Source organism: Felis catus, chromosome A2 (genome assembly GCF_018350175.1).
Source record: "Felis catus isolate Fca126 chromosome A2, F.catus_Fca126_mat1.0, whole genome shotgun sequence".
NCBI classification, from domain to species: Eukaryota; Metazoa; Chordata; class Mammalia; order Carnivora; family Felidae; genus Felis; species Felis catus.
In genome coordinates, this window is record NC_058369.1 from 2,144,423 (window position 1) to 2,216,511 (window position 72,089).

A 72,089-nucleotide genomic window follows, 5' to 3' on the forward strand; every position below is an offset into this window, starting at 1 on the left:
CAGGTCACGATCTCGCGGTCTGTGAGTTCGAGCCCCGCGTCGGGCTCTGGGCTGATGGCTCAGAGCCTGGAGCCTGTTTCCGATTCTGTGTCTCCCTCTCTCTCTGCCCCTCCCCCGTTCATGCTCTGTCTCTCTCTGTCCCAAAAATAAAATAAACGTTGAAAAAAAAATTTAAAAAAAAAATAAATAAATAAAGACTGAAAAGAAGAACAGACACAAAACCAGGTTATTCTGGTATCACAACAGAGGACAGAAAATAACTTTCAACAATGAGGGGTCTCATGTCATGATAATTTAACAGGAACTTTTTGGAATGTATAATTCAAGATATTTTTTTGTAGAAGTATATAAAGTTGTATGTACACACCAACAACAGACACCTTTTTATCACCTCCAGTCCAAAAGACATTGTAATGGGAAAGAGACATGTGGTACATAACCGTGTGATTACTTCAAGTCTGAGGTAACAACATCTAGGTCACACAGATGTAGAGGACAAAGAAGGCCACCTAAAACCATCAGTGTTCATATCAGTGACACGAACTAGGAATTCACACACTTAGGGTCCCAATCAAGGAAGAGGCACCTGGAAACTCAAAACCATAATCACAACAATGAAAATATTTCTCTCCCACCTGAATTTTCATGAACAAAATACATGAAGTTCTATACCTGAAGTTTTCCCAAAATTGTGTCCATTCAGGATCATCTCCATTGTACTGGCTCGCATTTTCAATAAGAATTTAAAGGAGGGTAAATGCTATGCCACAGTGTGTCTGTGCTCACAGATTCCTGGGATACCTGAAGGCTTTTCCATGGTGCTTAAGTTTATGTGTGTCCTTGAAGGGAAGAGGGACAACTGAAGGCTTTCCCACAGAGCAGTCATTCGTAAGGTTCTGCCCATTGAGGGTCATCACATGTACATGCAGGTCTCTGGGACACTCGAAGGTCTTACCAGAGTCCTTACATACAAAGGCTTACTGTCCACTGTGCAGCCTGGTGTGTTCTTGAAGGGATCGGTGATTTGTCAAGATCTCTCCCCAGGGTGTTTCTTCATATGCACTTGAGGAGATGAGAAGAACTTGTATGCCTTCCCACACCTCTTGCATTCATAGGGTTTAGTTGCACTGTGTGTTTTCAAATGACCTTGAACATTTTGCAGCTAACTGACAACTTTCCCACACTCTATATACTCAAAAGGTCTCTCCCCAACATGTGTCCGTATGTGTACTTCCATAGTGATGGGCACCTGAAGGTATTCCCACACTGCTGACACTCATAGGATCTCTCCCAAGCATGTGTCCTCATATGTGCTCCCAAGTTTCAAGGAGATGTGAAGGCTTTCCCACAGTGTTGACATTTACAGGGTCTTTCCCCAGTGTGTGTCTGCATATGTATCCATAGATCAGTGTGATACATGAAGGCTCTGATACATTCCTGACATTAATAGGGTTTCACTACCTTGTGTGTGGTCCTGTAATGTTCAGAGGTCGATGTTTCCTGAAAGCTTCCCCTCACTCCTTACATTCCAAGTTTCCACCCCTGCGTGATTTCTCACAGTATGTAGTACAAGGGTGCACTTACGACTGAAGGCTTTTCCACAATGCACACATTTATAGCGTTGCTCACCAGTGTGTGTCCTCACATGGTCTCGTAGGCATGAGTTATACCTGAAGGTTTTCCCACACACCTGACATTCATAGGGTCTCTCCCCTGTGTGTATTGTCACATGTTCTCGCAGGTTCCAATGATATCTGAAGGTTTTCCTACACACCTGACATTCATACGGTCTTTCCCCAGTGTGCGTCCTCATATGTTCTCGCAGGCATGACTTATACCTGAATGTTTTCCCACACTCTTGACATTCATAGGGTCTCTCCTCCGTGTGTATCTTCACATGATTTCGCAGATTCCAATGATATCTGAAGGTTTTCCCACATTGCTGACATCCATACGGTCTTTCCCCAGTGTGTCTCCTCATATGCACTCGCAGGTCTGTGTGATTCCGGAAGGCTCTTCCACACTGCTGACATTCAAAGGGCCTTTCCCCAGTGTGCGTCCTCATATGTACTGGCAGGTATGATTGATCCCGAAAGGATCTGCCACACTCCTTACATTCATAGGTTTTCAATGTACTATGAGTGGTCATGTGACGTTTAATATGACCATACCTCTGGAAAGATTTCCCACATTCCTTACATTCATAGGGTCTTTCCCCAGTGTGTGTCCTCATATGTACTCGCAAGTTTGGGTGATGCCTGAAAGCTTTGCCACACTCCCCACATTCATAGGGTTTCACTACATTGTGTGTGGTCATGTGACATTCAAAATGTAGACGTTTCTTGAAAGTTGTCCCACATTCTTTACATTCCCAGGATCCATCCCCTGTAGGTGTTCTCCCAGGTACAAGAAAGGTGTGCTGACCAGGGAAGGCTTTCCCACACGGCTGATATTTATAGGGTTTCTCCCGAGCGTGGGTCCGCGCATGTTTTTGCAGGCTTGACTTATACCCGAAGGCTCTCCCACACTCCTGACATTGAGAGATTCTAGCCCCAGTGTGAGTTCTCATATGACGTGTAAGGAAGGAGTGATATAAGAAGGTTTTCCCACACATGTCACATGCATGGACCCTCTGTACACGGTCATTTTGCACATGACCCTGAAAAGAAGAAATGCAAGTGAAAACTTTTCCACATTTCTTGCACTCTAGAGATTTTTTACTACTCAGACTCTTTGCGTATGTCTCCGATGCTCTCCCGGTGTCCTGACCTTCATAGGATTTCTCTACAAGGTCTGCATCCACATGAGTGCTGAGGCTCGTGATGGAGCTGCAGTCTGGGCAACATTCCTCATAGGGACTAGGTTTGAGTCCTGGGTGAGATCTTTGCAGATTCCCTAGGAAAAAACCATCTGTGAAGGTTTCCCTACACTTAGCACATTCACAGGATTTGCCTCCAGTAGGACACCCCTCATGCACAGTAAGACTTGTAATCGAGTTCAGGGTTTCTCCACATTGATCTCCTTCAAAACGTTCACAAACACTCTCCAACAAAGGACTGCTGTTCAAAATAGGAAGATACATGGTAAGGGAATAGTGATTACAAGTGATCTCTTTAATAATTAATGATCTATTGATGCTTATTAATTATTATTGGACTACATAATGGACATTTTCAGTGACTGAGTATGATTGTGGCACTGTCTGCATGATTGCAAAATGGTTCAAGCTTACTGTTCTCCTGAGGACTCAAACAGAGTCATAACATTCAGGGTTTCTTACCTATAGTTTTCCCTGACCATTTTTAACAACGCAATGGCTTTTCAGATGATCAATACCTAGAATGCATTTATAAAAACTTCGTTTTGTGAAAGTTTTGACTACACGATTGTTGCGCTAGGCTTACACCTGTTCTCTACTTTCAGGCTAGTCTCACAATCGCCAACATCCCCCCCTTCCTCCCTTACAAGTGTCACTCACCTCAAAAGCCCTTCCTGCATTTGGGTCAGATCTCCACTGCTGTGAAATTCCTGCTTCTCTACAAACACAGAACGGGAATCATTTTTTGTCAACATTAGTATTTTCTCTTCACTCAGAGGCTCATTCTGCAAAGAATTCCGCTGAGTCTTTGATCCACTCATTTTACATTCACTGGGAGAAACTACAAGAATTGGGAGCCTAGTTGAATTTCGTGGAAATGACCTGATGCGGAAGCTTAAAAAACAGGCCATATGTCTGCTTCTATTCATATACTGATCCCGAAATGGAAATGAACTTCATGAGGAAGAATGGTCATGGACCAAATTTCTGAGGACCCTTGTGACTTGGGACTTTGACAATAATAAAGTGTCTGAAATGGCAGCACGTTCATCCACAAATACTTCAAACTAGATGCAGACTAATGTGGAGATAAGAATTATCAGAAGAGCCAAGTAGGAAGGAACTGGGCAAGACACACACATCCACACCCTACCTCTACAGGAAGACAGAAAGACTGGACACGTGGGCTACGATGGATGAAAAGTCCAACAGGGAGGACAGGTGAATGGCAAACATCACCCTGCTCATACAAAGCCTGAGCCATATTTCTAATGGATGCATCCAAACGCCAATCCCTTCTCCAGAACCTGGTCCAACCGAGGGTTGGCCAGTCTGAGGGCACAGAGGCCTTCGGTGGAGCCTGCCTGAGCTGCTCAGCTGCCATTAGGAGATTAGATGGTGTGTGTGGTTGCTGCCCTGCCCCTGAGAAGAGCTCAGCAGGAGGGAGGGTTTCAAGGACAACAAGCAATCTGGAAGATGGGCCTAACTTTCGTCTTCACAGTCATGATGACTGATAATTGTGGGACTTTTTATTATTCATTCATTCATTCATTCACTCACTCATTTTTTGGTAGAAGCATACTGACCTATATTTTCATGTCAGGTGTGCAACATGGGGATTCAACAATTGCATACATTACAAAATGCTCACCATAAGAAGTGTAATTGCTGTCACTATACAAAACTACAAAATTATTGACCATATTCCCTGTCCTCTACTTTTCCTTCCCATGACTTATTTATTCAATAAGTGCAAATCTGTTCTTCTCAATCCCCTCCATGATTTCACCTCTCAATGCCCTTCCAATCTCACAAACACCAATTTGTTCCCTAGAGTTTTAAGTCTTCCTATTTTCTGCTGTTTGTTCATTTTGTCATTTAGATTCCACATATAAGTAACCTGTTTTGTTTGTCTCTCTGTCTGACTTATTTACTTGGTGTAATACTCTCTAGCACCATCCATGGTGTCACAAACATCAAGAATTTGTCCCTTTTATATTACTGAGGGACAGTCCCTTGTATGTAGATACCACATCTTCATTATCCATTCATCTGTTGAAGGACTCCTGTGTTGCTAAGGTATCTTGAGCACAGTGAACGTGGGGGTGCACGTATCTTACTGTCCTGGTTTTTACCTTTGGTGAACTACCCACAAGTGAAATTACGGACCATATGGTATTGTTGTGTTTCCTTTTGTTGTGGAAACTCCATACTGTTTGACAAGCTGGCTGCACCCATTGAAATCCCACCAATGAGGCGTTTCCCTTTCTCCACATCCTCACCAACACTTGTACTTCCTGTTTCTTTCATACTAGCCATTAGCTCACCTGGTTTTAATTTGCATTTCCTTGAGGATTAGTGATACTGAGCAGCTTTTCATGTGCCAAGAGGCCATCTGTATATTTTCTGTGAAAAATGTGTATTATGTTCCTCTTTCATTTTTTTATTTTTCCTTTTGTTTCCCTTACCTGAAGGGATGATTCCACAAAAATAATGCTATGGCTGATATCCATGAATTTAGTGTCTCCATCTTGTCTTAAGACATGTATGGGTTCAAGTCCTACACCGAGGTGTTTAATCCATACTGAGTTTCCTTTCAGGTAAGGGGTACAAAGCTGCCCAGTTTCACCTCCTTGCAGGTAGCTGTCTCATTTTCCCAGCACCACTTATTCAAAAGACAGTCTTTTCCCCATTGTACAGTCTCAGATCCTTCCTTGTAGATTTTATTTTACCATATAAACTTGGGTTTCTTGGGGCGCCTGGGTGGCTCAGTTGGTTGAGCGGCCGGCTTCGGCTCAGGTCATGATCTCAGAGTCTGTGAGTTTGAGCCCCGCGTCGGGCTCTGTGCTGACAGCTCGGAGCCTGGAGCCTGTTTCGGACTCTGTGTCTCCCTCTCTCTGGCCCTCCCCCGTTCATGCTCTGTCTCTGTCTCAAAAATAAATAAACGTTAAAAAAAAATTTTTTTTAACCTGGGTTTCTTTCTGGACTCTCTATTCTGTTGCCTTGATGTTAGTGTCTGGATTTGTGCCAGTACTATACTATTTTGTTGAGTGTAGTTTGAAATCTGGGACTGTTATATCTTCAGCTTTGGTATGCCTTCTCAAAATAGCTTTATTTGGAATCTTTTCTGTTTTCATACAAATTTTAGAATTTCTTGCTCTAGTCCTCTCAAAAATGCTATTCATGAAATGATTGATAGGGATTGCACTGAATATATACAGTGCTTTTCATAGTATAGGCATTTTCAAAAAAATTAGTCCATACAATCCATGATAATGGTATAGCTTTCCCTTTACTGTGTCATGTTCAATGTATTTATTAAATGTTTTATACCTACAAGAGTATGGATCTTTCAACTTCCTTGGTTACCTTTTAACATAATATTTCATTGTTTTTGAACTACTGGAACATGGATTTGATTTCTTAATTTCTCAGCTATCTTGGTAGTAAATAGAGAAATGCACAGATTCTACAATATTTGTGTTCTGCAACTTTTATAAATTCATTTCTTACTTCTAATACTAATTAGTGAAGCCTTAATGATATTCTATGTACAGTTTCATATAATTTGCAAATATTGACCTTTTCTTCCTCTCCCTGAAAAGACCAGTGAAGGTATGGAGCCATCCTTACCCACGGAGGACAGGTTCCTGCAGGTCTCCAGAATCACATCTTTAAAGAGGTTCCTCTGACCATGATCCAGCAAAGCCCACTCTTCTGGGGTGAAGTTCACAGCCACATCCTCAAAGACCACAGAGGCCTGAAACATACCACACACTCTATTGCTGCAAAGTGCCATCTGCACCCACGTGTGTGGGAGAATGAAGGGTGTGGGTTAGAGAATGAAGGGTGTGGGTGACAGGCAGGGAGCTGACTCCATTCCTAGGACCCCTGAGTCACAACAGAGGGTGAGGACAACAGCTGACATGGACTTACACACACCCAATTTACTGGGTTATTTATACTGAGACACATCTGAGCAGACCGGTACTGTACAGATTGAAAAATGAAATATTCTCTGGACAACCCAGAAATCAGGACACACGTTTGGCTTGCTCAAAGACAATTATGCCTCATCATCAGCTCCAAGAACTGGAACCAGAATGTCAGGATGCTGTGGACACTCAGATTCCAGGGCTCCTTGATGGGAGCAGCTCTCGCCCTGGAAGGAAAAAGGTCAATAAGCCTGGTGGCATCCCCTCTCTTCCAACAGGCAGACACGACCCTTTCCCCGGATTAGGTGGGCTCTGGGCACCGACACAGGCCAGGGGCCGGGCGCCTGGCACACCTGGTGTAAGATGAGTCTGGGGCCTTAAGAAACGTGGAAGTCAGCAGGGCCGCTCCAACATTTAACCCAGGGCCCAGAATTCAAGGAAAAGGGCACCAGAAGGAAGAGTCCCTGAGGAATTGTTGGGGACACAGCCACCCCTCACTTTAACACAAGAGGAAGAATCACAGCGTATGGGCCGCTTTCAGGCACAGGCCTGAGATGGAAAGACACGCAGCGAAGGGCACAGTGAGCACACAGCTGAATGCACACGGGCTCCTGAGTGACCTGCCTCGAAATGGCCACAGGCCCTAACTAACCCCTGCATACTTACAACCGGGCACAGGTCCCACACAGGGAGCATTCCAAAGGTTCTCATGCTCCCTCGTGACCCCATAACTGTAGCCCCCAGCACCGCCTCCCGACAGATGGTCTCTTCTTTGCTGTCCTGCCCGCTGCTCCCTCGCAGGGTATTCAGTAAACTTCTATCTCCTCCGTTCTGTCTTGGGGGAATTCTCTCACCACCTGACCTGCGGGCCTCCCCCTGATCAGGTCACCCCACATTTGATGGCCTTCACAGGGACCCTCTGCTGTACTCGGCCTCGCCTGGGATTTTCTAGGAATTTTCTGGGAGTTTCCCTTGGTGGACTGACTCTAGCATTCTCTGGGCAGCTGACAACCTCCACCTGAGGTTCCTCCTTGGTGAGGATCCCCGGTCCCAGGGGGTGTCTATGGCACTGCCCTTGCCCAACAGGCTGAGGGATTTCCCCTCTTGCCCTTCAGGGGGATCCCTGACTCCCGCCACTTTCTTTTTGCCCTTTGGCAGGTGCAAACATATTTACTCACCAGGCAGCAAATTTCTCTATCTCAGGGGCTCCCCGGTATGGTCTGTAGGTCTGAGGGTGAACAAGCCTGGACCATTTGGACCTGTAAGGCCAAATGACCCCTTTCCTCTCCTCTCCACTCTGTTCCCAAGGTCTATTCCCAACGAGTGGCACAGGTGGCAATGGCAGCTCGGCCATGGTGAATCCGCACATGTGAAGGACTCAGCTGGGACCTTTTCCTGATGCTAACTGAGTCTCGGCAGCCTTGCTTCTGTCAGATTCCCCCCTTAACTCCTTAGTTCCCATGGATGCAGCTGCCATCTTGATCTACAAGCAAACACATTCCTACACATCTGAGTGCTGACTCCCTCCCTCCTTTTGCATAAGTTCAATGAGAATGTATTCTCCTTGTAACAGGACACCATTGGACACATTGATTATTTTACTAAGGCTCTGACTGGAATGTTAGATTTGACAGAGACCTGCATAGACTCAGAATAAGCAGACAGCATGAAGGAATTAAGGTAGACTTACTGGAACCAATCAAGCCTCCTGGAAATACTGGCCTGATGCCTTGCTGACAGAGTTCCAGCAGCTTTACCAGGTGAGTAAAGAAAGTCAACACCAGGCAGGTGCAGGAAACCTCAGGATAGTTTGGGGACCTTGAGAAGAGGAAATCACATAAATCTACAGGTCTTGAAGACAAGTCTAATGAAAATATTTGAGGGGCACCTGGGTGGCTCAGTCGGCTAAGCGTCCGAATTTGACTCAGGTCACGATCACACGGTTTGTGTGTTCAAGCCCCATATCGGGCTCTGTGCTGACAGCTCAGAGCCTGGAGCCTGTTTCAGATTCTGTTTCCCTCTCTCTCTGCTCCTCCCCTGCTCATGCTCTCACTCTCTCTCTCTAAAATAAACATTAAAAAAAATTAAAATATATATATATTTTATATACATATAAAATATACATATAATATATATATATTATATATATATTATATATATATATATAAAAAGAAAGAAAATATTTGACTTGTCTTCTGGCCTCAAGGGGCTATTAAAAGTTCAATCTAGAAATTCCTTATAAAATTTTTAAGCAAACCAAGCTCTCAAAAAGAAAGAAAGAAAGAAACACACCCTGAAATGGGCAATCACTGTTCTTGCTGAACTTTTCTAAGTAAGTAGGCCATTGTGTTAAAACTGGACCTGTTTTACAAACAAATCAGTCTTGATTTGGCTATCTCTGGAAATAAGAGTGAATGCAGAGAGAAAAAAATTATGTTTCAGGAACACATTTTTGTAGGTATTAGACTTTGATACTATTTCTTAGAAACCAGACTAGGTCCTGAATTCGTCTGGTTTCCTCAAATTTCTGGCTACAGTTTTCCAAACTAGGGTTCCCATCGCCCATTCTCTTGAGTTAAAGTCATTAAAAACCAATCTGCCCTTTTTCCTCAAGTCCTGAAAACCGATCCTGAACAACTTGAGGTCAGCTTCAGAGAACCCACCGTACAGCTCACGTAGACACAATCTCCATGCTTGTGTCTCTAGAGGGATCATGACAGGACCCCATGGACACAGGATTTTGTGATCAGCTGGAAAATGGGAAGGACTCCCCAACAACTGCATGACTCAACTATCACCTTGACCAATCCTGTGTGACGGGGATCTCAAAATCGCTCCTTAAACCACAGCGTACCCCACTCCATACACTTAATACGGACTTGTGGAAATAACGGATGGGATCACATTCCCCATCTTGGACTGGAGGATGCGCTTGGGGATGCTCTTATCTCCCAGGACAAGTATCTCCCACTTGCCATCGATTCCCATAATGAGGATATAGTTAAGGGGAGACATCAGTCGCCCCTGATTTAGGCAAGTGGATGTCCACACGGCAAGTGCCGCAGGGCGGTGGCAGAGACAGGGACACCAGGACACAGGGGGCCAGGGAAGACTGGTTTTCTGAAGGGTAAAAGGGATCATCAGATTCACGGACAATAACCGAGTCTGGTGGATTTAACTGGAAACAAGAGGAACACACGGACAGAAAGTTCCAGCACGTGTGATCAGACCTGAGCGATGGAGGAGTTTTCCCACAGAACAAAAGACGGTCGTCTACACAGGAAGAGACGGGGAAGTACAAGTCTACTAACAACGCGAAGGGTGCATCCACACAGACAACCCAGAGAAAGGATACACCCTGACGTGGAGAAAACACAACATGTAGAAATGAAACAGCTTGAATGTCCCCACGACGTGAAGGAAACAGAACATCAGGAAGGAGACATGTGAGATACAGGAGACAACACGCTGGAAATGCTTCCACGGAAGAGGAAACCCACACGTGAGAAATGCTCAGCCCTGGAGGAATCAGATAAACCAATGTGTGAAGTCCAGGAGACCCCGTGTCACACACTCGAGCTGGATGCCATGAAGTCGCAAGCGAAGGGACCCAAAACCGACACGTGGTTCACACTCCGCACCCCGTTCCTGCTAACGTGTAACTTACGAGCTACAACATGCAATGTCCCCCCAGCGCAAAGGACTTACGAGGCACTTACCCTGGAGACAAGACCACACTGCCGGCAGCAGCAGAGCCCACAAAAGGAAAACATGAACTGGAGACCCCACGCCCCACCATCCCGGGACGGAGGGCTTCACCGGACACACTGAGCCGCAAGCACCCGCCCGAGAGACACAGACGAGCCCTGGGCAGCCACATCACCGGTGGCACTGCTGACATTCCCCTCTCGCACCGCAACAGAGATCATCGGGTCGAGTGACGCCTGCTGGGGGGTGACGACACGGAAAGCTGCCAGCACAAAGAGGTATGGCCAAGGGACAAAAGTCCTAAGTGTCACCCACACTGGACTCCCGGGGCAGCAAGAGCCTCTCCAGGAACAACGGGCCGAGCACCAGAGCAGGAGCCGCTCAGATTGGTCACCCACGGCGCCCACACCACACATGACACCCCAGTGCAGAGGGTGACACCCAGTCCCCCCATGAGCGCCAAGCTCTCCCTGCTGACACCGGTCCTCTGGGATGGGAGGAGGGGACCAGAGACCCCTGGGGACTGGACTCTGAGCTCCACATGCCCCGCACCCCCTCCTCTGGGGCCACAATTCTCACCAGAGAGGAAACCCTCCCAGTTTAGGATCTGAACCCTACATGCTCTGTGTTCATGACCCTTCCAATGGCACTTGACCCCGAGGAGACTTCCCTCAGTCTGACCTGCACAGACTTCCTGTTTCCACAGATCCCACTTAACCCCACAACCCCTTGGACGATGCCAACACCAGTCCTCGGGAGATACCCCAGGGGCGGCCCCAGCCCCTTCCCCACTGGTCCCCACTGATCCCGGGGGCTGGAGGCCACCTGCAGGTGAGCGAGACCCCACCGCACCTTCCCTCGCCTCCCACTAGGCCCAGCTTTGGGGGTGGCCGGTCCCCAGCCCGGAGGAGGCCCCAGCTTCCAGCAACCGGTTCATCCGAATGACACGGGGACCCCAAGCTGCTGTGTGGACAACCAGGTGCAGCATCACGGCTTCCACCCTGAGGTCAAGGCCACAGTGGGAGGGGCGGCTCCAGGGCACCTGCGTGGTTTCACAAGAATGGAAGCTGTTTATCCCTTTCAGAGAACAGGGACCTAGTACCTTTAGAATTGAACCCGTCTCGGGGCACCTGGGTGGCGCAGTCGGTTAAGCGTCCGACTTCAGCCAGGTCACGATCTCGCGGTCCGTGAGTTCGCGCCCCGCGTCGGGCTCTGGGCTGATGGCTCAGAGCCTGGAGCCTGTTTCCGATTCTGTGTCTCCCTCTCTCTCTGCCCCTCCCCCGTTCATGCTCTCTCTCTGTCCCAAAAATAAATAAACGTTGAAAAAAAAAAAAAAAAGAATTGAACCCGTCTCAGTTCACAGAATTTGTGTGCGTCTCTGACACCGGCAATTCCCAGGGGACAGATCAGGAAGACACATTTCCACCTCTGGACCCTGTGTGGACCTGTCACCAGCATTTGGATGAATCCCCTGATGCATGACTCCACCCACCTGGCATGAAGGTGTGGAGCCCCCTGCACCCCTGCAGACCCCCCCCCCCAACCCTCATGGAGAAGGACAGTTCTGTCCTGAGACACTTTTCCCCAGGGGACGCTCTCCGGATAAAGCCCCCAGTAACCCGGGTCAGCAGGGACAGGAACGACCTGACACACTTACCACCCTCTGCCCTGAAGGGGAAGAAAGGAGGCAGAAAGAACTCGGGCGTCTTACACCTGCTCAACGCGAGGCTGGTGGAGGACAGAGCCATCCGTGCTGGGCTGGACAGGGACAGCGCTGCTCACAGGTGACAGGTGACCTGCAGACGCCTACCTGAGCCCTGTGCTCCTGGGTGCCTCAGTTGGTTAAGTGTTAAATCATGTGAGTCTTGATTTTGGTTAGGGTGGTGACGTCATGGTTCGTGGGTTCGAGCCCCACATCGGGCTCTGAGCTGAGGGTTCAGAGCCTGCTTGGGATTCTCTGTCCCTGTCTCTCTGCCCCCCACCCCTGCTCACACTCTCTGCCTCAAAATAAAATAAATTTAAAAAGAGAGAGAGAGAAAGAGAGAAGACTGACAGGAAGTCCCCCTGGCTCACCCACGACAGGGCCACGCGCAGACCCCCCACACCCACACTTTGTGCCTCATCTGTGGTCAGCTCAGCTGCTTGTCCCCGTGACCAGGGGGCACAAAATGCTGGCTGGTCCCGCTTTGCTTTGGCTTCTCTCCTTCCTCCAGACCCCTGAACGTGGGCTTGCTCTCAGCCTGAGCCACACACAGCCCCTCCTGGGGACAGGGGGACAGGCTGGCCTCAGGGAACCGCAACGTCAGCACCACACCTGCTCACGCCTGGTTTCTTTCCTTTTATAGGGCTCTTGAGACACTCCAGGGTCTCATGCTCAGTGTCCCCCTGTCGATGTAGTTTCCTGGAGATTTCTCTTTTTCCTTCTAATTTCCTGAGACTTTTGTAAGCTGATGGCAACTCACATCCTGGAGACTGTGATCTCAATCAGTTAACCATTTGTTTTTCTCTTTCCTTCATTCTTGGGCGGCTAAAGGTGCCTGAGGAATGTCACACATCCCCCGCCTGCTGGGAGTGGGGGGGTGGGCTGTCTGCTTGTACTGTGCCCACAGCCTCCTTTGTTTCCCACATCAGAGCACAGGACTCAGGTTGGTTGGGTGACAGGTCCACCGTGGGTCCCCCTGGAAGCTCAGCGGGTTTAGGGGTGCCCAGAAAAGCAATCGTTTTAGGACCCCCGCTCCATTCCGTGATCTACGCCTCTCCGGCTCTAATTGCCCAGCACACCCCTTGCAGAACTTCCTGGTCCGCGTCACAATCACAAAGAAATGGAAAACCAGAAAACCAATCTCAGCCATTTACGACTTGAAGGGAACAGCGTGGAAGCAAAGACTGACAGTCTGCACCAGGCCAGGAAACAGCCAAACCCGTGAAACTCTCCGCGCCGTTTCCAAAGTGAGAAAACCCTGCATTTCTTACCCGAGATCGCAGCCCAGGACCCCATGCGCGTGCACCTGCTCCCTCCGCGCGCGCTCAGCCCCGGCCCCACGTCCCACACTTACCTCCGCTGGATTCTAACGTCCAAGTCTCAGCCCCCGGGAGCAGCTCTGGCTCCGTGACCGTCACACTGCACGCGTGCTTTCTGGGCACGTCTTCCAGCTCGCTCCGAGCAACCTCACGCCCGCCTAGACTGCCCCCGACAGAGCTCCCCTTTCTGAATATTCATCGTCACCCTCCATAAAAGACACCCCCCCCCCCCCCGCCTCTGGGGAGTCGCGGATTCGGAAGCTATTCTCTGCGGCCTCTTTACGGCTGCAAACAGTTTCCTTTACGAGACAACTCACCCGGACAGTCTCTACTGTCCCCCACCGAGGAGCAAACTCCTGCTTAGTCAGGTCGTCGCACACGCTCCCGAATCCCAGGCCTCCCCCTGCCCTCCCCCCTGCCCTCCCCCAGCCTCCCTTCTCAGTTCCAACCGCCCAGGACCCAGGTGCGGACCCCTGGGGACGCGGACACGCCGCCGCAGCCGCTTCCACCTAGTTCCGGCTGGTCCCATCCGCCCCTCCGGCCCGCGCACTCACCATGTCGGGGTCCCCGCTCCGCGCCCTCGGGGCGTCCTCCTGCGCCGCGCACACCCGCAACCTCGGCAGCGCAGGATCCCACTGCAACAGCCGCCCCGGCTGAGAGCCACACCCACCCGGCTCTCGCTCGGGCCTGATTGGATGGTGTACAAGCCCCGGCTCCTGATTGGGCGATCCTTCAGTCCCTGCGATCTGATTGGATGGGTTCCGAAGATAATCCCCCACAACCCAATTGGACGTTACCAAGCCACCTCGCTTCCTCACCGTGATAGGACAGCCTTCGGCCCTTCCCGTTCTGATTGGAGGGTAGTCCTGGCACCGCCCCTATGACCACAAATTGGGCAGATCCCCCCAGGCCCCGCCTCCTAGCCCCTGAGTGACAGGCTGGCGGTACACACGTGTCCGATCCCTCTTTGGGGAGGTCTCACTCAAGCAGAATGCGCTCCAGGTGGCCTGAGACGCCTGCCTCCTATTCCCTCCCGAGAATCCGACTCACTTCCTCTGCGGAGCCTCCCTAGTCCAGCGGCGGATGGGACGCGACAAACAAAAGGGCCTGGTGACGCTTGTGTTTCTGGTCCACATCCGATGATGGTGCACCTGTCCGCTGTGTTTAAGACAGCTCAGTGACGCGGAGCCTGGGTGGCTCAGAGCCTGCAGCCTGCCTGGGATTGTGTGTGTGTCTCTCTCACTGCCCACCCCCACCCCCACCCCCCCCCGCTTGTGCTCTGCCTCTGTCTCTCAAAAATAAAAGAATATTTAAAAAATTAAAATAAAAGAGACAGAAGAAAGCTCACTGATCTGTGACCTCACCTAGGGGGAGATAGGTCTCCCAGGGTTTTGACCTGGCCCTTTGAAAGCGAGGCCCCGCCCTCTGAATCAACATCCACTTCTCAGGCCTCAGGGCAATCAAACCTGCCCTGGCGCCTCAGCCAGCAAGGGACACGGGACCCGGTGGTCCCAGCGGCCCACAGCCACAGGTGTGACACGTTACAACACTCAGGTGTGCGTTATATTCTGCAAGGAAAGTCACGGCAGATGCAGTTTGTAAACAGACCCTGTAAATGAGAAATGTAAAAGCTCAATTTCCTTCTTCAGGTGGGTATCGATGTGGGACAGTTATGAGAACATACAAAAAAAAAGAAAGAAAAAAGAACACTGAGTTTTAGTCTTACAAGTGTGAGCCCTATGGGATGCGAATTATATCTCCATTTTCCTAAACAAATTTAAAGACTACAATAGCCAGGAAATCATGCCTCCTGGGCACTGTTGAAATACTTCATGTCGCTATGGATTTGCCTACTCTGCATATTTAATGTCAGTGGACTCACACCATGGGCCTAGTGTGGCTGGTGTCTTTCACGTAGTATAACATTTTCACGTTCGTTCACGTGCATGACGTGTCTGTCCTTCATTCCTCTCTGGGGCTGAATCACCATCCGTCCTGTGTCTACGCTGCATCCTGTTCATCCATCCACGCACTGGGGGACACTTGGGACGTTTCCCTCTTTTGCGGGGTCTACACAGTTTTGCACCTGGCATTCGTGGGCACACATCTGAGTGTCCGTTTCAGTTTACGTAGGCCTGGAACACTTGGGTCACACTGCAGTTGTGTGTTTCACTTTTTGAGGAACCACCAAACGTTTTCCACGTCAGCTGCCCTGACACTCCCACCAGCCAAGCACAGGGTTCCGCTTTCTCCATCCACATCTTTTCTGGATTCTGGCTCCTAGCCGTCCTCCTGAGTGGGAAGTGGCATCTCCTCGTGGTTCTGACTTGCATCGTCCTGATGGGAGGATCGTTTCATGTGTCTATTAGACATTTGTGCGTCATCTTAAGAGAAATGTTTGATCCAGGTTTTGCTCCCTTTCTGACGGCGATGAGTTTTTGTCATTCAGATAGGAGTTCTTTGTGTATTCTGCAGGATAAAGTCTTATCATACATGCGATTTACAAGGACGTTCTCCCATTTATGGGTGTCCATTCACTCTCGATAATGACACCAAAGACTTTGATCTTGCCGAAGCCTCATTTACCTACTTTTTCTTGTGTTCCCTGTGATTATCCTGTCAGTTAAGAAACCTTACCGAATGCAAGTTCATCAAGATTTCTCCCTGAGTCTCCATCACTCTCAGATTATCCAGGACAGGCCCCTTCAGGGCTGGGGATTCTCAACAGAACTGTTTCCGTGGCCTGGAACTGAGAAGCTCTGATAACGCACATGTCCCTAGACAGTTGTTTAATGTGAAAAAACATGAAGTTTATGGTACCTCATTTTCCATCTTAAGTGATGACTTTTGATTCCAATCTGAGTATAATTTGATACTCAATACTTTCATCATTATGCTTCCAACATAGCAAGCTCTTTGAAATGTTTTTAATTTTTGCTCTTATATTAGAGGGAGAGAAACTGTGAAGAGGGGAGAGGAGCAGAGGGAGAGATAGAATCTTTTTTTTATTATTATTATTTATTATTTTGGGATACAGAGAGACAGAGCATGAACGGGGGAGGGGCAGAGAGAGGGAGACACAGAATCAGATAGACAGAATCTTAACAGGCTGCACACTCCGTGATGAATCTGAAATGGGCCTCGATCCCATGACCTTGGGATTATGATGTGAGCAGAAATCAAGAGCTGGACGCTCAACCAACTGAGCCACCCAGATGCCCCCCACCCGCCCCAGACTCTATTTTCTACCCTGTTTACACACATGACCATAGCAAGGTTTTCAAGTGCCTTGACTCATCACAGACAAGGAAGTGCCTCATGGGAGGACAGGTGGGGGAAATGAAAGTGCCTTGTCTGAGGGCGAGATGACATGGAGAAAAAGCCACAGCCCAGTACTGAGTGCCAGGCCAGATTCCGCTGCCTGAGGCTGTGTTTGTCGTTCTCATTGACTTTGTGAACACTATTTCTTCTAGTTGTTTACAGACAAGCAAGAAATACGCGTCTGTCTGGCTCCCCTTCCCACACTCTTGAGCTGCAAGATCGTGACTCCTGGTGTTCTTTGTCCAAGGTCATGACATAAGCAACAATTAGGTTTTCAACATTAGGAGTGACAATGTCATTTTTACAAACAAAAGGTGATAGTTGTAAAGGAATGAGAGAGCAAACCACAACAGAACTAAAAAGTCAAAGTTTAGAAGTCTTGTGAAAATACAAAAGGGAACCCTTCCTAAAATGAAGGCATGAGGCCAGCAGAAGCCTCTTTCCCATCCAACCCTGGTCAGTTGTGGACCCTGCCGATGAAAAAAAAGCAGTGGAAGTGGACAAAACTTTCCTCCGACCAGCAACACTCCAGCCAATGAGACAGAGGCACACCAGCCATTGAGAGATAGACACAGACCAGCTGAGAGGGGGTCACAGCCCAGCTGATGAGAGGCGGTCACAGCTCCGCCAATGAGAGCCAGTCACAGACCAGCCGATGAGGAGGCACCATCTTCAAACCCCCACCCCACCCCTTTGGTCCCAATGGGCCCTTTCTCTACAACAACCCACCCCAATTCTCCACCCCAATTCTCCTGTTCCCTGCAAAAGAGCATCCTCTCCTTTCTTCTCTGAACTTGCCCACGGTTTTGCCATTTCTTGTGTGTCCTGATTTGCAATCCTTGCTATTCCCAGTAAATCCGGGTTCGCTTGTAAAATGCCAGACAATTAAGGTGGACCTACCTGGCATCAAAAGCTGTGCCCATGAGAAGTATGCTGGCCTTCAGACCTACTCCTGTGTGGACTCAGACTGTTCCTACCTGGAACCGTGTGGGCCTTGGGACCATGCCTTTTTGGAACCAGTCTTTTCCTGTTGAAACAGGGTTTCTTAGGATGTGCTCTTTTCGTTCTAAAGAAAAAGCTGTGGAATTGGACCCCAGTCATCAAAATTTGTGAGTCCTTCAGCCCCCATTCAGTGGTCCCCTCAGGTTTTGTGCTTAAAAACTGTGGTCTTGCCCCACGTGAATTTCTCACTTCAGCAGGAATTATCTCCCCTAGATGACTCTTATCAAAATTGAATTGGACAGTCATGACCCTATAATTGTCAAAAACAGACGGGATGCCTACTTTCATGGGTATTTGGAAGCTTCCAAACACTATCAGAATGTAAATTCCCTTCTCTGCAAAACACTATTTCTAAATTATCAGAGACAAACCACTGAAAAGTGTCAAAATGGCTTCCGAGTCTCCGTCTCCTTCCCCATCTTCTTTGTCTCCAGACGCGTGGGTGCCCCTTCCAGTGCAGACCAGGCCATCAGTGCCCCCTTCCTCTCTTCCCTCTGCTCCCTCCCTAACACCTGTGTACCCCCACCCTCCTCCTAATCCTTTCAGTGAAGGTCCTTTTCCTCTGATTCTCTCCCCAATCCTTGCTCTCCTGAACCTTTTAAAACACACCCCCGTGGGGATCCAAATAAAGCCCAAGGTGAAGCCTGGTGGTCAGAGGCTGAACTGGGAGCCAGAGTTAGACTTTCCCAAAGTGACTGAGGATCCCCCGTGGTTTGCTGGAGAATTTAACAGTTATTCAAACTCACCACCCTGGTTTCTCAGATTTATACCAGTTGGATCGCATGCTTGCTGGAGACGGCCGGGCCAAACACTGGATGAAGCTAGCCCAGTGGGAACACCCTAAAGAGTATTGGGGAATCAGGCACCTACATGTTGGCCAGGATGCTAGAACATTCGCTGGAAATACTACTGACCCAATTACAACATCTTCCCTTAAGCCTGGGGAGGGGAACAAAACTCAGCCTTGCACATCACAACCTGATGAGCGTTTCCAGGATGATGACAACGGACTCCAAAGTGCGTTTCAAGAAAATTATCAATTTTTACTGACAGCATATGGAAGCTCTCTAAACAAAAATTTAAAAACACGTAGTTTCTGCTATCATTACAAAGAGCTGGGATGTTAGAGAAAAGCTGTTTACAAACATAAGCACTCGGACCATCTGTATCCCTCCAACCGGCCTTTCCAGTGTCCTCCTCATCCCCAGTGACAGGACTCCAGGGAATCATAGGGGTTCTTCCCAGTCCTCCCTCTGACTCAGCTTGTGGAACCACCTCCACACTGGGAATGAGTCTCTGTCTTACACTCTTGGTGCCCAACCCCCGGCTGTAACACAGCTCCTGCCTGGAAGGACTAAAAGTGTTTCAATAGTGGGGGAGTGGGGGGACTCTAAAATATCACAACAGGTTCCTGCCTCTGAGCCTTTTGTCTAGGCTCTTTGAGAGATACTCACCCTGTCCTTCTCTATTCTACTTCTCTATTCATTTATGGGGCTGATATTTCTTATAGAAGTATCTTGCCAGATTTTGATTCCCTCAACATGGGCAAATAATTCTAGAATTTGGAGGTAGTAATCAAAATTCCAACCAAGGAAATATGTGACCCCGGGTCCTCTCTTCTATGCTCTGTCTTTGAGGCAGTACAGCAGGGGGTGGGAACACAGGTCATTTGTTCCCACTGGATCGGCTTCCATGCTCTTTATGGGCAAAATCCTCCACTGATATTGGCAGAATCTACAATGCATCTCCCATGAAGATAACATTATAATTTCCAAGCCCTCTTGGCACAATGTGATAAATACTCTCTAACTATGGAGGCTGTTCAGGGCATCAAGCCCATGATGGAAGATTAGAAGGCTCAGATGGTGTTGATGCCCTGCGGTATTCCTTGAAACACCTCTGTTTTAACTGTGAGGACATCCAGTGGCTGACGGTGGATGTCTGTCCTGGACCCATCAGAAGTCAATGACATCTTCCCTCCACACCGTTGTTCCCAACCCCCACTGGCTACAGACACCCACTGCCCCTGAGAACAAATTCTTCACTGGGACTTATCTATGCAGAGGATTTTCCTATTCCAGTTGGTAAGTGTAGCGAGGTTTTGCTCTCTCTTGGAGGCACAGAAATACACTGGACAGTCATGCCCCAGGGACTGACGGTCTTCCTGTCGTTTCACAAACCACTAAAGCTGATCTGGAAGAGAGAGTCTTCCGCATCTCTACTTAGTTACAGTACGCAGGTAGTTTCATTGTCTGCTTCCCCCCAGTGGAAGACATCATGTACCTGTTGCCACTTTTGGCTTTAGAGGGACAGAAAGCCTCAAAAATCGGCAGTTTGCTCAAACTCAGGACCAATGCTGAGGGCACTTGATCGTGGAACCAGACCTCATTTGGATCCAAAGAAAACCCCTCAGGACTGCTTAATGCTGACACGTCCGCTTTTGACTCCCCATGGCAATTTACATGCTACTCCTCTAAACAGTAAAGATTTTGCATAGTTTACTGATGAGTCTTTTTAAAAAGATCAAAGTGGTAAATATTAGCTTGGGTGTGCTATTCCAAATCCTTATTTTCTTTAAAGATTTTATTTTATTATCATTTGGGATTTTTAAAAATCTTTTTTAATGCTTATTTTTGAGAGGGAGAGACAGAGTGAGACTGACTGAGTCACCCTTGTGCCCCCAGCCTCACGTGTTCTTGAAGGGAGCGGTGATTTGTCAAGTTCTCTCCCCAGGGTGTTTCTTCATAGGAACTCGAACAGATGAGAACTTGTACACCTTCTCACACTTCTTACATTCACAGGGTTTAATTGTGCTGTGTGTTTTCAAATGACTTTGGAAACTCTGCAACTGGCTGAAACTTTCCCACACTGGTAAATGCCATAACTGTTTTAGAAATTACATATAATCCATAAAGTTTTAATATGTCATGGTATAATGTCATCGCTTGACATTCTAATTATTAAAATGCTAGGTGTCACAGAATTAACCAGATTTCCTTGTCAGCTACATTATATTGATGTCTCATATCAAATCTTTAGCCATGGCCATTTCTGAGGGGACTTTTTAAAAATTTTAATGTTTATTTATTTTTGAGAGAGAGACAGAGCGTGAGAATGGGGAGGGGCAGAAAGAGAGGGAGACAGAGAATCCAAAGCAGGCTCCAGTATCCAAGCTGTCGGCACAGAGCCCGATGCAGGGCTCGAACTCACAAACCCCAAGATCATAACCTGAGCTGAAGTCGGATGCTTAACAGACCAAGCCACCCAGGCGCCCCACCATTTCTTTGTTTTATTTTGTAACTTACAGTCATTTTTGTGATACTCTTGCAATATGAGTTTGGTCTTAAACAAGATTCATGAAAAGAAGTCTTTTGTTGTTGTTTTCAAAAATACAGGTATTTGATATCATCAAGCTCATAAAACTGAACTGAATAAGAATCAGAACCCACACACAGAATATCTTTGAAGCAATATGACAGGACACCACATCATTGAAATAAAGAGCAAACAATTATGATAAAATTATCAGCAGTTGCTTAACAAAGGCATGTTCTCAAAATCTAAGGATGCAGAACCCCAGCTACATCAGTTACAACGAAGGAAACACCCCTTCCTCTGGGGCTGCAGCGTGGGTTTGCTAGTCACACAGCTGATATGGGGTTTGTGATCTAAACAGGTTTTTTAAAACTCATATAACAACAATAAAAAAGACATAAAGGCAAATAATACAACTAAATAATGGACAAAGAATGTAAGTGTATTTTCCCCAGGAATATATACAAATGGCCAAAAGCACATGACACAATGCTCAATGTAACCCATCATCAGGGATCCATATGCAAAATTCAACTGTGTACAGACACTTCCAACCTACTCTATGAGCCAATTCATCGGATACCACATCTAGTCATATGTAAAATGGATTCTACAACTTGACCAAGTGGGATTTATCTGGGAATAAAATGGTTGGTTCAGCAAGAAAACAGCAGTTATCAACCTTATGAACAGAATAGAAACAAAACCCATGATCACGTCAACAGATACAGAAAAGATATCTGACTAAACCCACCACCCTTTCTGACAAAAATACTTAGCCAATCAAGAACAGAAGGGAACTTCCTCACCCAGGTAAGGGGCAGCTAGGAAAAGTCCACACCTAACATTTCAGCAGACACTTCTACAAACAAGATATGCAAATGGTCAATAGATTCATTAAAAGATGCTAGACAGTCATCAGGGAAATGCTCATCAAACTACAAGCAGAGACCCATTCACTAGGATGGTCACAAAGACGGTTTTCTTTTTAAGGCTAACGTTACTTGGTGATCACGAGTGGACCCAGGGAAGACCCAAACCACTCCGAGCTCGTGAGCAAACAGATGCAGGTCTCACAGAGCCCACTGAGCTCATGGTTTCTCACAACCTGAAATGGAATGTAAGTTTTGTCCTGGGATCACAGCCACACTCTGTGACTATGCTGCCCAGGGTTATTTCAGATCTGTTTTATGGGTTTGTCCTTTCTGAAAGAACCCATTTGGCTTTTATTCTGACTACCTTTCAGAACTGGACTATTCACCTTGGAACTGTGCTTGTTGGAAATGCACTCGACTTCAGTCTGATTTCTTCTGCAAAGAGGCTACTCCTGTAGAAACCAGTGTTTAGAAATTTTTATTTTTCTAGAGAAAACAACTGAGAAATGGATTTCAGTCATCAAAGCACTGTGCAGGAACCCCCAACTGGAACCCTGGACAGTTTTAGCTTTGGGAACCAAGGTCTCTCATAATGTGCATTTCTAACAAAATGAACCAACAGAGCCAAATGTAATTTAAAACTACAGTGGCCTTTATGGAGAACTTCCAATCTCCCCAAACCTGTTTTATTGACAATTAAATTAGGAAGTCATAATTCTGAAACACTGAATTTGGTACGCATTTTAATGGGTACCTGTATAGATTTCCAAACATTTTCAAGAAACTATGTGTGCCTCTTTACAAAACACTATTTCATTAAAAAAATGTTTTTATTTAAATTCTAATTAGTTAACACACAGTACAATATTAGTTTCAGGAGTAGAATTCAGTGATTCCTCGCTTACATACAACACCCAGTGCTCCTCACAAGTGTCCTCCAGAAGAACCATCACCCATGTTGCCCATTCCCCACCACCTCCCTCCATCAACCCTCGGTTTGTTCTCTAGAGTTCAGCATTTCTTATGGTTTGTTTCCCTCTCTCTTTCCCCCTGATGCCACATATTCATCTGCTTTGTTCCTTAAAAACCACATGCGTGAAATCAGATGATATTTGTCTTCCTCTGACTATTTTGCTTAGCATAATACATCTAGTTCCATCCATGTCACTGCAAATGGCAAGATTTTATTCTTTTTGATGGCTGAGAAATATCCCATTGTGTACCACATCTTTTTTTTTGACAGAGAGAGAGAGACAGAGAGACAGAGAGAGAAAGCAAAGAGGGGAGGGGCAGATAGAGGGAGACAGAGAATCCCAAGCAGGGCTCCAATTCAAGAACCATGAGATCATGGCCTGAGCCAAACCCAAGAGTCAGACACTAACCAACTGAGCCACCCAGGTACCCCTGTACCACATGTTTTGATCTGTTCATCAGTCAATTCACACTTGGGCTCTCTCCATAGTTTGGCTATTGTTGGTTATACTGCTATAAACATTGGAGTGCATGTACTTCTTTGAATCTGTACTTTTATATCCTTTAGGTAAATACCTAGTAGTACAATTTATGGATTGAAGGGTAGTTCTATTTTTACCTTTGTGAGAAACCTCCATACTGTTTTCCAGGGTGGCAGCATCAATTTGCATTCCCGGCAGTGCAGGAGGGCTCCCCTTTCTCTGCATCCTCGCCAACACTTGTTGCTTCTTGTGTTGATAATTTTAGCCATTCTGATGGGTATGAGATGGTTTCTCATTGTGAATTTAAAATTTTTTGGAGGGCCTGGGTGGCTTAGTCGGTTGAGCGTCCAACTTTGGCTCAGGTCATGATCTCACGGTCTGTGAGTTCGAGCCCTGTGTCAGGCTCTGTACTAACAGCTCAGAGCCTGGAGCCTCCTTCAGATTCTGTGTGTGTCTCTCTCTGTGCCCCTCCCCCGTTCATCTTCTCTCTCTCTCTCTCTCTCTCTCTCTCTCTCTCTGTCAAAAATAAGCATTTTTTTTTAATTTTTTTTTCAACGTTTTTTATTTATTTTTGGGACAGAGAGAGACAGAGCATGAGCGGGGGAGGGGCAGAGAGAGAGGGAGACACAGAACCAGAAACAGGCTCCAGGCTCTGAGCCATCAGCCCAGAGCCCGACGCGGGGCTCGAACCCACCGACCGCAAGATCGTCACCTGGCTGAAGTCGGACGCTTAACCGACTGCGCCACCCAAGCGCCCCAAAATAAACATTTTTTAAAAAATTTAAATAAAAAATAAATAAAATGTTTAAATATTTATTTCTTTCTGAAAGAAAGAGAGATAGAGTCAAATGGGAGAGGGGCAGAAAGAGAGACAGACACAAAATCCGAAGCAGGTTCCAGGCTCTAAGCTCCGAGCTGTCAGCCCATAGGTCAACGTGGGACACTAACCCATGGACTGTGAGATCATGACCTGAGCTGAGTTTGGACACTTAACCAACTCAGCCATCCAGGCACCACTCTCATCAAGGTTTTGATTTGTATTTTTCTGATGATGAGTAATGTTGAGCATCTCTTCATGTGTCCGATAGCCATCTGTACATCTTCCTTGGAAAAATGTCTGCTCATGTCTTCTGTCCATTTCTTAAGTGGATTACTTGGAGTTTTTGTTTCTACATAGAGTATCATGTCATGTGCAAATGGTGAAAGTTTGTCTTCTTCCTCGCTGATTTGGATGCCTTTTATTTCTTTTTATTGTCTGATTGTTGAGGCTAAGACTTCCAGTACTATGTTAAAGAGTTACAGTGAGAATGGACATCCCTGTCTTCACCCTGACCATTGATGTAAATCTCCCTGTTTTTCCCATTTGAGATGATATTACCCGAGGGTCTTTTATAAACAGCCTTTATGATGTGAGGTATGTTCCATCTATACCTACTTTGTTGAGGGTTTTTATCAAGAATGAATCCTATATTTTGTCAAATGCACCCACTGATAGGATCATATGCTTCTTATCCTTACTTTTATTAATGTAGTGTATCACATTGGTTGGTTTGAAAATATTGAATCATTCCAGAAGCCCAGGAATAAGTCCCACTTGTTCATGGTAAATAATTCTCTTAATGTAATGTTGTAGTCAATTTGCTAGTATCTTGTTGAAAAATTTTGCTTCCATGTTCATCAGGCATATTAGCCTGTCATTCTCCTTTCTAGTGGGGTCTTTGACTGGCTTTGGAATCAAGGTAATGCTGGCCTCATAGGATGAGTCTGGAAATTTTCCTTCGTTTTCTATTTTTTGGAACAGTTTGAGAAGAATAGGCATTAACCCTTCTTTAACTATCTAGTAGAATTCCCCTGAGAATCCATCTGGATCTGGACATTGGTTTCTTTTGATTGATTTTTTAAAGTTTATTTATTTTGAGAGACACAGTGTGACACTGTGAATGCGGGACTGGGAGAGAGAGAGAGAGAGAGAGAGAGAGAGAGAGAGAGAGAGAGAGAGAAACAGAATCCCAATAAGAAACCACAATGTCGGCATGGAGCCCCACATGGGGCTTGAACTCACAAAACCGTGAGATCATGAACTGAGCCGAAACCAAGAGTCAGATGCTTAACTGCCTGAGCCACCACGTGCCCCAGTTGAGAGAGTTTTTTTATTACTAGTTCAATTTATTATTAGGTCAATTACTAGTAATTAGTCTATTTCTTCCTGTTTCACTTTTAGTAGTTTATATGTTTCTAGGAATTTGTTCATTTCTTCCAGGTTGTCCAGTTTGTTGGCATATACTTTTTCATAGTGTTCTAATTGTTCATATTCCTGTAGTGTTAGTTATAATCTCTTTCATTCATGATTTTATTTATTTAGGTCTTTTCCCTTTTTGTTTTGATAAGTCTGGCTTGGGGCTTATCAATTTCATTAACTCTTTCACAGAACCAGCTCTTAGTTTCATTGATGTGTTCTACTTTTTTTTTTTTTTTTTTTTGCTTCTGTATCATTTATTTCTCTTCTGATCTTTATTATTTCCCTTCTTGTACCAGCATTAGGCTTTGTTTGCTGTTCCTGTTCTAGCACTTAGGTATAATGTTAGGTTGTGTATTTAAGACTTTTCTTGATTCTTGAGGTAGCCCTGTATTGCACTATAATTTCCTCCTAGGGCTGCTTTTGCTGCATCCCAAGTGTTTTGGACTACCATGTTTTCATATTCATTTGCTTGCATGTAATTTTTTATTTCTTCTTTAATTTCCTGGTTAACCCATTCATTCTTTAGTAGGATGTTCTTTAATCTCCATGTATTTGTGGCCTTACCAAAATGTTTTTCTGGTTGACTTCAAGTTTCATAGCGTTGACAATCTTTTTGTACTTCTTGAGGGCTGATTTGTAACCCTGTAAGGATCTATCCTGGGAATGTTCCATGTGTCCTTGAGAGGCACATGTATTCTGCTGCTTTAGGGTGACACGTTCTGAATATTTCTGTTACGTCCATCCAGTCCAGTGTGTCAAGCCACTGCTTCTTTGTTCATTTCTCCTTATAGGCTCTACCCATTGCTATAAGTGGGGTGTTATAGTCCTGTACCATTTTGTATATTTATCAATGAGTTTCTTTAGGTTACTAATTGATTTCTATATCTGGGTCTCCCAAGTTGGGGGTATAAATATTTACAATTGTTGAATCTTCTTGATGGATAAACCCCTTAATTATGATACAATGCCTTTATTCATCTCTTGTTCCAGTTTTTGGTTTAAAATCTAGTTTGCCTGGCCTCCTGTGTAGCTCACGCAGTTAAGCATCCAACTTCGGTTCAGGTCAAGATCCTGAAGTTCATGAGTTTGAGCCCCATGTTGGTCTCTGCAATGACACTGCCTCTCTCCCTGTCTCTGTCCCTCCCCTGCTTCCTCTTTCCCTTTGGAATAAATAAAAATAAAACTTAAAAAATAAAATAAATCTTTTTACCTTCTATAAGTATGTATATAAGGATATATAAGTATTTACATTTATGACATCTTTTTTTTGATGTGCATCAGCATTATAGGTGGTCCTACATTTCCTCACTTTCAAGCGTGTGCCTTCATGTCTACAGCAAGTCTCTTGAAGGCAGCATTAAGACAGGACTTCTCTTTTTTGCATTCTGATGCCCTATGTTTCTTGATTGGGACATTTAGTCCATTTACATTCAGAGTGATTATTAAAAGATATGAACTTAGTGCCATTGTGTCTCATGTAAAGTTGGTGGTTTCTGGTGATGTTCTCTGTTTCTTTCTAGTCTTCGTTGCTTTTGGTCTCCCCCCCCCCCCCCCCCAGAGAGTCCCTGTTAATATTTCTTGCAGGGCTAGTTTAGTGGACACAAAATCCTTTAGTTTTTTTCTTGTCTGGGGACATCTTTATCTCTCCTTCTATTCTGAATGACTGCCTTGCTGGACAAAATATCCTTAGCTGCCTTCTTTTCCTATTTAGGATGTTTAATATATCAAGCCACTCCCTCCCTGTCTATGGACAGACCTGCTTTGAACCTGATCTGTCTTCCTTTGTACGTTAAGGACTTTTTCCCCCTTGCTGCTTTCAGGATTCTTTCATTGTCTGTGTATTTTGTGAATTTGACTATGATATGTCTTGGTGATGGCTGCCTTTTGTTGAAATTAATGGAAGTTCTCCGCATTTCTGGGACTTCAAGAATCTGGTGTTTTCTTCAGCAGATTAGGGAACATTTTTAGCCATAATCTGTTCAAATAAATGTTCTGCCCCTTCTTCTGTCACTTTATCTTCTGGGACTCCTATGATACGAATATTAATATGCTTTAAAGACTTGCTTAGTTCCCTAAGTCTTCATTTTTGATTCAATGCCTTTCTTACCCTCTTCCTTTCAGCTTCATTACTTTCCATAATTTTGTCTTCTATATCACTGATTCATTCCTCTGCTTCATCCATCCTCATTGTCATGGCTTCCATTCAGTTTGCATCTCAGATACAGCAACTTTAATTTCAGCCTGACTTGTTTTTAGTTCTTTCTTCTCTGGCGTAAGGGATTCTCTAGTGTCTTCCATGCTTTTTTAAAGCCCGGCTAATATCCTTATAATTTTTGTTTTAAATTCTAGTTCAGACATCTTACTTGTACCTGTACTGAATAAATCCCTGGCCATGACTTCTTCCTGTTCTTTCTTTTGAGTTGAATTCCTCTGTCTTGTCATTTTGGAGGTCAAAAAAAAAAAAAAAAAAAAAGATAGATCCTCGCTATATTTTGGTCTAACTGGAACAACTGGCATTAACACACAGACAGACAAAAACCCTGATGGATAAAAGGGAATGCATGCAGAGGCTCCCCTGATTTTCGGAAGTGGATGTCCACCCAACAGGTGCCATGGGGCAGCAGCAGAGATGGGGACACGTGGACACATGGTCCAGAGAAGACTGGTTAACTAAGAGAAAAAAGTGAATCATTTCCCTCATCAACTTCATGGACACTAACAAAGTAATGTGGATTTAACTGTCATGGAATCAAATAGAACACAGAGAGGAACTTATCACATGTGTGATTATGACCTGAGCGATGGAAGAGTTTTCTCACAGAACAACAACCAAATAAAAGGTAATCTAGGGGTGCGTGGGTAGCTCTGTCAATTAAGTGTCCAACATAGCCTCAGGTAATTGTCTCAAGGTATGAGTTTGAGCCCCGCATCAGACTCTCTACTGTCAGCACAGAGCCTTCTTTGGATCCTCTGTCTTCGCCCCCTCTGTGTCCATCTCTGGTGTTGGCATGCACAAAGGCATGCACGCATTCTCTCTCTCCCTCTAAAATAAATAAATATTTTTTAAAAGAAGGTAATCTACACAGGTCAAGTCTACTAACAGAGTGAAGGGCCATTCCACATGGACAATAGAGAGAAATCATACACCCTGACCTGGAGAAAATACTTACAACACATAGAAATGAAACAGCATGAATATCCATAGAATGTGAAGAAGACCGAAGATACAAGAAGCACACATTTGAGTTACAGGTGACAATATGCTGGAAACGCTTCCACAGAAGAGGGAACCCCACATGTGAGAAATGCTCAGCCCTAGGGGAATAAGAAAAATCAATGTGTGCTCTCAAGGAGACCCCACATCACACACCTGAGCTGGAAAAAATGAAGCCATTTAACATCCAGTGCCACAAGTGAAAGGAATCAGCACTGATGAGTGATTCTCACACTGCATCCACATTTCTTGCTTTATTTTAACTTAATCTCAATCTGCAATATGCCATTTTCCCCAATGTGTAAAAATTACCTGCGTTTACATTTGGAGACATGAAACCACTGAGCAGGACTGCCGACAAAAGCAGAAGATGAACTTGAGATCTGCTTTGAGCACCTTGTGTCATTTCAATGACACAAAGACCCCATCTCAGCATATAAAGAAAAATGTGCAGAATCACAGCTTCTACACTGTGCTCAAGATAAAAGAAAGAAGGGAAATTATCAGGCACTTTATGGTTTAAAAAAAAAGGAAACCATGCTTTTCAGAAAACAGGTACCTCTTAAATTTACCCACGTGATAGCAATTTGAAAGTCAGAATTGACTACATCCCAGTTTGCAGAATTTGCATGTATCTCTGACCACCAGGAATTAACCAGAAGTATCACATGTTTTTAACTGTACCCTGCATGGAACAGTCACTAGCCTTCGGTTGAATCCTTTTAATACATGACTACACCCACCTGGCATGAAGGTGTGAGAATCCATGCATTTTACCCCACCCTAATAGAAAAAGACATTTTCTGTTCTGAGACACTTTTCCCTAAGTGAACATTCTCTGCATATGTCAGAGAAACACAAGTCAGTAGGAACAGGAATGACCTAACACACTTACTACCCACTGACCTAATGGGGAAGAAAGGGGCAGAAAAAATTCAGTAACTTTACACATGCTAAACGTGAGGCTGGCATAAAAGAAAACAATCAGTGCTGAGCTACCTAAGTACAGCACTGCTCACAGGTGACAGGTGACCTGCAGACATCAACCTGAGCTCTTTGCTCCTGGGAAAACCTCAGTGGAAGGGGAAACGCACGCTCTCCCCATCCTGTTGGAGTCTGGAAAACAGCAAGCTGCAGAGAGGGCCCCTCTTCCCCATCAGACCAGGAGAAGACTCACAGAGAAGTCCCCCTTGTTCATGCACGACAGGGCCACATGCAGACCCGCCCTCAAATCCATACTTTGTGCCTCACCCATGATTAGCTCAACTGCTTGTCCCCCTGACCAAAGGGCACAAAATGCTTGCTGGCCCCACTTTTTTTGGCTTTCTCCTTCCTCCAGACCCCTGAATGTGGGCTTGCTCTCAGGCTGAGCCACACACAGCCCCTCCTGGGGACAGGGGAACAGGCTGGCCTCAAGGAACCATCACGTCAGCATCACACCTGCTCATGCCTCCTTTCCTTCCTCCTCTCCTCCCTTCAGACACTTGCAGGTCTTATGCTCACCATGTTCTCCCCATTGATGCAGCCACTGCCCCTAATACAACAGCAACTCTGCTCCCACTCCCACTACTGGGGGTCCCTGCCCCCAGTGCAACAGTTCCTATCCCCCCCACCCAGCCTGTGCAATCATTCCTCTCAATACAGGACTCTCCTTACTCAATTCGGATTCTTCATTTGACACTGCCCAACAACACCCCTTTCCTACCCAAACTTTACCCAGGCCACTGTCCTCCCCACAGGCCCCTGAACTGTGGGTGGCCCACACTCTGAGCCAACAAAGCCTTCCTTCACCACAGGGGCCCGATCCTGACAATGGGCTTTCTTGCTCATCTCTGCCACACAGAAAAGCAAAACCTGGTCCCATTTCACTGAAGATGCTGGAGGATCCCTGAGACTGCACTTGGTTCTTGCTAGCACTTGTCCTCACTTTTGAGGACACTGAGTGTCCTCAGCCTAGTTCGATCTGAGTTTCTCTCCCGGGACCACTGTGAGTCCCCTGATCCTCATTCCAAGCTTTACTACCCCTGGAGGTGGTGGTCCTGACTCCTTTCACCAGGTAGGACTCAGCTGATCACAGGGAAACCGTCAGATAGGGATTTGACGGGACTATGGACACCCGCCCCCCACCCACAGCAGAGTCTTGAGATGGGACCCTGGGACCCACAGGTGGAGAAGGGACAGGACACCAGGAACCCACCCGCGATCTAGAGCAGAGACTCAGGATGGAAAATCCCAGGAACACATGTGGGCATGTGATGAGACACCGAACACCCACACCATCCCTGGCCCAAGGCAAAGGGTTGGGACAGGACCCTAGGGGTCTCCTCAAGGGGAGAGGCCAGGATGCCAGGACTGCACCCAGTGGCCCACTGCAGAACATCTGGACACATCCTGTCAGACATCAAGGAGGAGAGGGGACACGGGCTAGGACCACACCCTGTGGCATAACATCTGGACGCAACCCGGGGACTCAAGGAGGAGAGGGGACAGCAGGCCGGGACGGCATCCCGCGGCCCATGGCAGAGAATTGGATGGGGATCCGCAGGACATGCACCAGGAAAGGGACAGGACTAGGGAACTGCACCCCACGGCCTAGAGAGGAGACTCAGGTCAGAAACCCGGGACACTCAAGGAGACGAGACAGACGCTGGAACACCACTGCACGACCAAAAGTGGAGACTCGGAATGGGAGCCACAGGGTCTGGGAGACCCGGGCCCGCGGCCCCTTCCAGGGGTTCCAGCTGGTGGGAACGAGCCCCTCCGGGTCTCACTTGGGCTGGACTCACCATCTCGAGGCTCTGCTCCGGGGTTTCCAGGCGTCCTCCACTCAACACTGCGGCCCGGGTGTGTGCGAGCTCCGCAAAGGGGAGCCTGAGCCCGCGAGGAACGCGGATTCACGTCCATGAGGTGGGATTGCGCCCACCCCCGGGCCTGATTGGATGGTTCCCCGGGCCCTCCTGCCCGGATTGGGCAATACTTCAGGTCCTGCGACCTCATTGGATGGTGTTCCAAACGGACCTTTGTGTTTTGATTGGACGGTAATTCCGGGCCCCTGGGGCCCCACATTGAGCAGATGCCCAATCCCCATCCCCAGTCCTGCCTCCTGCTCCCTGAGTGGCAGGCTGGCAATACACACGGTCCGATCCCTGTGCCCCTAGGTTGCAGAATGCGCTCCTGGCCTGCTCACCCGCCTGCATCCTCCTGTCCGGGGAGTCTGACTCAGTTTCTCCGCGAAGTCTCCCTTGTCCAGCGCCGGATGGGCACGTGACTAAACAGAAGGGCTGGTTGATGCTTGTGTTTGAGGTGCAGGGGGGAGGGTGATGGTGCCCTTGTCCCCTGTGTTTAAGAACAATTCAGTGAATGGTGACGTCACCACCTGGAAGGCAAGGTCTCCCTGGGTTTTAACCTGACCCTTTGACGTGCCCCCCTCCATGGGATGTGGAACCCTGTGGTCCCAGCCAGGAACAGCCACAGGTGTGACACCAGGTGTGCGTTATATTCTGCAAGGAAAGACCCGGCAGATGGGAGTTTGTAGTCAGTCCCTGTGAATGTGGAACCAACCAGGCTCTATTTCCTTCCTCAGATGGTGTATTCATGTGGGACAGCTCTGCGAACATACAAAATAAAAGAACACCTGAATTTTACTTTTGAAAGTGTGAGCACAGGAGCACTGGGGCAGCTCGGTTGGTTGAGCTTCCCACATCAGCTCAGGCAATGATCTCAGTTTGTGAGTTTGAAACCCCCATCTGGCTTGCTGCTGTCAGCACAGAACCTGCTTCAGAGCTTCTATTCACCTGCCTCTCTGTCCCTCCCCGACTTGGGCACTCTTCCTCAAAAGTAAATAAAAGATTTTTAAAAATGTTTAATGTAAAACTTTCAAAAAAACATTTTAATTAAAAGTGTGCGTTCATTTTTCAAAACAAATTTAAAGGCCAAAATAACCATGAAACCATGCTCCCAGCCACCACTGAAATATTTTATGTCTCTACAGATTTGCCTATTCTGCATATTTTATATGAGTAGACTCACACTATGGGGCCTGGTGTGTCTGGTGTCTTTCATGCAGCATAATTGTTTCAAGATTCACTCATATTGCAGAACGTGTCTGTCCTTCATTCCTTTCTGCGGGTGAATCACCATCCGTCCTGTGTCTATGCTGCACCCTGTTCATCCATCCACGCACTGGGGGACACTTGGGACGTTTCCCTCTTTTGCGGGGAACGCACAGTTTTGCACCTGGCATTCGTGTGCACACATCTGAGTGTCTGTTTCCGTTTACGTAGGACTGGAACACTTGGGTCACACTGCCATTCTGTGTTTCACTTCTTTTTTTTTTTTTAATTTTTTTTCAACGTTTATTTATTTTTGGGACAGAGAGAGACAGAGCATGAACGGGGGAGGAGCAGAGAGAGAGGGAGACACAGAATCGGAAACAGGCTCCAGGCTCCGAGCCATCAGCCCAGAGCCCGACGCGGGGCTCGAACTCACGGACCGCGAGATCGTGACCCGGCTGAAGTCGGACACCTAACCGACTGCGCCACCCAGGCGCCCCTGTGTTTCACTTCTTGAGGAACCACCAAACTTTTTTCCACATCAGCTGCCCTGACACTCCCACCAGCCAAGCACAGGGTTCCCCTTTCTCCACATCCTCGCTGCCGCTTCTTTTCTGGATTCTGGCTCCTAGCCGTCCTCGTGAGTGGGAAGTGGCATCTCATCGTGGTTCTGACTCGCATCATCCTGATGGGAGGATCGTTTCATGTGTCTATTAGACATTTGTGCGTCATCTTAAGAAATGTCTATTGAAGGTTTTCCTCATTCTCTAATTGGGTCAAGTTTTTGTTATTCAGATATAGGGGTTCTTTGTGTATTCTGCAGGATAAAATCTTATACATGCCACTTACAAGGATGTTCTCCCATTTTATGGGTGTCCTTTCAATCTCTCGATAATGACCTTTGATGCACAAAAGATTTTCATCCTGCTGAAGCCTCATTTACCTACTCTTTCTTGTGATCCCCGTGGTTATCCTGTCACAGTTAAGAAACCTTACTGAATTCAAGTTGATGAAGATTTCTTCCTGTTTCTATCACTCTTGGGTTACCCAGGAGAGGCCCCCAGGGCTGGGGATTCTCAGCAGAGATGTTTCCAAGGCCTGGAACTGAGATGCTCTGAGAATACACATGTCCCTAGACAGTTTAATGTGCAAGGCCATGGAGTTTAAGGTAATGGAGTTTCTGATTTAAGTGATGACCTTTGATTCCCATGTGAATGTACTTCTATATATACATACCTTCATCATTATTTTCCAACATACAAGTTCTTGATGATTGATCATTCTAGGCTAAGTCCTTGCAGCGCACTGTATAGAAAAGGATGGCTATTATTGAACATTTGTTCCTATTTATAAAACTTAAAAGTATCATTTGTGAAGTGCAAAGAAAAGCTTGGTTATAGTACTGATGGAATTGTCATGACTCAGCTCCTCTTTCCGTATTGATATGGTGGCAACACTGCTTCTCATTCCTTAGAACATGCTCCACATTTGCATTTGTTTTGGTCTCTTGACCTCAAAGACTAATACTTGTACACTTTTTACAAAAGGTTCTCTCCTCTTCATGAGAGTTGTTTTGATTTGTGAATAGTAACTTCATTTCTCACTTGTACTGGTTGTCATTTTTCCAACTTGCTTTTTCATAGTGAATAGAAGTAGAAATGTAAGGTCATCCTGAATACCTTCTAATTATTTTTTCTCTGGTTACCCTGATATGTTGGTGATGTTCTATATACACATTCCTTTGGCTAGGAAACAAGACACGTTCCTTCTTTTTTACTGTAATCCTTACACCCGCCTGTCCTGGCGCTGGCTGGGAGATCTACGATGCTGTTCAAGGGGACTGCAGTGCTGGGAATTCGTGAGGTGTATACAATTCTACTCAACAAGTGACTCGTAACACATACATATGTATTCCTTCATAAACCGTATATGGAGATGTCCTTCAGAATGACTTGAAAGTTCTTATGTATTCCTAAATGACTAAGAATATTTGTCATGCATGAATATTGAATACTATAAAATGCTTTTTCTCTGCCTACTGAGATAATTTTACATAGTTTTTTTTTTTTTAATGTGGCACTGGGGTGAGTAGCGGTCATTGATTTTGAGCATTCTACTGGAAATTATACATGAACAAAAATGCACAAAACATGCACCTAACATAAAATTTAAACAACGAGCATTAATGACATCACAACATGAACAAGAAAGGTGGCCACTGCATCCCACATCCTACTTGAGTTGGTGTTCTGACCAAAAATGCACCCTGCCTCCCTGTGGGCTCCAACAACTCAGCATTGAACACTTCATTTCCTTTTGCTTCCTTACTTTCATCACCTGTGTGCACAATTTCTCCGGTTTCATATTGCATGTAAGCAGAATCAAAAGGCTTGTACCATTTTAAATCAAGTCTCCTTTGTTTCAATGTTTGGACTTCTTTCTTTTTAATGTTTATTTATTTTGAGAGACAGAGAGACAGCAGCAACAGGGGTGAGTCAAAATGAGAGGGAGGGAGAGAATCCCAAGCAGGCTCCATGCTGTCAATGCAGAGCCCAATGCAGAGCTCGATCTCGTGAGATCACCACTGGAATCAAAATCAAGAGTTGGACTTGATAGGAACTGACTGACCCAGGCACCCCAAAATGCTTGGACTTCTGTACTTCACTCATTTGTATTAAACTGTGTCACCCTTGTAGGCTCAGCAATTTTCCTGACTTGATTCAACGACTTGCAGCTGTTTCAGTGGTCCCTAGTTTATCCACATGAAACCAAAGATCCCAATAACTTCCTATGCAAATTTGTTTTGAATTACATAAAAATGATTTAACATTTTTTCAATGTTTTATTTTTTTAATCCATTAACATTTTGAAGACATTATCCGCTCCATTAAAAAAATTTTTTTTTAACGTTTATTCATTTATGAGAGACAAAGACAAACAGAGTATGAGTCGGGGAGGGGCAGAGAGAGAGGGAGACACAGCAGCCAAAGCAGGCTCTAGGCTCCGAGCTGTCAGCACAGAGCCCAACGCGGGGGGCTCGAACCCACAAACCACGAGATCGTGACCTGAGCTGAAATCGGACACCCAACCCACGGAGCCCCCACGCACCTGTCCTCTCCTTTCATTTGCACTATTTCAACTCCATCTCAATGGCCCCAGAGTGATCTCCTCCTGCTCCACCAAGACCTTGTCCACGTGAGGACCCACATCTCAGTGGATGCATCGCCATCAACCAGTTGTTCCTGAACAAAACAATGGAGTCTCCTTTGACTCTCTCTCAGCCCACCTCTAAGCCAGGCAACTCTGATGGCTCCAACTTCAAATTCTCTTTGTGCACCAACCTCCACATCATTGCCACTGCTGCCAGCCCAGTGTGACCCACCAGCTTTTGCGACGTCACCGTCCTGCTCTGTTGTCATGGTAACGGTGGGGTCCTGTGAGGGTGGCCCAACAGCTCTTCATGAAGGTCCACACCACCCACCACCAAAGTCAGTATTCCTGGTCAGCCAGTGCATGCAACCCACCCTATCCTGACCACTCACTCTGCTGTGGGCACAGTGGCTTCCAGCTGTCCCTCGGATATCCAAAGTCCCCTCCCTGCTTCAGAATGCATTCCTCTCCTGGGGCTGCTGTAACAGCACCACACACTGGGCGGCTGAGAGGACAGACATTTGTGGTGTCACAACTGAGGTGGCTGGAAGCTTGAGATCAAGTTGTCTGCAAGATTGGTTCCTTCTGGAGGCTCTAAGGGACAATCTGACCCACTTCTGGTGGTTGCCAACAACCTTATGCATTCCTTGGCCGGTAGACACATCATGCCAATCCCTGCTTCTGTCTCACATGGTCAAGCTCTGTCTTCAGTGCAGGCCTCTGTGTCCAAATTTCCAGGTTTTATAAGGATATCCATCACTGGGGGGAAGACCTACCCTAATCCAGTGTGGCCTCATCTTCCTTACATGTGCAAACAGTTTATTTCTAGATAAGGCTGTATTCTGAGGTTCCACGTGGATATGAAATGTGGGGGGTACAATACTGAACCGAGTATGTGTGTGTTTGTACTGCATATACCTTGTCATGAATTTAGGTATTGACTTCCAGTGTTACCTGAAACCATTATTTTACTGCTTTGTTTTCCTAGATCTTTTGACCATATATACAGCTATCTCTCTAAAATACACCCGTTTCAGACTATATGTATTTGTAAGAAATACATAATCTCCATATACCTTTTCCTTTTGTCCCTTCACTGTACTCCATTTTTCCATGCGACTGTGAAAGGTCAATAAAATAATGTAGATAATTATGGTTCTGCTGAATTATTTCATTGTGGGTAAGGCTAACAGCCACTTTTCCCAGAATCCCCATATTCGTGGTTCTAGGTGACAACTCACCGATGGCCTGAGTATTGAAAGTAGAGGTGAAGATGCCCTAGTCTAGTGTTGGGGTCACCATACAGATGGACAAATGCATAGGGGCTTGTTTGCCAACAGCCTGCAGCCCAAATTTCTTACTAGCAGCCTGTCAATCAAGCATGTACCAAACCAAACACTAACCTTTTCCCCTCCTATTTTCTTAGCAGTCTAGCCTTCCACTCATGTCTCTATGACCCCCCAAATACGGATCAGATGCCATGGTCAGAAAGCCACAGCTTTGAGTTTTCCACCCAGCCCCACTGTGTCCCCCGAGCCACTGATTTAAACTGTCATGCTTCTTGAATTTCTCTGGTGCTTTGACTCCCCTTTTCTTAATGACAGTCTTGAGTATGTGTAACATATCATTTGTATAGCAAGCACCCATTCTCTCAGTGATTGTGGAAGACCAGGCATCTTGATTCCAGGACAACAGATATAATGGTGCAGCTAAAAACCACATGGGACTCTGACCCTCTACTGCCCTGTTGAGTGTCTGCGCTGTTGTATCCTTCCGTGTGAGAAATGAGCACCTTCCTCATATCTCAGGCGGGATGTGGGAGATTTCTCTTACTTGAAGCCAAGAATTCAGTAAGTGTTCACTTTTTATATTGTGATTAAAAACGGTGTGCATTTGTTTAGTCAAACACAAGTTTGTATGCATGTTGCCCAGAAGAAAACTCGTTAATCATTTTTAAACCACCTGTATACTAATGAATGTAATTCTCTTTACTTTTCATTGGCTGAGAGATTTTATCAAAATATGCATTTCCACTTATGGGGTGTTAAATCTGTCTGGCTAGTTCCCATGAGACAATTCTTAGTTGAAAGTCTCATGCATTCTTGGTCATAATACCAGGTACATTATGATTGTATGGTTGTTTCCCTTCAGGTCAATTTTTAAAATCCTTGCATACGCAAGACTGTCATTAACATGACTGTAGTACATTAATAACTCTAAGATAATGACTTTGCTAAAGACCTCCAAAGAACACCAGGACCATACCTATAGCCAGAGAGGATCATATTACCTTGGGCATACTTTTGCAAATCCTTTTTTTTTTTTTTTTTTCAATTAAGATTCCATTTTATTCTTTTTTTTTTCTCATTTTTTCACGTTTTATTTTTGAGAGACAGAGACAGAGTGCTAGTGGGACAGAAACAAAGAGAGAGGGAGACACAGAACCCAAAGCAGGCTCCAGGCTCTGAGCTGCCAGCACAGAGCGCAATGCGGGGCTCAAACTCACGAGCTGTGAGATCATGACCTAAGCTGAAATCAGACGCTTAAAACGACTGAGCCACCCAGTTGCCCATTAAGATTCCATTTTATTATTTGCTTACATCACCTCTACACACAATGTGGGACTCAAACCCACAATCCAAGACCAAGAATACCGTGCTCTATTGACCTAGTCAATCACATACCCTGCAAATCCTTTTAAAGGCACCAAAGCAACGATACTTTTCCCTTCGACGTCCAGCCCAACAGGATGTTATGCACCATTGTATGACCAAATACCATAGCCAAGAGTACCACCAAAAACATTTCGTCCATAGCTGGAATGTCTTTGGGGCACCTCAGAACTGCAGAATGTTATGGAAACAATGAAGTGTTTTTATCCCTAATAAGGATAAAAATGAAGAGGCTCCTATGTCCAGAATTTACCAGATGGCATACTTTGGCTGGCTGATGTGGCTGATATTAAGGGTACTGGTCATTCCACACTTTACCTCCTCGGGGCCAGAGGAAAGCACCCCAGTGGTATTTCCACCACAATCACTGCTCGTGGAAAAAAAAAAAAAAAAGATGTTTTTCTAAGTCATAATTTAGAAGAAAATCAACCAAAGACACTAATAATGACTCCCAGAAACACAAAACCAGTATCAACTTTAAAAATTGAAGAAGAATGGGCACCCAGTTGACTCAGTCGGTTAAGCATATGACTTCAGCTCAGGTCACAATCTCACAGTTCATGGGTTCGGGCCCCACACTGGGCTCCGCATTTACAGCTCAGAACCTGGCGCCTGCTTGTATATCTCCCTCTCTCTCTCTCTGCCCCTCCCCCATGTGTGTACTCTCTTGCTCTCAAAAATAAACATTTCTTAAATTTTTCAAAAAACTGAATAAAAAGACAGAATTGATATGAAAATATATCACCCAATAATAAGGACAGAAAAGTAGAGTAGACACAAAATGAGAATATTCCAGTTTCACAACAGAGGACAGAAAAGAACTTTCAAAAATACAAGTCTCATATCATGATAATGTAACAAGAACATTTTGGAATGTATAACTCAATAAATTTTCTTTGTAAAAGTATATAAAGTTATATGTACACACCAGCAACATACACATTTTTATCACCTATGCGTCCAAAAGACATTGTAATGGGAAAGAGACATGTACATAACCGTGTGATTACTTCAAGTCTGAGGTAACAACATCTAGGTCACACAGATGTAGAGGACAAAGAAGGCCACTTAAAACCATCAGTGTTAACATCAGTGACACGAACTAGGAATCCATACACTTGGGATCCCAATCAAGGAAGAGGCACCTGGAAACTCAAAACCATATTCACAACAATGAAAAGATTTCTCTCATGCCTGAATTTTCATGAACAAAATATATGACGTTCTATACCTGAAGTTTTCCCAAAATTGTGTCCATTCAGGATCATCTCCATTGTACTGGCTCGCATTTTCAGTAAGAATTTAAGGGAGAATAAATGCTATGCCACAGTGTGTCTGTGCTCACAGATTCCTGGGACACCTGAAGGCTTTTCCATGGTGCTTAAGTTCACATGGGTCCTCGAAGGGAGGAGGGACGACTGAAGGCTTTCCCACACAGCAGTCATTCATAAGGTTCTGCCCAGGACTTTGGGACACTGGAAGGTCTTAGCAGAGTCCTTGCATACAGAGGCTTACTGTCCACTGTGCAGCCTCACCTGTTCTTGAAGGAAGCGGTGATCTGTCAAGGTCTCTCCCCAGGGTGTTTCTTCATATGCGCTCGAAGAGACGAGGAGAACTTGTACACCTTCCCACACTTCTTACATTCATAGGATTTAATGGTGCTGTGTGTTTTCAAATGACTTTGAAAAATTTGCAGCTGATTGAAAGCCTTCCCACACTCGATACACTCAAAAGGTCTCTCCCCAGCATGTGTCCTCATATGGGCTCGCAGGCTAGCAGGAGAGGTAAACGCATTCCCACACCGCTGACATTCGTAAGATCTCCCTCCAGAGTGTGTCCTCATATGTACTCCCAGGTTTGAAGGAGATGGGAAGGCTTTCCCACAGTGCTGACATTTAAAGGGTTTTTCCTCAGTGTGGGTCCGCACATGTATCCTTAGGTCTCTGTGATACCTGAAGGTTTTGCCACACTCCTCGCATTCATAGGGTTTCACTACATTGTGTGTGGTCATGTGACGTTCAAAAGGTCGATGCTTCCTGAAAGTTTCCCCACACTCCTTACATTCCAAGTGTCCATCCCTGAGTGTCTTCTCATAATATGTAGTACGAGGGTGTAGTGACGAAGGAAGGCTTTCCCACAGTGCTGACATTTATTGGGTCTCTCCCCAGTGTGTCTCCTCATATGTTCTCGCAGGCACGACTTATACCTGAAGGCTTTCCCACACTCCTGACATTCATAGGGTTTCTCCCCCGTGTGTGTTGTCACATGTTCTTGTAGGCATGACTTATACCTGAAGGCTTTCCCACACTCCGGACATTCATAGGGTCTCTCCCTGGTGTGTGTTGTCACATGTCCTCGCAGATTCCACTGATATCTGAAGGCTTTCCCACACTGCTTACATTCATACGGTCTTTCCCCAGTGTGTGTCCTCATATGTATTCTCAGGTGTGTTTGATCCCCAAAGCCCCTGTCACATTCCTTACATTCATAGGGTTTCACTATACTGTGAATAACCATGTGACGTTTAATATGATGATACTTCCGGAAGGATTTCCCACATCCCTTACATTCATAGGGTCTTTCCCCAGTGTGTGTCCTCATATGAACTCGCAGGTCTGAGTGATGCCTAAAGGCTCTGCCACACTCCAGACATTCATAGGGTTTCACTACATTGTGTGTGGTCATGTGACATTCAAAATGTAGACGTTTCTTGAAAGTTTTGCCACACTCCTTACATTCAAAGGGTGCATACCCTGTGTGTTTTCTCTCAGGTATTCGAAAGGAATGCTGACCAGGGAAGGCTTTCCCACCCGGCTGATATTTATAGGGTTTCTCCCGAGCGTGGGTCCTGACATGGTTTTGCAGGCTTGACTTATACCCGAAGGCTCTCCCACACTCCTGACATTCATAGGGTCTCACCCCAGTGTGAATTCTCACATGACGTGTAAGGTAGCAGTGATACACGAAGGTTTTCCCACACGTGTCACACACATGGACTCTCTGTCCACAGTGACCTTGCACATGACGTTTAAAGGAAGCTGTGCAAGTGAAAGTTTTTCCACATTTCTTGCACTCTATAGACTTTTTACTACGGAGACTCTTCGCATATGTCTCCGATGCTCTCCCGGTGACCTGACCTTCACAGGGTTTCTCTACAAGGTCTGTGTCCACATGAGTGTTGAGGCTTGTAACAGAGCTGCAAGCCTGCCCACACTCCTCACCAGGACTAGGTTTGAGTTGTGGGTGAGGTTTTCGCGGCTTCTCTAGTAAGGAACCATCTGCAAAGGCTTCTCTACACTTAGTGCATTCACAGGATTTGCCTCCAGTGGGACAGCCCTCATGCACAGTAAGACTTGTAATTGGGTTCAGGGTTTCTCCACATTGATCTCCTTCAATACGTTCACAGACACTCTCCACCAAAGGACTTCTGTTCAAAATAGGAAGGTACATGGTTAGGAAATGATGATTAGAAACTATCTCTTAATTAATGATCTATTGATGTTTGTTAATCATTATTGCACTATATAATGGCCACTGTCAATGAATAGTGATGTTTGTGGCACTGTCTGCATGGTTACAAAATGGTAAAAGCCTAAAACCCATCATGCTTATGCCATAATCTCTGGCTGACAACTCAAACAGAGTCATAACATTTTGGGATTCGTACATACAGTTTTCTCTGACCATTTTTTCCAACGCAATGTTTTTTCACATGATCAATACCTAGAATAAATTTATAAAAATTTCTTGTGAAAATTTTGACAACACGATTGTTGCGCTAGGTTTACAGCTGTTCTCTAATTTCAGGTCAGTCTCACAAAGGCCAACATCCTCCCTTACTCCCTTACAAGTGTCACTCACCTCAAAAGCCCTTCTTGCATTCGGGTCAGATCTCCATTGCTGTGAAATTTCTGCTTCTCTACAAACACAGAACAGGAATCATTTTTTGTAAACATTAGTATTTTCTCTTCACTCAGAGGCTTATTCTGCAAAGAATTCTGCTAAGTCTCTGATCCACTCATTTTACCTTGACTGGGAGAAACTATAAGAATTGGGAGCCTAGGGGGCACCTGGGTGGCTCGGTCAGTTAGGTGTCTGACCAGCTCAGGTCATGTCTCACAGTCTATGAGTTTGAGCCCATGTCGGGCTCTGTGCTGACAGCTCGGAGCCTGGAGCCTGCTTCCGATTCTGTGTCTCCTTCTCTCTCTGCCCCTCCCCTGCTCATGCTCTGTCTCTCTCTGTCTCAAAAATAAATAAAAACATTAAAAAAATTAAAAAAAAAAAGAATCGGGAGCCTAGTTGAATTTCGTGGAAATGACCTGATGCATAAGGTTAAAAAACAGACCATATGTCTGCTTCTATTCATACTAATCCTGAAATGTAAATGAACTTCATCACAAAGAACGGTCATGGGACTAAAAACTTCTGAGGACCTTTGGGACATGGGACTTTGGCAATAATAGAGAAAGTGTCTGAACTGGCAGCCCATTCATTCAGAAATACTTCAAACAAGATGCAGACTAATGTGGAGATAAGACTTATTAGAAGAGGCAGTTAGGAAGGAACTGGGCAAGATACACACATCCACACCCTACCTCTACAGGAAGACAGAAAGACTGGCCATGTGGGCTATGGTGGATGCAAAGTCCAACAGGGAGGACAGGTGAATGGCAGACATCACCCTGCTCAAACAAAGACTGAGTCACGTTTCTAATGGATGTGTCCAAACGCCAATCCCTTCTCCAGAACCTGGTCCACCTGACGGTTGGCCTGTTCTGAAGGCACACAGGCCCTCAGTGGAGGCTGCCTGCACTGCCCCAGATGCCATTAGGAGATTAGATGGTGTGTGTGCGCGGCTGCTGCCCTGACCCTGAAAAGAGCTCGGCAGGAGGGAGGGTTTCAAGGACAACAAGCAATCTGGAAGATGGGCCTAACTTTCGTCTTCACAGTCATGATGACTGATAATTGTGGGACTTTTTATTATTCAGTCATTCATTCATTCATTCACTCACTCATTTTTTGGTAGAAGCATACTGACCTATATATTCGTGTCAGGTGTGCAACATGGGGATTCAACGATTCCATACATTACAAAATGCTCACCATAAGAAGTGTAATTGCTGTCACTATACAAAACTACAAAATTATTGACCATATTCCCTGTGCTCTACTTTTCCTTCCCATGACTTACTCAATTAAGTGCAAATCTGTACTTCTCAATCCCCTCCATGATTTCACCTGTCTCTCAATCCCATTCCAATCTCACAAACACCAATTTGTTGTCTACGGTTTTAAGTCTGTTCCTATTTTCCGTTGTCTGTTCATTTTGTCATTTAGATTCCACATATTCCACATGTAAGTAACGTGTTTTGCTGGTCTCTCTGTCGGACTTATTTACTTGGTATAATACTCTCTAGGTCCATCCATGTTGTCACAAACGTCACGATTTCGTCCCTTTTGTATTACTGAGGGATAGTCCCTTGTATGTAGATACCACATCTTCATTATCCATTCATCTGTTGAAGGACACCTGCATTGCTTCCCTATGTTGAGTAGAGCGAGTAACAGTCCGGTGAACCAGGGGCTGCACATGTCTTACCGTGCCGGCTTTTTTTCTTTGGTGAACTACCCAGAAGCGGAATTATGGATACATGGTACTGTTGTGTTTCGTTTTATTGTTGAAATTCCAAACTGTTTGCCAAGCTGGTTGCACCCATTTAAACCCCACCGACGAGGAGTTTCCTTTTCTCCACATCCTCACCAACACTCGTATTTCCTGTCTTCTTGACACTAGCCGTTCCGGCTGCTGTGAGGGGGCAGCTCATTGTGGTTTCGATGTGCACTTCCCTGAGGATTAGTGATACTGAGCAGCTTTTCACGTGCCAAGAGGCCACCTCTATTATTTTCTGTGGGAAAATGTCTGTTATGTTTGCTATGTTCCCCTTTCAATTTTTTATTTTTCCTTTTGTTTCCCTTACCTGAAGGGATGAGTCCACAAAAATACTGCTAAGGCTGATGTCCATGAGTTTAGCACCTCTGTTTTGTCTTAAGCTGTGTATGGGTTCAAGTCCTACACCAAGGTGTTTAATCCATATTGAGTTTCCTTTCAGGTAAGGGGTATGAAGCTGGCCCAGTTTCACCTCCTTACAAGTAGCTGCCTCATTTTCCCAACACCACTTATTGAAGAGACAGTCTTTTCCCCCATTGTATATTCTCTGCTTCTTTAGAGACTCTTTAACCGTATACACAAGGGTTCATTTCTGGACTCTCTATTCTGTTGCCTTGATGTTGGTGTCTGGATTTGTGCCAGTACTATACTGTTTTCTCGAGTATAGTTTGAAATCTGGGACTGTTTTATTTAGCTTTGGTATGCCTTCTCAAAACTGCTTTGGTTATTTGGAATCTTTTCTGTTCCACACAGAATTTAGAATTTCTTGCTGTAGTTCTTTGAAAAATACTATCAATATATTGATAGGGATTGCACTGAATATATAGAGCACTTTTCATAGTATAGGCATTTGCAAAACAATTGGTCCATACTATCCATGACAAAGGTGTAGCATTCCCTTTATTGTGTCATCTTCAATGTCTTTCATTAAATGTTTTATACCTGCCAGAGTACAAATCTTTCAACTTCCTTGGTTACTTTTAAGATAGTATCCTGTAGTTTTTGAAGTAACTGAATATGGGTTTTTTTTCTTAACTTCTCTGCTCTTCTGGTAGTAAATATAGACATGGAACAGATTTTGGAATATTAATTTGTATTCTGCAACGTTACTAAACCCATGTATTAGTTCTAGTAGTATTTGATAAAGTCCTAAGGATATTCTATGTACAGTCTCATGTGATTTGCAAATACTGAGCTTTTCTTCCTCCTCCTGAAAAGACCAGTGAAGGTATGGAGCCATCCTTACCCACGGAGGACAGGTTCCTGCAGGTCTCCAGCATCACATCTCTGTAGAGCTTCCTCTGACCACGATCCAGCAAAGCCCACTCTTCTGGGGTGAACTTCACAGCCACATCCTCAAAGACCACAGAGGCCTGAAACATACCACACACTCTATTGCAGCAAAGCTCCATCATCACCCATGTGTGTGGGAGGATGAAGGGTGACAGGCAGGGAGCTGCACTCCATTCCTAGGACCCCTGAGTCACAACAGAGGGTGAGGACAACAGCTGACATAGACTTACACACACCCAATTTACTGGGATATTTACACTGAGACAGATCTGAGCAGACCAGTACTGTACAGACCGAAAACTGAAATATTCACTCGGACAACACACAGACCGGAGGACACACGCTTGGCTTGCTCTAAGACGATTATGCCTCGTCAGCTCCAAGAACTGGAACCAGAATATCAGGATGCTGTGGACACTCAGATTCCAGGGCTGCTTGATGTGAGGAGCTCTCGCCTTGGAAGGAACAAGTCAAGAAGCCTGGTGGCGTCCCCTCTCTTCCGAAAGGCAGACACGACCCTTTCCCCAGATTAGTTGGGCTCTGGGCATGGACACAGGCCAGGGCCCGGGCGCCTGGTACACCTGATTGTGTAAGACAAGTCCGGGGCCTTAAGAAACGTGGAAGTCAGCAGGGCCGCTCCAACATTTAACCCAGGGCCCAGAATTCAAAGAAAAGGGCACCAGAAGGAAGAGTCCCTGAGGGATTGATGGGGACACAGCCACCGCTCACGTTAACACTGGGGGAAGAATCACAGTGTATGGACCGTTTTTAGGCAACAGGCCTGAGAGATGGAAAGATACACAGCAAAGGGCACAGTGAGCACACAGCTGAATGCACACGGGCTCCTGAGTGACCTGCCTCGAAATGGCCACAGGCCCTAACTAACCCCTGCGACTTACAACCGGGCACAGGTCCCACACAGGGAGCATTCCAAAGGTTCTCATGCTCCCTCGTGACCCCATAACTGTAGCCCCCAGCACCGCCTCCCGGCAGACGGTCTCTTCTTTGCCATCCTGCCCGCTGCTCCCTCGCAGGGTATTCAGCAAACTCCCATCTCCTCTGTTCTGCCTTGGGGGGAATTCTCTCACACCCTGAGCTGCGGGCCTCCCCCTGATCGGGTCACCCCACATTTGATGGCCTTCACAGGGACCCTCTGCTGTACTGGGCCTCTCCTGGGATTTTCTAGGAATTTTCTGGGAGTTTCCCTTGGTGGACTGACTCTAAGTGTTCTCTGGGCAGCTGACAACCTCCACCTGAGGTTCCTCCTTGGTGAGGATCCCAAGTCCCAGGGGGCGTCTATGGGGCACCGCTTGCCCAACAGGATGAGGGATTTCCCCTCTTGCCCTTCAGGGGGGATCCTTGACTCCTTCTCCTTTCTTTTTGCCCTTTGGCAGGTGTAACCACAGTCCTCACCAGGCAGCCAAAGTTCTCTATCCAAGGGGTCCCTGGTATGGTCTACGGGTCTGAGGGTGAACAAGGTCAGACCATTCGGGCCTGTATGGACGAATGACCCCTTTCCTCTCCTCTCCACTCTGTTCTCAAGGTCTATTCCCAACGAGTGGCAAATATGGCAATGGCAGCTCGGCCATGGTGAATCCACACATGTGAAGGACTCAGCTGGGACCCTTTCCTGATGCTGGCTGAGTCTCGGCAGCCTTGCTTCTGTCAGATTCCCCCCTTAACTCCTTAGTTCCCATGGATGCAGCTGCCATCTTGATCTACAAGCAAACACATTCCTACACATCTGAGTGCTGAGTCCTCCCCTCCTTTTTGCTTAAGTACAGTGAGAACCTGTTCTCCTTGTAACAAGACACCATTGGACACATTGGTTATTTCACCAAAGATTTGACAGGAATGTCGGATTTGAGACAGACCTGCATAGACCCAGAAATAACCAGACAGCTTGAAGGAATTAAGATGGACTTTGTGGAGCCAATCAACCCCCCTGGAAATATTGGCCTGATGCCTTGCTGACAGAGTTCCCAGCAGCCTTACCAGGTGAGTCAAGTCAACTCCCGGCAGGTGCCGGAAACCTCAGGATGGTTTGGGGACCTTGAGAAGAAGAAATCACATAAATCTACAGGTCTTGCAGACAAGTCTGGTGACAAATATTTGGCTTGTCTTCTGGCCTCAAGGGGCTATAAAAGTTCAATCCATGGGGGCGCCTGGGTGGCGCAGTCGGTTAAGCGTCCGACTTCAGCCAGGTCACGATCTCGCGGTCCGTGAGTTCGAGCCCCGCGTCAGGCTCTGGGCTGATGGCTCGGAGCCTGGAGCCTGTTTCCGACTCTGTGTCTCCCTCTCTCTCTGATCCTCCCCCGTTCATGCTCTGTCTCTCTCTGTCCCAAAAATAAATAAAAAACATTGAAAAAAAATTAAAAAAAAAAAAAGTTCAATCCAGAGATTCCTGATAACAATTTTGAGCAAAGCAAGCTTCTTGAAAAACCTATTTGGCCAATCACTGTTCTTCCTGAGCTTTTGTAAGTAACTAGACAATGACTGTTAAAACTGAACTTGTTTCACAAACCATCAGTCTTGATTTGGCTATCTTTGGAAACAGGAGTGAATTCAGAGAGAAAATAATTATGTTTCAAAACCACCTCTTTGGAGATATTGGAATTTGATAGTATTTCTTATAAACCAGATTAGATCCTGAATTCTTCTAGTTCCTCAAATACCTGGCCATAGATCTCCAAACTAAGGTTTTGAATCTTCCTTTGTCATGACCTAAAGTCATTAAAAATTAAAACTGTTTTTCTTAAAATTCTGAATACCAATGCTAGACAACTTGAGGTGAAATTTAGAGAAATTTCCACAACAGCTCATGATAGAGAATCTCCATGCTTGTTACTCTGTTGGGAAAATAGTAAGACCCCAGGGACACAGAATTATTTGAACAGCTGGAAAATGGGAAGGACTCCCCAGATGCATGACTCAACTATCACCTTTACCAATTCTGCATGAATGTGTAAGGAAAATCACTCCTTAAAACCCAGAGTATACCCCACTCCATGGGATTAACTATGGACTTGTGGAAATAATAGATGGGATCACATTCCTGATCTTGGACTGGATGACACATGTGGGGATGCCCTTATCTCCCACAACAAGTATCTCCCATTTGCTATTGATTCCCATAATATATCGTTAAGGGGAGACATCACGCGCCCCTGGTTTCAGCAAGTGGATGTCTACCAGGCAGGTGCCCAAGGCCAGTGGCCGAGATGGAGACACTAGGACACACAGGGCCAGGAAAGACTAGACATCTGTGGAGGAAAAGGAATCATCAGCTTCACAGACAGTAACTGAGTGTTGTGGATTTATCTGTCGCGGAAACAAGAGGAACACATGGAGAGAGAGTTCCAGCATGTGTGATTATGACCTGCATGATGTAGCTTTCGCACGGAACAAAAGACGGTCGTCTACAGAGGAAGAGACGGGGAAGTACAAGTCTACTAACAACGCGAAGGGTGCATCCACGCAGACAACCCAGAGAAAGGATACACCCTGACGTGGAGAAAACACAACATGCTGAAATGAAACAGGCTGAATGTCCCCAGGACGTGAAGGAAACAGAACATCAGGAAGAAGACATGTGAGTTACAGGTCACAACATGCTGGAAATGCTTCCACAGAAGAGGGAATCCCACACATGAGAAATGTTCAGCCCTGAGGGAATCAGATAAACCAACGTGTGACGTCCAGGAGACCCCATGTGACACACTCGAGCTGGACACCATGAAGTCGCAAGTGACGGGACCCAGAACCAACACGTGGTTCACACTCCGCACCGTGTTTCCTGCTAACGTGTAACTTATTCACGAGCTACAATATGCAATGTCCCCCCCAGCACAGAAGGACTTACGAGGCATTTACCCTGGAGACAAGGCCACACTGCCGGCAGCAGCAGCCCCTGTCCCCTGCAAGGCCCCTGCCCCTAGTGCAACAATCCCCTCCCCCACCTTTGCAATCATTGTTGTCAATACATGTCTCTCCTTACTCAATTCGTATTTTTCCTTTGAACCTGGTTTGACCAACTGTCCACAACCACCCCTTTCCTACCCAAACTTTACCCAGGCTGCTGTCCTCCCCACAGATCCCTGAACTGCAGGAGGCCCACACTCTGAACATCCACTGAGCTGAGGAACAAGGCCCTGGGGACCTGAGCCAATGAGGCCTTCCTCCACCACAAGGGTGGGATCCTGACACTGGGCCTTCCTGCCCATCCGCCTCCTGCAGAACAGCCAAGCCTCGTTCTCTTTCACTGGAGGGTCCCTGAGATGGGAGCTGGTCCCTGTTGGAACTGATTGTAGTAAACTGTCCTCAGCCAGGTGCAGATTTGAGGTCATCTCCCAAGTCTGTCACCAGCTAGACCTCAAGCCGACGTGCTTGTACTCACAGAACTTTGTCCCACATGTTTCCCTAAGCTGTCCTTTCCAGCTGTCCTTTTAACTCAGGCAAATGACAGGAACCCGCCCCTGGAGCAGACCCACTGCCCTCACCAGACCTCCAGGGCCCCAACCTCCCCGACCAGTTTGAGAAGCCCCAGGATTCCTGTCTGTGCAGAGGGACCTGGAGGGACCTCTGGAATGACCACCAATTACCTTTACCTCATTATCACACTGAAGTCTCCACTGGGGGAGGAACACAGCCTCCTGTACATGACTTACTTCCTGGGGACAGGCCCGCTGCCCTAAGGCCCACCTCCAGCACCCCTCCTTCCACCCCACACAGGACGAGGAGGCTTCTCCAAGGAAATACCCATCCCAGCCCTAAACCAGAAGAGCCCATCCACCCTCCCTCCGGGGAGTCAGGGCTTTGGAAGTTATTTCCTCTGATCTACTGATCTCTGTATCTGCTGCTAATAAAGTTTTCTTCCTGGGACTGCTCAGTGTGGAGCAGTTTCTGACTCACCAAGCAGAGAACTCAGGTTGGTTGGGTGACAGGTCCACCGTGGGTCCCCCTATAAGCTCAGCGGGTTTAGGGGGTGCCCAGAAAAGCAATCGTTTTAGGACCCCAGCTCCATTCCGTGATCTACGCCTCTCCGGCTCTAATTGCCCAGTACACCCCTTGCAGAACTTCCTGGTCCGGGTCACAATCACAAAGAAATGGAAAACCAGAAAACCAATCTCAGCCATTTACGACTTGAAGGGAACAGCGGGTTGCAGACTGACAGTCTGCACCAGGCCAGGAAACAGCCAAACCCGTGAAACTCTCCGCGCCGTTTCCAAAGTGAGAAAACCCTGAATTTCTTACCCGAGATCGCAGCCCAGGACCCCATGCGCGTGCACCTGCTCCCTCCGCGCGCGCTCAGCCCCGGCCCCGCGTCCCACACTTACCTCCGCTGGATTCTAACGTCCAAGTCTCAGCCCCCGGGAGCAGCTCTGGCTCCGTGACCGTCACACTGCACGCGTGCTTTCTGGGCACGTCTTCCAGCTCGCTCCGAGCAACCTCACGCCCGCCTAGACTGCCCCCGACAGAGCTCCCCTTTCTGAATATTCATCGTCACCCTCCATAAAAGACACCCCCCCCCCCCCGCCTCTGGGGAGTCGCGGATTCGGAAGCTATTCTCTGCGGCCTCTTTACGGCTGCAAACAGTTTCCTTTACGAGACAACTCACCCGGACAGTCTCTACTGTCCCCCACCGAGGAGCAAACTCCTGCTTAGTCAGGTCGTCGCACACGCTCCCCGAATCCCAGGCCTCCCCCCTCCCCCAGCCTTCCTTCCCAGTTCCATCCGCCCAGGACCCAGGTGCCAACCCTAGGGACGGGACACCCCGCCGCGGCCGCTTCCACCTAGGTCCGGCTGGTCCCATCCGCCCCGCCGGCCCGCGCACTCACCATCTCGGGGTCCCCGCTCCGCGCCCTCGGGGCGTCCTCCTACGCCGCGCACACCCGCAACCGTGGCAGCGCAGGATCCGACTGCGCCAGCCGCCCCGGCTGAGAGCCACACCCACCGGGCTCTCGCTCGGGCCTGATTGGGTAGTGTACAGGTCCCGGGCCCTGATTGGGCGATCCTTCAGTCCCTGCGATCTGATTGGATGGTGCTCCGAAGATAACTCCCCCGATCCTGATTGGACATTACCGAGCCACTTCGCTTCCGCGCCGTGATAGGACAGCCTTCGGCCCTTCACGTTGTGATTGGAGGGTAATCCTGGCACCGCCCATTGTGGCCGCAAATTGGGCAGATTCCCCACCCCCCCGCAGTCCCGCCTCCTGCCCCCTGAGTGACAGGCTGGCGGTAGACACGTGTCCAATCCGCCTGCCAGGATCGGCTCTCAGCAGAATGCGCTCCGGGCCGGCTGAGCCGCCTGCCTCCTTCTTCTGTGTCAGGAATCTGGTTCAGTTTCCGACTAGCCCCCCTTGTCCAGCGTCGCATCGGGACGCGACAGAACAGAAGGACCCGATGAGCCTTCAGTCCATGGCCCCTACAGGGTAACGGTGCACTTGTCCCCTGTGTTTAAGAACAGCTCACCGACGGGGTGCCTGGGTGGCTCAGAGCCTGCAGCCTGCTTCAGATTCGGTGTCTCCCTCTCTCTCTTTCCCTCCCCCGCTTGTGCTCTCTGTCTTCCAAAAATAATTGAACATTAAAAATTAAAAAAAAAAAAAAAAAGAGAGAGAGAGAGAGAGACAGAACAGCTCACTGTGTGAGCTCACCTAAGGGGAAATAGACCTCCTTGGGTGTTGACCTGGCCCTTTGAAAGCGTGAGGCCCCGCCCTCTGAACCGACCTCCACTTCTCCGGCCTCAGGTCAATAAAAAGTGCCCTGGGGCCTCAGCCATCAAGGGACGTGGGACCCCGCGGCCCCTGCGGCCCACAGCCACAGATGTGACACATTACAACCCTCAGGTTTGCGTTATATTCTGCAAGGAAAGTCACAGCACATCCAGTTTGTAATCAGACCCTGTAAATGAGAAATGTAAAGGTTCCATTTCCTTCTTCAGGTGGTGCATTGATGTGGGACAGCTCTGAGAACATACAAAAAAAAAAAAAAAAAAAAAAAAAAGAACACTGAGTTTTACTCTTAAAAGCGTGAGCCCTATGGGATGTGAATTATATCTCCATTTTCCTAAACAAATTTAAAGGCCACAATAGCCAGGAAATCATGCCTCCTGGGCACTGTTGAAATACTTCGTGTCTCTGCAGATTTGCCCACTCTGCCTATTTAATGTGACTCACACCATGTGGCCTGGTGTGGCTGGTGTCTTCCACGTGGTATAACACTGTCACCATACGTTCACGTGCATGATGTGTCTGTCCTTCATTCCTCTCTGGGGCTGAATCACCGTCCGTCCTGTGTCTATGCCGCACCCTGTTCATCCATCCACGCACTGGGGGACACTTGGGACGTTTCCCTCTTTTGCGGGGAACGCACAGTTTTGCACCTGGCACTCGTGGGCACACATCTGAGTGTCTGTTTCCGTTTACGTAGGCCTGAAACACTTGGGTCACACTGCCATTCTGTGTTTCACTTTTTGAGGAACCACCAAACGTTTTCCACGTCAGCTGCCCTGACACTCCCACCAGCCAAGCGCAGGGTTCCGCTTTCTCCATCCACATCTTTTCTGGATTCTGGCTCCTAGCCGTCCTCGTGAGTGGGAAGTGGCATCTCATCGTGGTTCTGACTCGCATCGTCCTGATGGGAGGATCGTTTCATGTGTCTATTAGACATTTGTGCATCATCTTAAGAGAAATGGCTGATCAAGGTTTTGCTCCCTTTTTGACGGCGATGAGTTTTTGTCATTCAGATAGGAGTTCTTTGTGTATTCTGCAGGATAAAGTCTTATCATACATGCGATTTACAAGGACGTTCTCCCATTTTATGGATGTCCTTATAACCTCTTGTTAGTGACCTTTGATGTGCAGAAGATTTTCGTCTTGCGGAAGCTTCATTTACCTACTTTTTCTTGTGTTCCCTGTGATCATCAGGTCACAGTTAAGAAATCTTACAGAATACAAGTTCGTGAGGATTTCTCCCTGGATTTCTTTCACTCTCAGGTTACCCAGGTCAGGCCCCTCAGGGCTGGGGATTCTCGGCAGAGATGTTTCCAAGGCCTGGAACTGAGATGCTCTGGTATCACACATGTCCCTAGACAGTTGTTTAATGTGATAGGCCATGAAGGAGTTTCTGGTTTAAGTGATGATCTTTGATTCTTATGCAAATACACGTCTATACATCCGTACCTTCACCATTATGCTTCCAACATGCAAGTTCTTGATGACTGCTCAATTTGGGGTAATTCCCTCTGCCTCATTATATAGAAAAGCATGTCCATGATTGAACACTTGTTCTTACGTATAAAATTCTGAAGTGGGATTTGTAAAGTTCCAAGAAAAACTTGGTTATAGTATTGATGGAGTTCTACTGACGCGATCCAACTATTTGTTAAGTATTGACACATTGGAACGTTTCCTCGAATCTCTTTCTCAGCCCACCTGCAACCCGGGAAATTCTCATGGCTCCAACTCAAATTCTATCTGCACTCCAACCTCTACGTCATTGCCACTGCTACAGCCCAGCATGATCCACCATCTTGGCGGACATCACCAGCCTAGTGCCCGTTGTCATGGTAACAGAGGGATCCTGTGAGGCTGCCCGATCGGCTCGTGTTGGGCATCCACACCACCCACCATCAAAGCGAGACTTCTTGGTCAACCAGTGCATGGAAACCACCCCATCCACTCCTCTCATGTCTGTTGTTCCTCCTCCCCCTCCCCCCCTCACTCCTCTGCAGCGACACTGGCTTCTGGTATCCTTTGAATCCAAGGTCCCCTCCCTCCTCCAGAATGCATTCATTATATGGGGCTGCCGTAACACAGTGCCAGACAAACGTTTGTGGTGTCACAAATGAGGCACCTGGAAGCCTGAGATCAAGTTGTCTGCAAGGTTGGTTCCTACTGGAGGCTCTGAAGGACAGTCTGTCCCAGGCCTCCCTCCCAGCTTCTGGGGGTTGCCCACAACCCTTTGCATTCCTTGGCGGGTAGACACATCATGCCAATCCCTGCTTCGGTCTCACATGGTCAAGCCCTGTCTTCAGCGCAGGCCTCTGTGTCCCAATTTCCCCGTTTTATAAGGACACCATCACTGGGTCAAGACCTACCCTGACCCAGTGTGGCCTCATCTTCCTTAAATGTGCAAACACCTTATTTCTAGATAAGGCTGTATTTTGAGGTTCCACGTAGACAGGAAATGTGGGGGTACAATACTGAACCCAGAGTATGTGTGTGTTTGTACTGCATATACCTTGTCATGAATTTAGGTATCAACTTCCAGTGTTACCTGAAATCACTACTTTACTTTTCCACTTTCCTATTCCCACCAACCTCCTGTACCTGTATCTCTGATACAAGTTTACCCAGATAGAAGATGCTATGCATGTTTCCCAGAATAGTCTTCTGAACTGTGTTTAAATATGACCTGTATATTAACAAATGACACTCTCTTCACCTTTAACTGGCAGAGAGTTATATCAAAATATCTCTTTGGGGCGCCTGGGTGGCTCAGTCGGTTGAGCGTCCGACTTCGGCTCAGGTCACGATCTCGCAGCTTGTGAGTTCGAGCCCCACGTCAGACTCTGTGCTGACAGCTCGGAGCCGGGAGCCTGCTTCAGATTCTGTGTCTCCCTCCCTCTCTGCCCCTAACCCACTCACATTCTGTCTCTGTCTCTCTCAAAAATAAATAAACATTTTTTTAAACTAAAAAAAAAAAAAAAAAAGGAACTGATCCGTGTCAACTGGGGGCGTATCAACAGAACCATGAGTGATCTGAATAAAAGAGAAAGGCCTGGCCCATTTTTCCTCCACTGGCATCACACAAGGAGACACCACTGGGTGGAGCATTACCAATCAATTACCCACCCATCACGGGAAGAAACGTCCTGTTCAGGATAGTCAGCACTATTCCTAGCGAGAATAAGTAAGGGGGGGAAGGACAGGTTTCCAATTCTGGTATCAATTTTCATGGAAACATTTAAGAGCGCTTTGGAAAACACACAGTGGGAAGCAGCATTTCCAGAAACTAGCAGTTTCCTCAAGGCAGTTATGCCTGGAGCTCCGTGTAAGAACTCATTCCCACCACCTCTAAGACTCACCTCACCAACAACACTGTTCTGGTTGTTAACAGGCGAGCAGGGAAGATGCGTGTCTGTCTCCCCATTCCCCAATGTTAAAAAAAAAATTTTTTTTAACAATTATTTATTATTGAGAGGCAGCAAGAGACAGCATGGGGAGGGGGGGTGCAGGGCGCAGAGAGAGAGAGGGAGACACAGAATCCGAAGCAGGCTCCAGGCTCCGAGCTGTCAGCACAGAGCCCCACGCGGGGCTCGAACTCACAAACCATGAGATCATGACCTGAGCTGAAGTCAGATGCTTAAAGGAGGGAGCCACCCAGGCGCCCCTCCCCCTTCCCCAATCTTAACCTGCAAGAGGGCGACTCCCGGTGTTCTTTGTCAAAGGCCATTACATAAGCATCATTAGGCATGACTAAGGCGTTTCTAGACCTAAAAAGGTGGTAGCCGCAAAAGAGTTAAGGAAAATCACACCAGAAAGAAAATGAATACAAAAGCGAACCCTCCACGATGAAGGCAGGAGGCCAGCAGGGGGCGCTCCCCATCCAATCCCCGGGCAGCTGTAGACGCCACACGAAAGAGGCGCGGGCGCACACAACTTTATTGCCCCCGCCCGCGTGAGAAAGCTTTCCTCTGCCCAGCAACAGTCCAGCCAATGAGAGACGGACACAGCGCAGCCAATGAGAAGCCACCATCGTCTACCCACCGATTTGCCCCCAAGGATCCGCCCCCACCGTCCTCCCCCTCCCCCCGCCTCCCCCTTACCTGTAAAAGAGCATCCTCCCCTTTCCTCTCTGAACTTGCGCGTGGATTTGCCAATTCTTGCGTGTCCTGATTTGCAATTCTTGCTAGTGCCAATAAACCCACTTTTTTGCGGGTGGAATACGTGATGCTAAAGGTCAACCTTACTCGGTGTCAGAAACTGAGCCCGTTAGCAGTGTGCTGGCCTTCTGTCCAAGTCCTCAGCAAGATGTGATGGGAAGTGGGGCTCCGGAGTGAAAGAGAGATCAAGAGCCCAGAGCTTCGGATTCTGTGTCGCCCTCTCTCTCTGTTCCTTCACCCCTCACACTCTGTCTCGCTGTCTCTCAAAAAAAAGAAACAAAGAAAAAAAGAATTCTGGAGATGTTTTTAGTGCAAGAAAAAGTGGTTTATAAAGCGTGGGGACAGGACCTGTGGGCAGATAGAGCTGCAGTGCAATTGTGAGGGGCAATTGATTATCCTTTGCAGTTCGGGGAGGGAAAGACAGAGGAAGTTTCCAAACCCATTTTATTTTATTTTATTTATTTTATTATTTATTTTTTAAAATTTACATCCAAATTAGCGTATAGTGCAACAATGATTTCAGGAGTAGATTCCTTAGTGCCCCTTCCCCATTTAGCCCATCCCCCCTCCCACAACCCCTCCAGTAACCCTCTGTTTGTTCTCCGTATTTATGAGTCTCTTCTGTTTTGTCCCCCTCCCTGTTTTTATATTATTTTTGTTTCCCTTCCCTTATGTTCATCTCTTTTGTATCTTAAGGTCCTCATATGAGTGAAGTCATCTGATTTTTGTCTTTCTCCGACTAATTTCACTTAGCATAACACCCCCCAGTTCCATCCACGTAATTGCAAATGGCAAGACTTCATACTTTTTGATTGCTGAGTAATACTCCACTGTGTGTGTGTGTGTGTGTGTGTGTGTGTGTGTGTGTGTACACACCACATCTTCTTTAGCCATTCACCCATCGATGGACATTTGGGCTCTTTCCATACTTTGGCTATTGTCGATAGCGCTGCTATAAACATTGGGGTGCATGTACCCCTTCAAAACAGCATACCCGTATCCCTTGGATAAATACCTAGTAGTGCAATTGTTGGGTCGTAGGGTAGTTCTATTTTTAGTTTTTTGAGAACCCTCCAGACTGTTTTCCAGAGTGGCTGCACGAGCTTGCCTTCCCATCCAAACCCATTTTAATACGTTAAAGAAGGCTTACAGGATCCTGGAGGCCTAGCTATTGACAAACTAAGGTTGTTGTTGGGGTTTTGTTTTTGTGTTTTTGTTTGTGTTTTTGTTTGGGTATCTATCTATCTATCTATCTATCTCTAGCAAGGGATTAAGACAGTTGGGCATTCCTGGAGGAAAGTCCTACTCCGCCAGCCTGAAGTATTTGTCAATGGGCTACAAGCCATAAGGAAATTTAATTGTATCTACAGTTCTTTCGCCTTTCCTCTCTGCATCATGTGGGCACAGACTGTTCCTGGGTAGAGGTCTTCGACCAAGTCCTTCTGGAACCAACCTGTTCCTGTTGAAACAGCGGTATTTAGGAATTTCTCTTTCTGTTCTAAAGAAAAAGCTAAGGAATGGGATCCCAGTCATCAAAATACTTGAAGAGCATCCCTCAAGACCCATTGTGTCATACCTTCTGGGTTTTAAAAAAAAAATTTTTTTTAACATTTATTCATTGTTGAGAGACAGAGACAAAGCGTGAGCAGGGGAGGGGCAGAGAGACAGGGAGACACAGAATCTGAAGCAGACTCCAGGCTCTGAGCTGTCAGCACAACAGAGCCCCATGTGGGGCTTGAACCCACAAACCGTGAGATCATGACCTGAGCTGAAGTCACATGCTTAACTGACTGAGCCACCCAGGCACCCCACCCTCTGGTTTTATATTTAAAAAATTATGGTCTCTCCTCACACACATTTCTTTTTTTTTTTTTTAACTTATTTTTTAAACTTTAAATCCAAGTTAAGACGTAGTGCAACAATGATTTCAGGAAGAGAATTTACTGATACATCCTCTATGCATAATACCCAGTGCTCATCTCAGCAAGGGTCCTCCTTAGTGCCCCTTACCCATTTAGCCCATCCTCCCCTCCCACAACCCCTCCAGCAACCCTCAGTTTGTTCTCCATATTTATGAGTCTCTTCTGTTTTGTCCCCCTCCCTGTTTTTATATTATTTTTGTTTCCCTTCCCTTATGTTCATCTGTTTTTCTCTTAAAGTCCTCATATGAGTGAAGTCATATGATTTTTGTCTTTCTCTAATTTCACTTAGCATAATACCCTCCAGTTCCACCCACGTAGTTGCAAATGGCAAGATTTCATTCTTTTTGATTGCCAAGTAATACCCCATTGTATATATGTACCACATCTTCTTTATCCATTCATCCATCGATGGCCATTTGGGCTCTTTCCATACTTTGGCTATCGTCGATAGTGCTGCTATAAACACTGGGGTGCATGTGTCCCTTCCAAACAGCGCACCTGTATCCCTTGGGTAAATGCCTCGTAGTGCAATGGCTGGGTCGTAGGGTAGTTCTATTTTTAGTTTTTTGAGGAACCTCCATACTGTTTTCTAGAGTGGCTGCACCAGCTTGCATTCCCAGCAACAATGCAAAAGAGATCCTCTCTCTCCGCATCCTCGCCAACATCTATTGTTGCCTGAGTTGTTACTGTTGGCCATTCTGACAGGTGTGAGGGGGTATCTCATGGTGGTTTTGATTTGTATTTTCCTGATGATGAGTGAAGTTGAGCATTTTTTCATCCTCACACACATTTCTAACTAACTTCATTAGAAGTAACTTAGAACATCAATGGCCATTATTAGAGACTTCTGATCTCCCCAGATGGATTCTTAACAAAGTTGAATTGGACAGCTTTGTCGCTCAAATTGCCAAAACCGGATTGATGAGGGAGCGCAAAGCAAGCTGAGACCCGGCAAACTCCCTCCCCCACGCCCCAGAGTGGCATCTGTCTGACATTCCTCAGGCAATCCTGGCTGCCCAAGAACAAAAGAAAGGGGGAAAAAAACCCAATGGTCAACTGATGGAGAGAACAGTCGTGCAGGACGTGAGTCTCCATCAGCTCACAAATGTCGTAGTAAATTACAAGGAACAAGGCAATCTTATCAATAGCGTCTAACCACCAGAAACCCATAGACTCAATTTCCTGAAGCCCTAACATCACCCTCCCACTCCATGGTGATGTGGGGAACAAACGCCAGATAAAAAATTAAATAAAATTAAACCTCTTAGGGCGCCTGGGTGGCTCAGTCGGTTAAGTGTCCGACTTCGGCTCAGGTCATGATCTCATGGTTTGTGGGTTCAAGCCCTGCGTGGGGCTCTGTTGTGCTGACAGCTCAGAGCCTGGAGTCTGCTTCAGATTCTGTGTCTCCCTCTCTCTTTGTCCCTCCCCTGCTCGCACTCTCTTTCTCTCTCAAAAATAAATAAACATTAAAATTTTTTTTTTCTAATTAAATTTCTTTGTAACCTGTGGCCCATTGGCAAATATTTGAGACAGGCAGAGTAAAACATCCCTCCAATTAACTCTCAACTGTCTTGTCTTCATGTTAATGCCTTATAAGAGGGAAAACCACCTTAGCTTGACCACAGCAAGGCCCCTGCTATCTTAGGAGTCCTCTTTAGCATAAGAAAGTCCTTTTGGAAACTTTCCTTCTCTACCTCCCCCAAGTCTCAGGTCACCCCCCACACTAACGACACAGTGCCTCTGCCCACAGGTCCTGTCCCCATAATTCTGTGTCCTGTCCCCAACACAGAATTTGAAGGGGTACATGCACCCCAAAAATAGCACCTTTTTGCACCAAAGATGTCTCAAGAATTCTTTCTTGGCCATTGGCTCTGGACCCCCACCATCGCCCCAAAACCCCATCAAGATGGGATGTCTACTTCAGTGGGTATTTGGAAGCTTCCAAACACTATCAAGATGTAAGTTCCCTTCTCTGCAAAACACTATTTCTAAATTATCAGAGACAAACCACTGAAAGGTGTCAAAATGGCTTCCGAGTCTCCGTCTCCTTCCCCATCTTCTTTGTCTCCAGACGCGTGGGTGCCCCTTCCAGTGCAGACCAGGCCATCAGTGCCCCCTTCCTCTCTTCCCTCTGCTCCCTCGCTACCACCTGTGTACCCCCACCCTCCTCCTAGTCCTTTCAGTGAAGGTCCTTTTCCTCTGATTCTCTCCCCAATCCTTGCTCTCCTGAACCCGTTAAAACACGCCCCGTGGGGATCCAAATAAAGCCCAAGGTGAAGCCTGGTGGTCACAGGCTGAACTGGGAGCCAGAGTTAGACTTTCCCAAAGTGACTGAGGATCCCCCGTGGTTTGCTGGAGAATTTAACAGTTATTCAAACTCACCACCCTGGTTTCTCAGATTTATACCAGTTGGATCACATGCTTGCTGGAGACGGCCGGGCCAAACACTGGATGAAGCTAGCCCAGTGGGAACACCCTAAAGAGTATTGGGGAATCAGGCACCTACATGTTGGCCAGGATGCTAGAACATTCACTGGAAATACTGAGCGATGCCATCTTCCCTTAAGCCTGGGGAGGGGAACAAAACTCAGCCTTGCACATCACAACCTGATGAACCTTTTCATGATGATGACAATGGACTCCAAATTGCCTTTCAAGAAAATTCTGGTTGAACTTTAGTTACTGAATGTACCTGGGTAGCTCATAACTCTGTTTATGCATGAGCACAACTGAATTCTTTCTCATTTAGGCAAAAGAAACCAGCGTGGAATGAGAAATTGTGACCATTCCAGACTCAGGTAATTTCACCGACACGCTCCTCACTTGAAGAAAGACGAATACGAATACATTTCTCAATTTCCACTTACGGCAAATGGAAGCCCCTACACAAAATGATGAAAACAAAAAACTCTGCTTTCTGCAATTATTGCAAAGAGCCAGGGTGTTGGGGAAAAAGTTTGTTACAAATGTAAGCACTCCACCCCCGTGTCCCTCCAGCCAGCCCTTCCCACACCCTCCTCATTCCCAGCGACGGGGCTCCAGGGAACCACAGGGGCTGTTCTCAGTCCTCCCTCTCGATCAGCGTGTGGAACTGAAGTTTTGGGGTGATGGTGGGGTGGTCCGGAGCCGACAGCGAAGAAAGAATTCCTGAACACATCTCTGGGGTCAAAAGATGATTTTATTAAAGCACGGGAACAGGACCCATGGGCAGGAAGAGCCGCACTGGGGTTGTGACGGGTGACTCATTATACGCCCTCAGGTTGGCAGGGGGTCAGGGATAGAGTAAGTCTCTAAGGTATTTTGGAAGCAAGGTTTCCAGGACCTTGAGGGGCTGGCTGCTGCTAGGGAAAACACCATTTATTACCATTTGATAAAACCTCAGTCATGAGACCCTTCAGATGTGTATCAGGGGTCCACAGGCTTGGCGGACGATTGCCAGCATGTATCTTGGGGGAGGTGAAACCAAGGGAGTAGACTGACAGGGTCCACGAGGTCAGGATAATGTTAAGCCCAGATTGCCTTTTGCTCCCAGCAAAGTGTCCTCATGGAGGCAGCTGAGCTCCTAGAAGGAGGTCGCTCTGCCAGTTTCAAGGACTTCTCAATGAGCTGTAGGCAGCAAGGGAATTTAATTTTTCGTTTGCCTTAGTTTCCCACATTGCCATGGCAAGCACTTAAACCCCTTTCCTTTGTTCGTGGGTAGCCAGGAGTGTCCGAGGAATGTCTCACATATCTCACCTGGTGTGTGTGTGTGTGTGTGTGTGTGTGTGTGTGTGTACCTTGCCCTCACCTTGCCCCATCCTCCCCCATCAGAACCACCTCCACATTGGGAAGGGATCTCTATCCTTGTCGACACCAGTACATTCTTGGTGCCCAGCCCCCTGCTGTAACGCAGCCCCTGCCTGGAAGGGCTAAAAAGCAGCTCCACTATGGGGGGGGGGGGGGCGCGTCTCTAAAATAGCTCACCAGGTTCCTGCCTGTCAGCCTGTTCCTTGTCTAGGCGCTTTGAGAAGTACCCTCTTCTTCCTTTCTCCTCCCCTATCCACGTCTTAGGCCGAGTCTTCCAAGAAAGGTAAAATCCCAGAATTTCACTTCCTCAAAATGGGCAAGTAATTCTGGAATGGGGCCGTAGTAATCAAAATAGCCAGTGAGAGGAAATAAGTGAGCCCAGGTCCTCTCTTCTATGCTCTGTCTCTGAGACACTAGAGCAGAGCCTAAGAACACGGGTCATTTGTTCCCATTGGGTCAGCTACCATGCTCTTTCTGGGCAGAATCCAGTGACCTCCCATCAAGACTCAACGAGATCCTTCAAAACCTCTTCCCAGGGGCGCCTGGAGGGGCGGGGTTCAGCCGTTTAAGCGTCTGACTCTGGATTTTTGATTTCAGCTCAGGTCACGATCTCAGTTCTTGGGATGGAGCCCCACACCCAGCTCCGTGCTGACAGCGGGCAGCCTGCTTGGGATTCTCTCCCTGCCCCTCCCTGCTCATGCTCTCTCTCTCTCTCTCTCTCTCAAAATAAATTTTATTCTATTTTTTATTAAGTTCACTTCTTTTTGCAGAGAGAAAGAGAGCGTGCGTGAGCATGAGTGGGGGAGGGGCAGAGAGAGAGGGAGACACAGAATCTGAAACAGGCTCCAGGCTCTGTGCCCACAGAGCCTGACGCAGGGCTTCAGGTCACAGACAGCGAGATCATGACCTGAGCCGAAGTTGGACACTCAACCGACTGAGCCACCAAGGCACCCCTCAAAATAAATTTTAAAAGTAAATACATTTTAAAAGAAAGTCTTATTAACAAAAATTTTTTAAAGGGTGCCCGGGCGGCTCGGTCGTTGCGCAGAATCTGACTTTGACTCAGGTCATGATCTCACTGTTCGTGAGTTCGAGTCCCACATCAGGAGAGCTCAAGCCTCGCTCTCTCTCGGTTTCCCTCTCTCTGCCCCTCGCCCACTTGCAGTCTCTCTCAAAACAAACAAACAAAAAAACCAATAAAACAACAAAAAACACCTCTTCCCAGAATTAGTCCCTACCCTATAAATAAGGAAGCCCTTTAGGGCATCAAGCCAATGGCAGACTGAAAGCCTCGGTGTCTCATGACCCCCTACACTACTCCCTGTAACACCCATCTTACTTAGAAAATCCAGTGGCTGACCTTGGACATCTGTCCAAGACGTCTCGGCAACAAATAACATCTTCCCTCCACCCCGTTGTTCCCAACCCCCATTGGCTATAGACACCCACTGCCACTGAGAGCAAACTTTTCACTGGGACTTATCTATGCAGTGGATTTTCGGATTCCAGTTGGTAAGCGTAGCGAGTTTTTGCTCTCACTTGGAGGCACAGAAACACACCGGACAGTCGTGCCCCCGGGACCCACAGAGCGTCTGACTTCATAAGCCCCTAAAGCTGATCTGGAGGATAGAAAGTTTTCTGCCTCACTCCTTTGTTACGCTATGGAGATAATTCCATTCACTGCTTCCCTTCAATGGAAGACATTATCCACCTGTTAAACTCTGGGGTTTAAAGGGACATAAAGTCTCAAAATTCTGCAGTCTGCTCAAACTCAGGATCAATACTCGGGGCACTCGATCTTGGAACTGGACATTTGGATCCAGACAAAACCCCTCACGGCTGGTTAATGCCGACACATCCTTTGGACGCCCTATGGCATTGAACATGCCACCCCTCTACACAATCAAGATTTTCCATAGCTTATTGATTGGTGTTTTAAAAAGGATCAAACTGGGGGCGCCCGGGTGGCTGTCGGTTAAGCGTCTGACTTCAGCTCAGGTCACGATCTCACAGTCTGAGTTCGAGCCCCACGTCGGGCTCTGTGCCGACAGCTCGGAGCCTGGAGCCTGCTTCGGATTCTGTGTCTCCCTCTCTCTCTGCCCCTCCCCCACTCACACTGTTTCTCTCTCTCCTCAGCCAAGGGTAAAACCACACATTTAGACCAACAGCTGGTACAGCTTTCCCCGAAAGGCAGCAGGCAACATCTGGGTCGCAGCCCTCCTGAGACGTTCAGCCTCGCCTGGGTTCCTTTTTCTCATTGTTGCTTCTTCTCTGTCCTTCGTGGAAAGAACATGCCCTTGTCCACCTTTCCCAAACTGGTACAAAAGAGGGGAATCTCTTCTTCGAGTTGTGGCCTTTCAGAAACCCCCTCATCACGGCCCTGGGATACAGTCATTTTCACTGGCTTTCTCCTAAGAGGTAAGACGTTCAGAATTTAAAGAAGCCTTTCTTTCATCTGAACTCTTCACTGACACGGGGTTCTTATGCAGTAGTTTCTACAAATGCAGCTCTATAGGCTGCATTTGATAACACATTTGGTTCCAGACAGTTCTTTTGGAATAACAATACCACTTTTTTTTTTTAATTTATTTATTTTGAGAGAGAGAGAGAGAGAGACAGAGAGAGCAGGGGATGGGGGGTGGAGGGGAGACAGAGACAGAGACAGAGACGATGCCAAGCAGGCTTCGTGCAGTCGGTGTGCAGAGCCTGATGTCGGGCCTGAACTCACGAAATCGTGAGACCATGACCTGAGCCGAAATCAAGAGTTGGACACTCAAGTGACTGAGCCTCCCAGGCGCCGCTAACAATACATTTTAAAATGTCTTTGGGGGCGCCTGGCTGGCAGGGTGGGAGCAGCCACAGGACCCTTTTTTTTTTCTTTTTTAAAAGAATTTTATTTTAATGCTTATTTACTTTTGAGAGAGAGAGAATGCAGGCAGGGGAGAGGCAGCGAGAGAGGGAGACACAGAATCCGAAGCAGGCTCCAGGCTCCGAGCTCTCAGCCCAGAGCCCGACGCGGGGCTCGAACCCACGAACCGTGAGATGGTGACCTGAGTCGAAGTCGGATGCCTAACTGACTGAACCACCCAGGCACCCCCATGGGACTCTTGATCTTGGAGTCATTAGTTTGAGAGCCACGTTGGAGATAGAGAGACCTTAAATAAATAATAAACTTTCAAGTTTTGCCATTATTGCAAAAAATTTCATCAGCTACTGCTTTGCATTATTTGCACTACATCTGCCCCAGTCCCGAGTTGATTCTTGTGCTCCTACAGGACCCACTATTGTTTTCTTTTTAATAATAATTTAAGCAATTCCTATGCTCAATATGGGGCCCAAACTCAGCCCTGGGATCAAGAGTCACGTGCCAGGCACCCCTCCACTGTTCTACCTTCTATGCTGCTTCTCCAAGAGACTTCCAGGATGCATCCAGGACTCCGGGTTTGCTTTTATAAATAAGACCTTTCTCCCCGAAGTCTTGAGTAAGTGACAATAACTATTTCAGTTGAGTACTTTCAGACCTAGGGTCTGGTTTAGAATACTCACCTGTTGGGGCGCCTGGTTCATTCAGTCAGTTAAGCATCCGACTCTTGGTTTCAGTTCAGGTCATGATCTCATGGTTTGTGGGATCAATCCCAGCATTGGGCTCTGTGCTGACAGGACAGAGCCTGCTTGGGATTCTCGCTCTCCCTCTCTCTGCCCCTCCCCTGCTCACACTTTCTCTCAAAAACAAATAATCATTTTGAGGCGCCTGGGTAGCTCAGTCGGTTGGGAGCCTGTCTTTGGCTAAGGTCATGATCTCACAGTCCATGGGTTCGAGCCACATGTCGGGTTCTGTGCCGACAGCTCGGAGCCTGGAGCCTGCTTCGGATTCTGTGTCTCCCTCTCTCTCTGCCCCTCCCCCACTGGCACTCTGTCTCTCTCTCAAAAATAAAAATAAAAATTCAAACAAAATTAGAGAAACAATTATTAAAAAAAGAATATTATTCACATAATGTAGAATTGCCAAGCTAAGCTAGTTTTGTATATTTATTCTAAGGTTTCTATATTGTTGCCTGTCAAACTTTTGTGGAAATGATGTACCTAATAATTAGATGATTCCCCATACTTACCATCTCTCTCTCTGTCTCTTCAGATTTTGTTTTTAAGTAATCGCTACACCCAACGTGGGGCTTGAACTCACAACCCTGAGGTCAAGAGCTGTGTGCTCTACTGACCGAGCCAGCCGGCCGCCCCTCCGATGCTTATCAGCTGGATAAATACAGGCGAGGTGAGAAGTGCTGGAGAGTTTCTCCGCCCAGCTTTCCTTCGTGGGGCCCTATCTGGTTTCCACCGCTGTGCACCTTCCCTCGCTCACGTGAGACACAGAACCAAGACACATCGTCCCCAGCACTGAGGGACAAAACCACGAACAACGGAAAGCCGGTCTCTTGGTCAGAAATGCCCTTGAAGAACGATCTTGGGGAGGTCTCATGACCCAGCGCTGACTGTCAACTACACACGCCGAAGGAAAGACACCCTCGGATTCGATACGCCTTCAGCTACTGCTTTACTGTCCCACCAGGAGGCAGAAAGGTTTCCTCCTCTGCCATGAATGGCCTCGCCAGTGGCAGACCGTCACAGCCCAGCCCGTGAAAATACACTCCACTTGAACGCCCGCTTCACGACAATGCGCTGTTATACCAGCCCCTCCTAGAACCCCCCCCTCCTCTACAAAAGAGCATGCCTCTCCTTTGTTCGCCAGACACGTCTATACCCTTGCTGAAGCGTTCCTCTGCTGAACTGCTAAGGACAGATAAACATTTTTCCTGGCGAAGGAACTGTTCAGTTTTACTTTTAAGATAAACAGTATTTAGTACTATTGCTTCTGAATAAGTATGGAAAAAATGACACACTCCAAAAATGAGTCACTTCCCCAGCAGGTCACATTTGAACATAAAATCTCGGGTAACGAATCAGAAAACACTTATAAAGATGTAAAAGATTGGAAAACCCAGGTAAGATGCTTTCTAAGAAATAATGGGGGGGGGGCGATTGTTTCACAAAAACTACAGTGTTTTGAACCACGTATTAAAAACAACAGAATTAAACACTGGGAAATCACGTGTAACAAGAGTCAGTAAGCATACTGGGTTTCTCTCTTAAGACAGCGGCCAGCTGGGGGCGCCTGGGTGGCGCAGTCGGTTAAGCCTCCGACTTCAGCCAGGTCACGATCTCGCGGTCCGGGAGTTCGAGCCCCGCGTCAGGCTCTGGGCTGATGGCTCAGAGCCTGGAGCCTGTTTCCGATTCTGTGTCTCCCTCTCTCTCTGCCCCTCCCCCGTTCATGCTCTGTCTCTCTCTGTCCCCAAAATAAATAAACGTTGAAAAAAAATTTTTTTTTAAAAAGACAGCGGCCAGCTATAGAGGAAAACTCCCACAAACTGCCAAATACACTCACAGGTGCTAATTCCAATCACGGAAACATCCAGAAAGAAGACAGGCAGGGTCAGCACAGCCTCTCCGCAATGCAACCAGGGACAGAGGTTTCCTGCATCTGTGGCTACAGCCTTTGGTCTGAGGGAGGCAGGACACAGACCTACCGAGATGCTCACCACAGAAATCACGTACGAGGAAAAGCATGGAGGGGCGTCTGGGTGGCTCAGTTGGTGAAGCGTCCAACTCTCAATTTCGATTCAGGTCATGACTTCACGGTTCGTGAGATCGAGCCCTGAAGTCGGGCTCTGTGCTGACAGTGAGGAGCCCCCTTGGGGTTCTGTCTCCCTCTCTCTGCCCCTCCACCGCTCACTCTCTCTCTCAAAAAAAAAAAAAAGTAAAATGAACATTTTTAAGAAAAGTATGGAGATGAAGGGGTCACAGGATAAGAGAGCTCGCTAAGCACGACAGCCTGAAGAGACGGCCTCACGGACACAAAGAGTCACAGGGCAACGCAAGGATCCGTGGGGACCGGGAAGCCAAGACGATCTGTCACGGGACAGCTCGTGGAAGTCTCTGGAACATGCTAACAAGAACTAACGTCAAACTTTTCCTACACGGGGGCTGTTCCAGACGGCAGACCAGAAGCCAGGACAACACGCCGTGACTCAGGCCCACTGGGTCCCCATGCGTCTGTCCCCTGGTGTCACGGAAGGATGGAGAATCACGGTTCCTCACCGCTGCTCTCCAAGCCCCACACAGCTTCTCTGCTCAGGGCCTTCCTCTCAGAGCCGCACAGAGGAGGACTCTGGGACATACGGCCTCCCGCCTCACAAGGCTCACGACGAAACCCAGCAGAACCAGCCGGACACTAGCTTTCCACTTCAAGCCACAAGGTTTCTCTTCTTTTTTTTTTTTTTTTAAGTGTATGTATTTACTTTGAGAGAGAGAGAGAGAGAGAGAGAGAGAGAGAGAGAGAGCTGTCAGCGCAGAGCCTGACACGGGGCTCAATCCCACGAACCGCAAGCTCATGACCTGAGAGCCAAAATCAAGAGTGGGGCGCTTAACCCACTGAGCCACCCAGGCACCCCCAACAGAGTTTCTCTTCGTAACTCAATGGGTCATGACTGATGAACAACCGAGATCAAGGGCGATGAGCGGAGGTCAAACCATGAACACGATCAGAGGAGACTGTCCTCCTCCAGTATCTCCAGTATCCTTGCGCGTTTACTAACGTCCATGGGGAACACAGGTGGGCACACGGCAGCAACAGCACACGTGGAGACACAACTTTCAATAATAAAGACCGCAAGGAGGGGCAGGGCGGAGTCGGGGAGTTCCGGTCTCTGCACCAGAGGACGAGATACACGTACAGACCACTGATCAGCCCTGGGTCCAGAAGACATCGTCGTGGAGACACGTTTGCCATAACTGTATGCGGTTTTCGGATCTGAGATAACAAAATAATGCCCTACAGGTGAGAAGGACACAGTGGGATGCTTCTTAGGCATGCGCTGGAATTAACGCACTTGGGATCCCTGTAAGGAAGAGGCATTTGCAAAGACAAATCCATATTTACAACAATTAGAAGATGCCGGGGCTGCCTGACCTGCCGTGGACAAAATACGTGACCTACGATCCTTCCAAGCTTTTCCGACACTTTTCCCATCGAGAAGATTTCTCTCCGTGGTGTTTGCTCATGTTTTAAATATGACTATTGGGGGAGAATGCAGGCTTTGCCACAGGTGCTGTGCTCAGGGCTAGTCCCCAGTGTGTGCGTGCTCACAGGTTCCTGGGATGCCCGAAGGCTTTTCCACGGTCCCTCCGTTCTCAGGCTACACTTCGCCGTGTTTTCCTTCACACGTGTCCTCGGTGGGAGGAGGGACGACTGGGGGCTCTCCCACAGTGCCCGGTGTGAGTCGTCACACGCTCCCGCAGGTCTCCGGGGCACTGGAAGGCCCCACCAGAGTCCTCAGATTCACCGGCTCACCGTCCACTGTGCAGCCTCACGTGTTCTTGACGGGAGCCGTGACGCCTGAACGTCTTCCCACAGTGCTGACCTTCAAAGGGTCTCTCCCCACCGTGCGTCCTCCAAGGAAGGAGTAAACCCGCTACGCTTTCCCACACTCTTTACTCTCCTAGGGTTTCACGCAACTGTATCTCAAATGACTTTGCAAATGCTGGAGCTGCCTGAAAGCTCTCCCACACTACTCGCAAGCGTCTCTCCCCAGCGTGCGTTGTTCCGTATCGAAGGAATGAAGAACAATAGAACGGATTAGGAACGACACTCCGTACTTTCAGATGTTTGACTCAACTGTGGGTTTTCCCGTGCCTTCGAAAGGAGGAGACACGACTGAAGGTTTTTCCACACTCCTTACATTCGTAGGGCCTCTCCCCGGTGTGTGTCCTCACGTGAGCTCGCAGGTTTGCGGGGTATCTGAACGTTTTCCCACAATGCTGACACACGCAGGGTCTCTCCCCGGTATGTATCCGTGCATGTATCTGAAGGTACGAGGACGAATAGAAGGCTTTTCCACACTGCTGGCACTTGAAAGATTTCACTCCACTGTGCTTTCTCAGATGACTCTGAAGGTAGGCCCGACGAGTGAAGGCTTTTCCACACTCCTGACATTTGTAGGGTTTTCCCCCGGTATGCGTTCTCACGTGACTTTGAAGGTAGGTCCGACGAGTGAAGGCTTTCCCACAGAGCCCACACTGAAAAACTCTTTCCCCAGGTTGATTACTGGAGTGACCTTGAGCGTAAGAGAGGCAGCTGTAAACCTTCCCATAGTCTATGCAATCACTGGGCCTCTCCCCGGCGTGAGTTCTCACGTGACACGTGAGACGGGAGTGAAACATAAAGGCATTCCCACACACGCCACACGCATGGACACTCTGTCCACAGGAACCTCGCACGTGACCCTGAAAGGAAGACGTGCAAATGAAAGCTTTTCCACATTTCTTGCACTCTAGAGATATTTTACTACTGAGACTCTTCGCGTACGTCTCCGATGCTCTCCCGGCGTCCTGACCTTCGTAGGGTTTCTCTACAAGGCCTGCGTCCACCTGAGTGCTGAGGCTCGCGACACAGCTACAGGCCAGCCCACATTCCTCACAGGGACTAGGTTTGAGTCCTGGGTGAAATCTCCGCAGGTTCCCTAGGAAAAAACCACTTGTGAGGGCTTCTCTACACTTAGCGCATTGACAGGGTTTGCCTCCGGTGGGATACCCCTGGTGCGCGGTAAGACTTGTAATCGGGTTCAGGGTGCCTCCGCGTTGATCTCCTTCGATACGTTCACAGACACTCTCCACAAAAGGACTTCTGTTCAAAACGGGAAGGCACACGGTTAGGGACTAGTGATTAGAAGCGATCTCTTTATTCATTAATGATCTATTATCGATGTTCGCTCATCAGTGCTGGGACTGCACAATGGCCACTGTCAATGAATGGGTACGTTTGTGGCACTGTCTCCATGCTTACAAAGTAGTACAAGCTTACCGGTCTGGCTGAAGACTCAAATAGAGTCATAACATTCAGGGCTTCTTACGTAGTTTTCCCTGACCGTGGTTTCCAACTGAATGGGGCTTCAGATGATCAATACGTAGAATGCATTTTTCCCATCAATTACACAATTGTTGCACTAGGTTTTCAGCTGTTCTTTAATTTCAAGTTAGTCTCACAATCTGCCAACATCCCCCCTCCCCCTCCTCCCTGCAAGTGTCACTCACCTCAAACGCCTTTCCTGGGTTTGCAGGTAATCTCCTCTGCTACGAAACGTCTGATTTTCTCCAAAAACAGACCAGGAATCATTTCTTGCAAATCTTACTATTTTTTCTTCATGAGATGGTTCATCCTCCAAAACATCCCACTGAGGACTTGATCCACTGGTATTAACTCGAATGCAATAATCTGCAACATTTGGTAGCAAAATTTAGTTTGCTGGAAAAGAATTAGTGGATAAAAGAAAGAAAACAGACCAAATGTAGACTTCCATTCATATACTGATCTCAAATGTAAATGAAGTTCATCAGGAAGAAAGGTCAGGTGACCAAGAAAAAATTCTGAGGACCCTGGTAATCTGTCTGGGACTTTGGGAATGATAGGAAAACTATCAAATGGCAACTTGTTCACTCAGAAATACTTCAATATAGATGGAGACTAATGCAGAGATCAGTATTTTTAGAAAAACAAAATAGGAAGGAACTGGGCAAGATACACACATCGACACACTACCTCTGTAAGAAAACTACAGAAAGGCTCACCATGTGCATAAGGATGGATGAAAAGTCCAACAGGGAAGCCAGGTAAGTGACAAACACCACCCTTCTCAAACAGACTGCATCATG

General features: G+C 47.1%; 2 protein-coding genes across 10 annotated transcripts in view; both read right to left on the minus strand.

The window, feature by feature from the left end:
* Nucleotides 1-212: 212 nt before the first annotated feature.
* On the minus strand, nt 213-51,901 carry LOC105261065 (zinc finger protein 77-like). 8 transcript variants are annotated; one of them, XM_045043328.1, is made up of 4 exons: nt 51,575-51,901; nt 6,452-6,578; nt 3,479-3,536; nt 213-3,056 (listed from the first exon to the last, which is right to left on the minus strand). In XM_045043328.1, exons 1-4 carry the CDS (start codon nt 51,575-51,577, stop codon nt 1,484-1,486), a joined length of 1,761 nt encoding a protein of 586 aa, XP_044899263.1. In that variant the 5' UTR covers nt 51,578-51,901; the 3' UTR covers nt 213-1,483. The 8 variants fall into 8 exon arrangements, with proteins under 8 accessions (XP_044899263.1, XP_044899256.1, XP_044899262.1 ...); XM_045043321.1 differs by having other exon boundaries at nt 213-3,059; XM_045043327.1 differs by lacking the exon at nt 51,575-51,901 and adding an exon at nt 14,037-14,641 and having other exon boundaries at nt 213-3,059.
* A 14,383-nt stretch (nt 51,902-66,284) lies between these two features.
* The window catches only part of LOC101085783 (zinc finger protein 77-like), a 21,061-nt gene continuing 15,256 nt past the window's right edge, over nt 66,285-72,089 (minus strand). For both annotated transcript variants that reach the window (XM_006928244.5, XM_045043351.1), the window contains exons 3-4: nt 71,472-71,652; nt 66,285-71,064 (exon numbers count right to left, since the gene is read on the minus strand). In XM_006928244.5, coding sequence (XP_006928306.3) covers nt 70,053-71,064; nt 71,472-71,652 — 1,193 coding nt within the window. In that variant the 3' untranslated portion in view covers nt 66,285-70,052. The remainder of the gene's footprint in view (nt 71,065-71,471; nt 71,653-72,089) is intronic.

Bases quoted from the DNA above. Each gene is read 5' to 3' on its own strand.
- LOC105261065 (XM_019826123.3), bottom strand. From the start codon at position 3,747: ATGAATAGAAGCAGACATATGGCCTGTTTTTTAAGCTTCCGCATCAGG. The intron at 3,060-3,478 runs GTGAGTGACACT...TATTTTGAACAG, and splicing joins ATGCAGGAAGGGCTTTTGAG to CAGTCCTTTGTTGGAGAGTG.